Source organism: Lytechinus variegatus, chromosome 7 (assembly GCF_018143015.1).
Source record: "Lytechinus variegatus isolate NC3 chromosome 7, Lvar_3.0, whole genome shotgun sequence".
Taxonomy (NCBI): domain Eukaryota; kingdom Metazoa; phylum Echinodermata; class Echinoidea; order Temnopleuroida; family Toxopneustidae; genus Lytechinus; species Lytechinus variegatus.
The window spans coordinates 36,745,932-36,818,020 of NC_054746.1; the positions used below are offsets into that span (position 1 = coordinate 36,745,932).

General features: G+C 34.2%; 2 protein-coding genes across 2 annotated transcripts in view; both read left to right on the plus strand.

The window, feature by feature from the left end:
- The first annotated feature begins 26,721 nt into the window (after positions 1–26,721).
- LOC121419171 lies at positions 26,722–47,909 on the plus strand. The gene is made up of 18 exons (XM_041613509.1): positions 26,722–26,778; positions 28,924–28,957; positions 29,435–29,580; positions 30,015–30,129; positions 30,666–30,767; positions 33,362–33,456; positions 34,287–34,352; positions 35,402–35,480; positions 36,515–36,729; positions 37,251–37,307; positions 38,666–38,747; positions 39,206–39,479; positions 40,167–40,378; positions 41,357–41,541; positions 42,276–42,380; positions 42,734–42,948; positions 43,673–43,810; positions 44,325–47,909. The coding sequence occupies exons 3-18, from the start codon at positions 29,467–29,469 to the stop codon at positions 45,280–45,282; spliced, it is 3,012 nt and encodes a 1,003-aa protein (XP_041469443.1). The 5' UTR covers positions 26,722–26,778; positions 28,924–28,957; positions 29,435–29,466; the 3' UTR covers positions 45,283–47,909.
- Positions 47,910–65,758: 17,849 nt separating this feature from the next.
- The window catches only part of LOC121419172 (univin), a 9,100-nt gene continuing 2,769 nt past the window's right edge, over positions 65,759–72,089 (plus strand). The window contains exon 1 of the mRNA XM_041613511.1: positions 65,759–66,610. Within this exon, the coding sequence (XP_041469445.1) occupies positions 66,295–66,610 (316 nt within the window). The 5' untranslated portion in view covers positions 65,759–66,294. The remainder of the gene's footprint in view (positions 66,611–72,089) is intronic.

The following is a 72,089-nucleotide window of genomic DNA, read 5'->3' on the forward strand; positions in this document are numbered from 1 at the left end:
CACTCCTCAGAGCGTGAAGGGTTTTTATATAAACACTGAGGAATGGGTGCTCTGATTTTAAGAATTAATAGCATACAAATTAAATTCTGTTACCAGTGCAGAAAGACAGATTAGGTATGTGCATGCTACTTGTCGTATACTAGTGTTTGCTTCAGTTTAAACATAATTTTCAATATTTGTATGGTGTATACAGCCAACATTTCAGTATACAAATGCCCTTCTAGCATATTCGGGATGTGTCGAAGTGTACAAATGAAAATGCAGATATTGCTGAAATTGTAGACCAAAGGTAAAATTTAAAAACTAAATCACATTGAATATTTTAGGTCATATGATTTTATTTTGCTGAAAATATTTGGTATTGAAGAAATAAGCAGAAATTTTTTTTTTAAATGAAAAATGATTTTTATGCCTTAACTAGAAAATCAAGGATTTTAACCAATGTTTTAATTACAGAAGGTATTTAATTGAAAAGCTTTATGATAGTTGTCACAGAAAAAGATGTCATTATATAACATGGGTGCGTTTATGATTTTTTATGCCTTAACTAGAAAATCAAGGATTTTAACCAATGTTTTAATTACAGAAGGTATTTAATTGAAAAGCTTTATGATAGTTGTCACAGAAAACGATGTCATTATATAACATGGGTGCGTTTATTCGACCCTAGAATCATGATTAGAATCATGATTCAAATCACGATTCTGCAGAATCACAATTGGGTTTAGTCGAAAGTGGAAATAAACGTCTTTCAAATCACAAACATGAAACATGGAAAAAGGGGCGTTTTGAAAGACGTTTCTGTAGAATCACGAACGAAAAAGGTCGTATGAACGATATCGTGATTTGAATCATGATTCTATGACGTCATTGTGTCGTGCTTCTTCCGGGTTCGACTCAAAGGCACGCGCTGTGTTTCGTGCAGGTAAATTTTCGTGTAGTAGTATTGCCAGTGTACTAGTACCGGTATATGCCAATTGTCACATGCTTTTAGGAATTATCATTCTGTGTATTGTACCCCCGGGGTTGTACTGTAGCGTCATTTGTATATTTCATTGTTTTCATCAATCATGTCTTCAAGTTCCAAAGGCACAAATTGGACTGACGATGAACTCAGGGCTCTGCTTGTGCTTTGGGCTCAGCCTGAAGCACAAGCATCCCTTACTGGGATTCAGAGAAATAAGACGATCTACGAGTCCCTTTCAGCGGTGCTTGCGAGGGAGGAATTTTAACGGAGATGTGGCACCGCCTGTCAAGACAAAACTAACAGAATTCGTGCCCAGTACAGGACCATCATAGACTTGTATTAAATTGGACCAAGGCCTACTACGGCTACCGAACACCATTTTCGATGAACCGACAAGTTGAATACAAGTTAACAAAAACAATACGAGGTACAATACACAGAATTCTGGAAGTAAAAGATTTATTTTTCGAAAGCCGAGTAAACGTTGCACTTGTACAAACGATAACGCGTTAGCTCCGGCGGCAGCAAAAATCTAGCAGCCGACGTGAATTTAGAAACACGCGCGAAAATGTTGACCTATACTTCCTGGGTCAAACTGCGCTCTGCATCGGCCCGAATTCAGGGAGAAACAGCGTTAGAAAGATGGTGGTATAAACACTGATTCTGTCAGATCGTGATTCATGTTGCTGTTTTGAATCATGATTCAAATCATGATTCTGGGTTGAGGTCGCATAAAAGCAGCCCAAGTGACTCTGGCTTTGTCCAGCTATTCTCTGTAGATATCACATGATTGTGCTCCAGTCACCAACACTAAACATTTGGTAATTAATTGAGGGAGACTGGTTTCTTTTAGAGCGTGCAATTCTTTCCAAACCCTCTATTTGACCCAGATAACATATCATCCCTCATCAGACTGCAATCAATGTGACAGTATATACTACAAGGCCATAGGGGTCTCCTAATTATTTTGTGAAGGTGAGGCTGGGGGGTGTAGATGGGTTTAGTCATCATCAACAGGAATAGTAATTCAGTCTTCAATTTTACAGAGTCATGTTGTACTGACATGTTGGGTGTTGTGACAGAGGACTTGAATGTGCGATTGGAAAATATAATGGGTTTGAAGTATACTTACTTGGCTCTTGTACCCAAGGGATGGAACATTGGCTAGGAATTGATAATTATGACTTCTTTTGCTTACGGCCAGTTCTTGCTTCATCTAAAAGCGAACATTCTACAAGTCATTCATCTTGATTTCATTCAGCTTAAATCACGTCCAACACTGCTGAGTTTCTTTGAAAGAATAAATGCTGAATGACATCCTTTTATGATTTGCACCACCCATATTCACTAGATGTGCTTTGTGTGATTAGTAGGCGTGGGATTTTTAAATCATTTGACCTAAAAAACAGTATTGTTCAATCATTTTTATGCAATTTCAATGGCCTCACATGTTATGTAATCAGATTGGCCAGATTACATAATCCATTGTCATAAACTGTGACAAACAGCTCATAAAGATACTGATAATAAAGATAAGAAATGGAAATTTCCATAGAACTAATAAAAAATGACCTCATGAGCGATTTTATAGTATTCCACTCAAAATTTGATAATGAATGATAAACAATATTGATGTTTTATTTACCAAGGGTAGCAACTTCAGTTTGGTATACAAAATATTACAATCTAAGACTTTGCCGTTAATTGAAGTACTCTTTCTTTTTCCGCTTCCTTTTTTTTCTAAAGTTGATGCCAGATTGTAAATTACTTTTTGAACAAACTATTAAAAATTAAGGTAACATTTTTTGAACTGCTGCAAGGTCAAGCCATGCCATGTACAATAATCATGAAATGTATTTCATAAGTGCACAAAGAAAATGTTAGATTTTGATTTTTATCTGTTGCATTTATAGAAGAGGGATATCAATCGAATAAATGTGAAGAAAAAAATTCCTTGAACAAAATCTGACAAGCAAAAAAGTTTCATCACTCCATGAACAGTCAGAACCCTCCCCACCCCCGTTTTTACACCCTTTGTCTGTAAAATGCATTCTCTGTCAGAACTGATGGGTAACATAGAAAGAATATGCAGGTCAAATCTTTGTTAGCCAGCCAAGTTGGCAAGGACTTTGTCAATGCAAAAGAGAACTGACTGAAAGTTCAGAGAGTTTCAAAGAACCTGGAGGGTTCATTCTCAACTTGACTTTTCCTTGGGTGATGAACAAGTATTCTTGCAAGGACCAATTAATTAGTATCAACAACAGCGAGTACAGGCAAGATCAGGAAACTCCTTGACATTCAACCCTAGGAACTCTTCTTGTGAGTCTTGATAATTCTTGTTACATTATAATCAATGACGTCAAGAGAAAGCTTTCCTGGAGCTAACACCCCCCATCCGGTCTGGCCCGGTGCTCCTTGAATAGGTGTCATTTACAGTTCCTTATTGTCCTGAAGGAGGGCATGGGTAGTCCCTCTAGGATTACATTGAGATTTTAAGAGTGATTAATTAGGTATACTTATCTCCCTTCTACACCGAGGTTAGGAGGAAAGGGTAGCCTACAAATCTGATCAGTCTATTCTTTGAATGAGGGAATTTTCACTACATTTGTCTTTTAATATTATTGTTTTTGTATATTTCTTTCCATCCTTTGTGTTGTTATTGATTTTTATTCTTACGCCGTATATCTTGTCTTGAAGATATCAGGGAAGTCATTTGGAATGTCATGCCTGATAACTGCCCTGCCATAGACCTGTAGATAACTCTTCCATGGTCATCAAGTCATCATGACATCATCAAAGTGTCTTGTTATGAACAAAAATGTTGTAATCATAAACCCATATTTTATTGTTCGAAATGGACATGATATGAAATACCCTGAAAATAATTGATCGTGGGCCCGGCAGCCGCTGTGCAGCTCTAGATCCACAAGGCTCTATCCCTTCTATTGTTGAAGGCCAAACAGGGTAGCAGCAACTCTCATTTTTCTTTTGGTCTGATGCGGCTAGGGTTTGAACTCTTGACTTCCCGGTTGTGAGATAGATGCTCTACCAACTGAGCCAACACACCAGTATAATGGTTCTTCATGTTTTTTTCTTTTAAATCTTTTCTTTCATGTCGTTTGTTCTTCTTTTGTAATTGTTTATCTTAAGTAGATATGAAATTATCAGTGTAATTAATTTGCTAGTTTAGTTTTCATATTACTTGTTGAATTTTACTGCTTTTAAACAGCAAACATATTCGTGAGAATAAAAAATGGTGATTAATAGAGCTGTTATTAAATAAATCACAAAATAAAGGAATTAAAATTCATTTGTAGATTTCTGATAAGGTTTGTGATATTGTGGATTTTTTAGTGAATTTCCTATTTACAATATATGGTTTTTGGAGAAAATGGACATCAGTCCTAATGAATCAAAATTATGTGAAGTGGCAACAAATTTAAGCATAAAGGTCAGAGTGCATTAAGAGTGAAACAAAATTCTAGGAAATCCCCAAGATGGAGATGATTTTGGTGCATTTTTTTGTGTGAGTCCAATGGAAATGCTCTTGAGCTTTCCACTAATTGTTTCCTCATACAAGATAATCTAATCCAAGTTTTACATTCTACAATGGTACAGGAAAGTACAATGCCTTCTGCATTCTGTGTCAACTCACCTGATTTCTTGGAACACTTTTCTTCTTAGTGATCATGGAACAGCATATGCTTGTACTCCTCTCAGGTGTCCAATGTTGAGAATTGTATCATTGATTACTGGTAAAGCACTCACTAAAAGCTCAATAAATTTCAGGTGGCATAAGATCAATATGTGAGAATGTGATTGGTTTCAAATTGGATTGAACATTGCTTTAGACTTTCAGGCTGAAATACCCCCAGGAATCTGACATATTACAAGTTGTTTTGAAGAAAAAAAGAAAAATATTTCATTAATTCATGTCAAGGAGGAAGGGGTTGGAAAATTAATGCAATCATTGTTCTACTATTAATTGATGACAGTGAATGAATTATATCAGAGAGAATATAAAAATATTAGCATTTCTTTAGACCATTTTTCTTTACAAAACAGTCATCTAGTGTAAAGGGTAACCTTATCTTTTTTTTCTTTGATTAGACCTATGTTCATTGAATCATATGATTGCCAAATCGTCTCTTCTTGTTTGTTTTTATCAAGCCATCTAGTCACAGTAAGATGAAATCCTCTAGCCAGTGTTTACTTTTGTATGGCTGTAATTACCTCTACACACCGCAGATCCTTGACTAGATATATCATATGCAGTAAATGCTGTCCCAAGTAATTAAATGTGCATGGTCAGTTTCCCATATGATCCAAGCAGATATAGGATTATGTTTCTATAGGAGTTGAATGCCCGCATGAGGTATTTTCTTCTTTTCATCTATCAACCAAATTTTGAAGTAACTCATCCCAGCTAGGGCAATAAAAGTAAAGGCTTTGCTAATCCAGGCTGTTTTTGTATGAATCCTAATCATATCATCATGGTTTAAATGGTTCCGTGAATTTGTTTCATGTGGTTCTTTCCCCTTCAAAGAATTGTATATTTAAAAAAAAAATTATTACAAGGAAACCCTATTTGTGCTATGAAAGAAGATTGCCTTGAGTCAGGGAAATAGGGGAATTAAGAAAATGGGTTAGTGTATTCTGATTCCCAAGACGTATCTAAGAGGATTTTGACTTGTATATGCAGATCTGTGCAAACACACCATGTAATTTGGGGTTAGCATTGACGTAATGCTGTGTGCCAAGCTTCAAACCAGGACATAAAAGTCAGAAGGTCATAAGTTTGATGAAAACTAGTCATTACCAGTTTCAGGTGTTACACCAATATAGGGAAGAGAGGTTGACCGAAATATTTGATTTCTTGTTAAGGTGCAATTGACTAAATTTGCAAATTATCAGAGGTAAAATTGAAGTTTCTTGAGATATCATGTGATATTATCTAAGAGAAAAAGTTTACACATTCATGATGAAGGCCAGAGTAAGTTTAGCAGTCAGAATTAGTCCACACTTATGAGGAATACCAGGTTTCATCTACATTGTAAATTCATGATAAAGATAATTTAAAGAACACCTCAGTTCATCAATTAAGTTCATCCCCATATTATTATTATTTTATTTATACTTCACTGCTAAATCATTTCGTGATCTTATTTCATTGCAGGAGAATTTCTTATTTTTTGTTAATTTTTATAAAATATACAGTTAGGACATGGTTTTGTTATGTGATAAAAGCAGGTGAAATTATTACAAATTAACATGATAATGAAATGGAAAGCATTATTGTGAAATTGAAAGTACAATATTAAAATAGAAACTATGATGACTCGAGTAGACTGTTGGAAAATTATGCCTCAATGGAACATGACTTGGTGACAAAAGAATTTAGGAATGTAAGTATGAGGGGAGAACCTGAATATATTCTCACCGCAACCTCAAGGTTTTAACTTTTAAGTGTTGAGCTCCAAATCAGTTGGGGTATATGGTAATAATGATGATGTGGTGAAGCTTAGAGAAAAGATTTCAGGAACATTCATTCCTGGAGGAATTAATGTCTTCTGTCATTTCATGGACTTCATTGATAGAACCTCATTTTAATTGACTGCATTGTTTTTTTAACAAATAACAATATCCACACAATATTTATTCTTTTGCCTATAATCCATATTCATGCAAACAATTCAGAATTCTTATTTGAGGGGTATTACTGTATGTATCCATGTACCTACTTTGTGTTTAAATTTTGTATTATCCATTTAGATATTTCTTGATTGGACAAGGTGATAGAAGACTTAAGGACTTATGTTCTTTACTGTATGAACAATAACCCCAACTACCTATGTTTGTGAGCACTGATGCCATGTTTAACTAAATCATAACCATGCAAATGTATTGTGTGTTTTCCATTCTTACATGATCTCAAATTTTCTATACAGTCTCACTTAAAAATTAAAAACTTGAGTAACAAAAATAATAGTGATACTGCTGCTAACGGCGATGGTAATGTTGGTATTTAGTTCATGAAAGAAGTATCTGAGATTTGTGTTAATTTTTATCTGGTTTTGTAAAAATATTCCAATGTCCTTGTTAGAAGTTAGAAAATTATGCCAGCTCGAGGCTGGAACTTCAATGTGAATCTCAAACATAAACAAGTGTTTGCATAATGGATTCTTAAGAAGCTATTGTTTTAGGATTTGTCTTGGATTGGCATTCAATTTTAAATGCCCGCAGACAATCCCTATTACATCCTGTAACTGAATGCCACAAGAATACTAATTATTTGGTTTTAATCACAAAAGGCTTTTAGCAATGTTGGTTCCTTTTCGTCATTCTGTGTCACACAGTCAAATCCAAGCTTCAGACATGCCGTCTTTTATATGTTTATTATGGAACAAAGAATACTCGTGTCAAAGTATAATCACACATTTTGCTTTATTTAGCCTTAATATTTCTACATAAAAGAACACATTTATTAGTTTTATTTCGAAGGAAAAGTTCAGAATCGATAAAGAAAAATAAAGAAATATTTTTATGAATAAATCTTACAATATTCAAACATGCAATTCAATAACTAATTTATTTAATGTCGTAGTCCATAGAAGCATTAGATCTCACAAAGTGTTTTATGAATCTGGATCAAAGCACCCTCTCAAGTATAATTTCAGCAATCTTGCTGGTCTCAAATTTTCCAATTGAATCCAGTGACCATAGAATAGATTTCTTAGATACAAAAAAAAGTCAGGATGGAATACAAAGGCAAGAAGGAAAGGACGATGGCAGTTGGATCAGTCTCTTGAGAACAATCGGTTAAAATGGAGAATGAGGGGGGGACCTGGCTGAGAAGTGTCAAGTTCTGTAAGGTAAACTAGCTCTTAGGGTTGAGTGAATACTGTCATTCCATATCACCTGAGGGAGTCTGATATAGCAACCCTGGTCCTGTATACTCACCAAACATTCTTTGACAACCAGGGTATTTTATAAGTACAAGCACAAAAGGTAAGTGTGCCTTGTGACATTTCATTTCAAACCACTTAATCAACAAGGAATAGTAAGAAATTGATCAAAATGCAGAACATTAAACAAAATTGCATCTAGGTTAACCTGTTGAAGCCAAGTAAAATAAATTATTTGAATAAATTCAATCATCTCTAACATACGATTTGATGACTAGATTGGCATGTGTGTTATTTATGACAAAGCAGATATTGCCTGATTCCACTCTAGTTATAATCAGGAATCGTGATAACTTTAAATCAATTTTAAATTGATAAATGCAATATATAGTTTTACAAAGTAATTGCTGAAGGTTGAAATCTCAAAATAAGAGTTAATGTATTTTCTTTAGTACTCTCTTGTTTGAAATGCAATATATCCCATGTTTTATCCCTATCTGTTGTTTCCTTCTCTCTCTCTCCCTCTCTCTGTCTCTCTCCATCTATTTCAGCGCATTTGAATATTTTCAACAGACAAATGGCGCTATACAAATGTTGTTCATTGTCATCATCATATCCATGTCTCCACCTCTTTCTCAATTTCTCTTTATTCATTTTCTTTCTTTCTTTTTTCTCTGTCTACCTCTTTTTCTTTCTCAATTCACTCAGTGTTAAATAAGTTTATGGTTGTGGTTTACCAATACGGAGGTATTGATATCACAACTACTGGCCATGTTTAACCACTTCCAAGGCACTGGTTTGTTTAGTGCTACAGCAGACATCCATATTATGCAATTTATATTTGATTTTCAGGATATTTCCACACCAAAAATGAGATAAATTGAAGGACATAAGAACATGTTAAGAAAATTGTTAAAGCAAAATGATGAAATTAGAGGCATGTGATTTGTTATAGGCAAGACGTTTTATTGTGCAAAAGTGATAGGTTGTAATAGTGTATTAACTGTTTTGTTTTACACTACAATTTAATTTATCAAAATTAGAACTTTATAATATATAAGGTTAAATCTTTTTATTTGGTAAAATTCTTTAATTTGATAAGAAACTACTTATTCTTTACATCACTCACAATGAAAATTATTGAGGTCTTAAGTGATATGGGAAAAAAATGCAGGATGCATCATCATATTTCATGAATTCTAGCCATTTTTTTTGTTATAATTCTCAAATTCTTTGATGATGATAAGGGACTGAAATGATCAAATTATAGCAATACACATTAAATCAAACAACCATGGAAATAGTTGTCCTTTCTTGTATGACTTTCACCAACAAATGTTCAAATCACATCAGTAGAGGAGAAAGTAGATAAATTTAGTTTCAAATCATTGTCGGATTTAAAAAAAAATCCAAAATCATTCAGAGATGAGTGCATTAAGCATCAAATGCCTGCAAAAATGATTTTGTGGAATTTAAAGAGACTTATTCATTCTTTTCAAAGTAAGAATATTAATAATAATAATGATACATAGAATTAGTATAGTGCAGTTTCCATCTTAATTAGATGCTCGAGGCGCTTAAGAGAAGTACATTGTAAGTTATATTTATACAAGGATATAAGAATAGCCTTCAAAACATAGGTGGTTGCCTGTCAAAATGAATTAAAGTAAAGTAGTCTTTTAAGGACCCTTTTTTGTCTTTCAGGAGACAATAAATAAGTGATATCTAAAGATAATATTTTGTTTGTATTATGTTTTGATGAAATTACTGTTTCTTGACAACAATTGTTATTGAAACAAAGTGCTGTTGGGGAACTTTGAATAACCTCGAGATAAATAGGGGAATCATTGTCAGTAGAGTATTTATTTTTTGTTATATGGAAGTATGTTCTAATGCATTCATGTTGATACATTCAAAACATTTAATCAGCAAGTGAAGAGATAAGAATCATATAGAAATCATTATCGGTCATTTCTATTATTTTTGTCTGTATACATTTTGCAATCAAACGAGGCATGCAGCATCCTTCATTTTGTGCATTCAGTAGCTGTAGAGGTCTCCTATAGGGAAGGCAATTAGGTTTGTTCTGTTTCACCTCAACACCAAATTGAAAGGTTGGAGACTTGAATAGGACCTAATAATCAACCTCCTGTTAATCAAAGTCTGTTTGTGTCTGTGGTATAGAGAAAAAAAAGAGAGGTATAGCAAAATATTTCATTGCAGGGATATTGTATTATATTGTATTGTATTGTATTTATTGTATTGTATTGTATTGTATTGTATTTTATTGTATTGTATTGGCTCCTTGAATTCATATCTCGTGATGAGTTTATAAGTTGTGAATAATGTACATAATGTTATAGAAACCGAATCCACTTAAAGCTCATAGCTGACTATGAGCTTTGTATCCCTGACGAAGATGTGAGGTTTGCGTCAAAAATTTTGACTTGGAAATAAACTTTGTTGGAACTACAATGCATTGCTTCTGTTTCTTTTATCTCATCTGTGTCCAACATGTGGAATGCAATATATATATATATATATATATATATATATATTACATTATTGGACAATCAAGATATTATCAATTTGATGCATAAAAATATCTCCGAACAGGCCATATCAACTACTAATCCTTTAATCTCATTCTTTTACCACCACAGGGGAAATGATAGAAATTCAAAGAAATATCACCAGGGATGTGCAATGCATTAATGCATGGGCATAGGTATATCTGTTTTGACACTTTTTATATTCTTTCGTCAATTCTGCTGAAGAAAAAAAGATTTCACAGAAAAATATCATTTTTTGTAAGAGAGAGAAAAGAAATTCCCCAAATAATAAAACATAAATCAAAACAAGAAATGAGACATAGCTCACAAAAGGAGTTTCTTTGTCTTTCAAAATAAAATCAGACATTTCTTGGGATATTCCTTACATTTATTTGTGTGTTCAGGAAATTAATTTCATCTGTGGTATTTAATTGAGAACTTTATGAATTATTTGGATATAAGGCAATGTATAGGATTATGACTTTGTCTATGCTGATATTCACGCCATTTAGTTATGTTTTAACAAAAAGGTAGTACAACAAGAGGGTCAACAATCAAGTCTATGACAAGTAAACTAACAAGAAGTAAGGTAGATTTCTGCATATTTTTTTAATAGATTGAAGATGAAAATATTTAAGGCTAATTGATGGCCTCACCTAAATCCACCCCTGATTCTTTCCTTGCAGTGGTCTCTAGATAATTTACTCTTTTTGTCACTTCTGTTCAATACTTATGCCATTTCAATACTAGCAAAGTCAAATTAAATACTTGGTATTTAGATGACCTATACTAGTCTAAATATGCTACTAGAAATAGGTTAATTTTCTGAGGCCTGTCAGAAACTAATGGAGCTGTGTTTTAGAGATGGTTCAGTCAATAATTAGCTTATCTGATGAACTCATTTCGTCCATTTTGTATTGAAGGCATAATGAAACTCTCACAAAGAATATCACCCCTATACTAACAATGCAACTTGTCATGTCAATCAGTTCTGTGTCATTTTTTTTTTCAAGCAAGTATACTTTATTGGGTAATGCCAGGGTATAATTTTGATTTACGTTGCCATGAAAGCAAGATGAACAATAAAAAATATTTGTGTGAACATTCCATGATATTTTCAGATATTGAAATGCATTATGGATTTGTAATCTACTGGGAGACATTCAAATGAGAATCCATTACAATTATTTTAAATCAATTATAATGATTTGAGGAAGAGTTGGCCCTAGAATATTCAGAAATGTAATTCAAGGTTATTCTGCTGATTGCCTCTTGGTGTTTGAGGGTCTTTTGAAGTGGAGTTGGAAATGATGTGCTTGAAGCCATTGAGCGATGGAATGGGGATGATTGACTGATTAACATTGAATAATGTCTTGTCAAATAATGCATGTCTTGTGCATTACGTGGATAGGATGCCAAGTATGAATGAAATGATTATCACAGTTTATTCAGGGAAATTGCTTAGTTGAAACATAATTGTTTATTCATATTGGAAACATGACATTTATCTTCTCTGACAACATTTTAAGCATTTCATTTGATACTATCAGTGATGGATGGAGATTAATAAAAAATGTATTTAGAAATTCAGGAATAGCCAATTGTCATGGAAAAACAGTGACAAATTGAGGTTATGTGATTATCATTGAACATTTCTACAGGTACTTATCCAAAAAGAATGGGCACAGTAGATTTCTCTTAACATATTTTGGTTTCTGCAACCAAACTTATGCCAAACCACAAGATGTTTGCCTTTTTGTTCTAAATGTTTCATAAATGGGCGCCAAGTTGTTTATATTATTGAAGATCATTAGTTTTTCAGATCCACCTATAAGGAGATGACTATAGACTGATCACATGCATCCCTTGAATAGGAAGTTAAATGTAGTCACTTGTAAAGGAAAGACACTATCACATCTTCATTTAAAAACCCATTCATAAGTTCATAACAGTACTCTAGTGGTTTAGGTTGATACTAATACCAGATAATAACAGTTTCGAATACATTTCTCAGAAATGTCTGTTTGTTTACAATCACTGATGACTTTCAGTCAGTACAAATGGTATATTGATTAGGCCAGATTGTCCAATAGAATTTGTTCATGCTGGGCCTACTTACCCGTGCAAAGTATATCATCAGGGTTGAATGGTAGCTCATATTTCATAGAATTGATTTTCATTCCGGAGCAATAAATTTCATTTTGCAGATTGTAAATGTTCCCATACAGCATAATGACTAGTATCGCTAAGCGACAGACATGGTCATCTTGCTTTTGGGATTCTCCGGGCGAGATGACGTCAGAAATATCTTACTGTACTCATTTACTCTGTTTCCTGGAAGGTTAGAAAGATCAGTAAATTAGCTATTTGGGCGAGTTTCCCTCAAGCTTTTTTTTCTCCTAATCTCTCTCCCATTTCTCTTGCTTTCCCTCTCTCTATCCATTCCTCACTCTCTCTTTCTCTCTCCTTCCTTTCCCCTTCCCTTTACCTCTTCTCTCACTCTCTCTCTCTCTTACTCTATCTCAATTCTTCATTCATTTTTTCATTCTGTTGCCTTTCATTTTTATAATTTTACACTAATTTGTTTCCATCTGTCTGTCTTCCTCTCTCTTTATTCACTTCTCTGAAATTTTAGAATTTTTTTCACAATGCATCGTCCTAAAGAGGCTGTAATTTGGACATCAAACTGCAATGTTTGATACAATTGTTTTTTTTTTGGGGGGGGTTGCAGTGGAATTGAGCCTTGTTTTTATCATGACGTCAGATTATGCTGTGAAATCCGAAGAGACTCATTTATCATCATTGTGTTTAATTACTCCCTCCACAGTTTCAAACAAGAACCACTTAATCTCCTTTGAGATGCATAGATTTACACTGAATTCTAACCATGTGGTCAGGCTAATTTCTTCTGTTTTTTAGCCAGTGTATCTTACTCATATTTTGAGGTACTAATTATCATTTTATCATGTCCATAATTTTGGGCTTTGTATTGTCAACATAGAGGATGGATGTGGTTGACTGTGTAAATGATTGTGTGGTGAATATTGATAGGTTATATATCATTTCAATTGGGTCTACATGTATAAATATATATTGATTTTACAGTATGTGGTGTGGGTGCGGTCAGAAAGGAAAATCCATATATAGTGAAATACTTTATTACCAGCAATAAAATGGTTCACTTGTATTTGTACAAAAACAAAATAGAACAATTTTATAAGGGCCAAGTTATATACTGTGTTATGAGTTCATTGTATACTTGTTTCAAATATAAGGCCACAGGTTGAAAAAATTCCCTTTTTTCTAGTGACATCAACTGTGCGATTCCTTGTTAACTTTATAAAACATGTTCAGTATCCTTGTTAGTCCAGTGAAGAATGAAAACCTTTCAAAAGCATGACTGATTAGAAGGGACAATGTGTTTATATGAGACTGTTGAGAGTTTCAAGATTGTAAATGGCCACTCCTTTCTCTTGATTATATTCTTGTTTGATCCTGATGGGAAGACTATGGGCACAAGAGTAATTTATCTCCAGACTACTGCGATGAACTAAGGATCATGGGATTTCCGCATGGTGTTGCTGGTTACAATGTTTATGATCTGGTTTAGAGTTTGACCTTAGATCTTTTTTCATATCAGGTATCCAATTCCCATTAGCGTATAGGTTATTCCTGATTCAAGATGATGACCAATAGGGATTAGAAATATAGAACACTATCTGAAATCTGAATAAAATGTACAACACTGCACATGCAGTCAAAACGGTATTGATTTATGTATATTATGTATCTATTATGATATAGTTCATGTGGTCATATGAACGCATATAATATAATAACAAAAAGAGCCCAGGCTGAACATGATATCTGTAGGGGTAAGCAACTCCTTCCTGACTTTAAGGTGTGCAGGAAATTTATTTCTTCTCTGGCTCTTTCTCTTCCCTTTTTTCTTCATTTTTGTTGTTTTTTATTTAATCCCACTTTTCATTTTGCTTCATGCCCTCTCTCCATTCTCTGTTAGATTACAGACAATGGCCTGTATTCTGAGGTTTGAATTAAACCCTGGCGTAAATTTGTGGTCTTACTATGGAGGGCCAGTTGGGGCACAAATCCCTAACAGTACATATTCAATTTAATAAATCATATGACACCCAAATTATTCATAATTACTGGAAATAATAATAACTGAATTATTTTTCTTTATGAAAGCAAAAGAAAATAAAATAGTTAACGTAAGAAATATACAATATAAACCGAATTTTTGAATTTTTAGCTCCCTATGATTTTAGAACAAAGTTAAACCGTTGTATAAGTTGAACCTGACATCAGACTATTGGCCAAGGACTGATGACATGCAGAAAGATAATTGCCATCTCGTAAACAATGGAATCTTTTTCTTTCTTGCTAAAGAAAGCTGTGCCTCTGGGTAAAAGGTGTCTTTTTTCTTCTTCTTACCCTTGTAATTCAGGTATACTTTTCTCCCGCCAGCATCGTCTAATAATTACGTAAATCAGAACATATAGATGACAGTCTCAAATTGTATCTTTTTTTTTCTTCTTTTGATGTAATGGGTGCTGATATTTACTTCTACTGATTACATGTTATTAGTGCTCTCTTCAAAGATTGGAAGAATCGGGTATAATTCTTTCCTTGAAAAATCTATAAACTGAAATTGCTCCACCATCTCTATCTCTCTCTGTCATTCTCTTTCTCCTTGTTTATGTTCTGTCCCTATATTTTACATTTTCTTTACTTTTCCATTTTTCTTTTAATGTTTGTTTCATTTTCTCTACCTTTCTATGCCTGTACTTTGTAAATTTGAATTGAAATATCTCTATGAATATAGAATTAGACATGATTGAAAACAGTATTGAAATCTTTCTACACTTCATAATCTTTAAAACAACAGAAGTTAAGGCTAAATTGATAGTGGTGACTGATGATAAAAACAATGCTCATTGTAAAATCAAAGGCATCCATTATTTCACAATCTTGTATACTGAGGGGTTTTTTATGTATAAAATATTTATTAAAAAAAAAGAAAATTCCCCCGGCCAGTGGGTAATAATCCCCATGTCATACAATAATACAGAGAATTTTACCATGTAAATGAAATTTGAACAATAATGTAAAATCACTTTGGCAAGTTGAATGTGAAAGTTTCTCCTCACTTATTTTAGATAGTAAGAAAGTAAAACATTTTTTTAATTTCATTTTGTTCATTTAATTGTAACCTTTTGTCAAAAAGATTTATTTGATATTAATTGCAGATTTAGCTGATTGGTCTTGATTACACATTGACAGAAATTTAGATTCAGACTTCATAAAAGAAAATTGTGCCAGTCTTAACTTCTTTGATTCATCAATTATTTTGTTTTGTGTTTTTAAAAAGGAAAACTGAGGAGGAAAGTTAAATATGAAGTTTTTGAGTGACAAAAGATATAACATGTTTTGCGTATTTGATACCTGAACAGCCACTAGGGTTTAAGGTGTATCATTATCACATGAGTGCTTTCTAGAAAGTGTGAGAGGTTCCCAAAGGGTTTTCTTGTAATACTGTCTGACTAGCAGGCTGCCAAGGGCTTTCTAGAGTGCCAGGGTGTAATCTTCTTGAGTCAAATTCCTCTTTTGGTATTCTGGAGTCCTACTACTGGACCGTATCATCCCCTTGCTATCTTGCTCATGTGAAATCGAGAGTGATCATTTAACAGTTATCTCCGCTAGCTGTTTGATGATAGGCCATGATGTAGGATTGTTGAATACATGTGAATAAATTATGTATGGGCACATACTCTGGGGTTTTTGTAGACAATGCCAAAAGACATATCGACTGTACTTTGTCATGCATTATATATGATGCACAGGTGGGTTTGGGTACATGATATAGCATGTTGGTGATAAATGTTGATTGTCCAATCTGATCAAGTATGTTAATGTTGCCAGATCTCTTTTTAGATTACAGAGCATCATAAAATTTATTTTCACATTTATATGTAATGGTGATTACTGGAGACGAAGAGAATGGCAGGGAATGTGATGTGATACCCCGATCAAAAGAGTGCCGAACCGATGTTACCGTCATCTAGCCATCGCACTAAACCACATATTAGGAACACTGACAACAGGCAAACATTGCTGCGTGACCAAACCAGCGCAGAATCCCATAAATACTCCCAGCCGGCCTTGTTTGAGGTTCGTCTGTGCCCCAAGCATACTTGATTCTGTAAGCACATAATGATTGTGTCATTGTCATCTTGGAAGGTGCCTGTGGTATACCCTTGATTCAAGAGAGCACTGGTCATGCACGCTCTTCAACAATCAAAGACTCGGGGCAAGTGCCTGTTTAGACGTGTCTCCATCTTCCTCCGAGCCCCTTTTCTTAGTATTCTTCATTTTGATCTGACCTCAAAAAGTGAAGTTTGCAGACAGCGTGAGGGAGAGATAGAAGGTGATGGGATAGGAGTAGAAAGAGAAATAGATACAGAGATTTTGTTAAAGTGGAATTTTAAAGAAAAAAAAAGAGAAGTTTAGATAGAAGACAGTGAAGAAGTGGCTGAAGTGAAAGCAGATAGGATAAGAAGAGGTACTAGGAGTAGGTTAATTGTAAAAAGGGATTTTTTTTAGTTCACGCTCTTCTTATTTTTTTGTTATCATTGATTTTGTTGTGATAAACATCTCTTTTTTTCCTCCTCCTCCTTCTTGCCTATTTAAAGGACAAGTCCACCGCAACAAAAACTTGATTTGAATAAAAAGAGAAAAATTCAACAAGCATAACACTGAAAATTTCATCAAAATCAACAAAAACTTGATTTGAATAAAAAGAGAAAAATTCAACAAGCATAACACTGAAAATTTCATCAAAATCGGATGTAAAATAAGAAAGTTATGACATTTCAAAGTTTTGCTTCATTTCACAAAAACAGTTATATGAACAAGCCAGCTAGATCCAAATGAGAGAGTCAATGATGTCATTCACTCACTATTTCTTTTGTTTTTTATTGTTTGAAATATGAAATATTTTGATTTTCTCGTCATTGTCATGTGAAATGAAGTTTCATTCCTCCCTGAACACGTTTAATTCCATTATTTTAACATTTTGTGCTTCAGGCAAGGAGGTCCTAATCTTCAAAGTCGTAAAAATTGAAATATTGTATAATTCAAACAATAAAAAACAAAAGAAATAGTGAGTGAGTGACATCATCAACTCTCTCATTTGGATGTAACTGGCTCATTCATATATCTATTTTGTTGAAAATAAGCGAAACTTTGAAATGTCATAACTTTCTTATTTTACATCCGATTTTGATGAAATCTTCAGCATTGTGCTTGTCTGATTTTTCTCTATTGATTCAAATCAACATTTCTCTGAGGTGGACTTGACCTTTAATATCATGATTCAACACCCCCTTTTTAAGATATTAGACAATTGAGAGATGTAAAATGAGAGCAGATTAGGGGCAGTCAACTGTAACTTTTACAAGTTGATTTTTTTTTATAGTTCATTCATTCTGCTACTCTTGATTTGCCATATTTTCTTTTTCTCCATCACTCTTGCTTTGAAAATATCATGATTTAACGAACTCTATCCTCTTCTCACTCTTGAACACACACATCCTCTCTCTCTTTCTCTCTCTCTCTTTCTCTCTATCTCTTTCTCTCTTCTTTGTTTCTCCCCTATACCTTTCTCTCATTTACACACACCAACAAGCAAACTTTCTTTCATTCCCCCCCCCTCTCCTGCTTACTTGCCATAACCACAAGCACTAATTGCATGCTTTTTTCTAATTCCTTTGGGCATGAGGATGTCGTGGATTAAATTTCTCAATATTACAACACAAACATCTTTTTTTTTCTCAATACTTAGTGCAATGTTCTGCTTTCTCACATTTCTTTCAAATCAAAACACCCATTTGAGATAATCTGTGTGATACTTATACATTTTCAATTATTTTAACAACCAGAAATTTTTTCAATAAGATTGACCTCTTTCTCCTACTTTATGGATATCTACATTTCAGTTTTCCTCCAGTCCCTGTATATTTCTCTTTCACCATGGACACCATTTTTCTGACCATATCTTGGTATCAATCATCAGGGCCAGGAGCATAATTGTCTATTCTATCCCTCCTCTACAACCAAACTCCCTCATCATATGATACTGTTTGTCAAGTATATGATTTCAAAGATTTACGCTTAATACTAGTTCTTCTTGAGATGCATGCATCGAAGAACCTTCGTGCTCTCAAACTTCTCTGAGTTTCCACCTGCTAACCTACATAGGAGCTTGGTTCTTCTTAAGAGATCCATTCTGCCATGCAGCACCTAAAAAGTAATCAAGAAAATTCAAGTGCAGATACAATGATCTTTCTTGTTAAAGTAGTTTGTTCAGAACATGTCTCAATGTGATGTCGATCATCATCATCATAAAAATGAAAATAGTAGGCAAATAATCGTTGTTGATGAAGGAGAAACAGAAATGATCACTTCATGGGAAAGCTGGATGTAGATTTCTTTCTGAAGCAAAGCTGAATAAAGATAGTGTGTACATCCACTTTGCCAAGGCTTATTGCTTATCTTTAGTAGATATGGAAACATTAGAAAAATACTCAAAGGTGTAATAAAAAATTATTCATGCCATGTTTTAGATCCTTTTTAATTTTTTGTCTCCAATAACAAAATATTGAATATTGATGAGATTAGTAGTATTTGTTTCATGTGCATGCTCTAAGATACAGTATGTTAGCATATGATATTAAAACATTGGTAAGAAGTCGTCACCATACATTTCAAAAGATAGCAAGGAAGCAATTAAAAATGGTACAGGTGGAAATAGGGAGAAGTTAAGCAAAATATGTATTCTTTATCAGCTGTATCCACTTTACTAGCTAATGACATCTTTGTAGATTAAATTTTATGTCATATCCAAGAGTGGGGATATAAGCTCTATATACAACAGCTACTTTGCCAAGTTTATTGCAATTGTAGGAACATTGCAATCCCTCCATATCGCTATATACAATGGTATCATGTATTTCATGATGTTATGGATTCTCCCATCCTCGTCTGGTGATTTCTACCCCCTATGGTATCATTTTTCACAGGCTCTATACCTCTCCTCACTGCTTTCTGAATACAGAGAATGTAATTGTATCCCAAGTGTTTAGCACTTACTCAATAAACAGGCTTACTGCCTTATGAACTGATCACTTCTCGCAAAAAAAAGCAAGCCAAATGGGGAATGTAAAAGCGAGAGTATAATCATGTCTGTGGTTGACGTTATTCTTTGTTAATAACCTTCTTTTTTTTAAATCTTATTAATCCAGTGAATCTTTTCATGAAAAATTAGGAAAACATTTTAACTTGCATTTCATAACAATAAGAATGAATAAGAAAAATATCTTAGGAACGCTGTACCTCTTCTCTAGAATATTATGGAGAAACAGATCATGCATTTTGTTATGTTGCATGTAGATGTAATCAATTTTTCCATTTAAGTTGTAGAAGAAACCAACAAGCTCCGTGTTCTGAAAATTTACCACCCATGACCGCAATTTGGAAGTTTATGATATTGCATGTCAGTGAAAACTTGAAAACTCACATCTTTACAAAAAGTTTCTCCATTCCACAGTTACTGTCCCAAAGACATTTTCTTGCTAGAATGGTTACCCATTATAAACTGCAAATATTGATTTTATCAATGGCAATTTAATCCTTCCCCTTGGATATTACATCATTTATCCTCATGCCTAGAAGGTCTGAAGTCAGAAGAGGGTTATCAGTACAGTAGAAAAGTATGAAATCGTCCTTGAGTTAACTATTGACTGAAGATAAGTTTTCCCTTCTTTACAAACCAAGATCTTTGTACAGTCTAAGAGGGGCAATGTCGGTGTGATGCTGTCAAAGTAGACTCCTGAGGGGCATTTCTATAAACATCCAGCCAGTGATTTTCACTCATAACTGTGCTCTCAGCCAATCACAGGCAAGGATTTTCATAGATTATGGTATTTGCCAGGGAAAGTCATAGACAAATTGCTTGTTAAAATGTTCTCCTGTTTGAGGATATGGTGGAGATGTACATCCTGGAATCCATCCAAGAGTATCAAGTGTGGCATATACTGTTCTTTCCTGTTTGCATTGATTGGTGTACCTGGAGGCATTTTTCCCTCTCTTTTTACATGTCCCATGGAGACCATTTTACACTAGTCATTTTCAGTATTCCTAATCATGTTTTTTTTATATGTTTGATAGTGCACGGTTGCCCTAATTGTGCTTGATTTGTACACTAAGATGGACCTTCGGGCCATTTTCATTGTACCCATGTATCAGAGTATTTATCATCTCTTGATACTGGGGGGGGGGGGGGGGGTGTTTCATAAAGCTGTTCGTAAGTTAAGAGCGACTTTTAGAATGACTGGTGATCCTTTCTTGTGGTAAATGGTATATTCATAGGCGATGGTTTAACGGGTAAGAAAGGATCACCAGTCGTTCTTAAAGTCGCTTTTAACTTACGAACAGCTTTATGAAACGGCTCCCAGGTTTCCTAACAGATATACATTATACAGGTTTCATGATGGCTACACTAAATGTATAGTGGAATTTTGGGAAAATCTAGAGCAAGCATGACATGATGACATTGTAAAATGGTACTTTCTTGCTGAGGTAAAACATGTTTTGGGTGAGAAATACATATCTCTATTAATGGTAATAGTGATTAAAATGGAAAAGATATTGGGTTACATTGATTGGTATGAAAAGAAGATCAAGTGATATGCTGTGGTGATCAATAGCTCATCTCAGTTCCATTTATCTGTCATATGACATGGAATTCCTTCAAGTGCTATTTGTAATGGTATCAAGTTATACAAGAATATGTGTTTTAAATCCTTCTACAATACAGTATACTGAGCACATACAATACAGTATGTGAGCAAAACGGCTTGTTTTGAAGGGTTTCTTTCAAAGCACATGAAGCCTTAGGCCTATACAGCGCGTATCAAAAAAAGTTTACAACACTTAGAAAAAATCCTGTAAAATCATATATTTGTAATATCGTGAAGATTTTTCCACATTTTAGCATTGGTACCGATCCATTTAAGCAAATGATGATATAACTGTCGCAAAATATTTCCGCTTGAGTGAGCACCACTTACTTTTAAAAAGTTAGTGAAAAATGATATGCGCAGAACTTTGAAATAGTTATGTGATTGAAAGACCTTAATCGCGAAAAACACATGGAATTTAGCTAGTAAATTGATTTCAAGATATCTTCTACCTTTTTTAACCCGTTTCCTTGCCCAAAACACTTCGAAGAGTGCATTGCGCCCCACCTCACTCCCCGACACGCTGAGGCCATCATGACGATATTTGCTTTACACTGAGCTGTGAATTACATGAAATGGTTTAGGCTTGACTTTTATTTTGTTAGTCATTGTCAAGCTTGGGAAAAGTGTGGAGAAACAAGTACTAAATGAAAAATGAAATATAAACCCACTTTAAATGATAAAAACTTAGTGAAAAAATGCTGGAGATGTCTGATATAAATATTTGTTCAGATTCAATTACGTCCTCAGATCCAGCTGGCACAAAAGGGTAAAGGTTGTGCTTACTAAGTGTTGAAATTTCAATTTGGGTGGCAAAATTGTTACAAAATGCTTGAATGTATCCGTTTTATTTTAATTGACTTGAAGTGCAGGGAAATGTATGAGAAATGTTTCCCAGGGTAAGTTTGTTTTCGCCCTTTCACCTTGACACAGCGTGAAAATTAGCATTTCTGCGCAAGCAGATTTCTGCGAGCTTTACAAAAATGGACAGTGCTCACTCAAGTGTGACACTCTGTCAAAACTTTTACCTTCACTGGATAGATGAGACCCAAACCCAAGATTATATGTGAAAAAATTACCCACATAATGTATATTTTTTAATTCCCAGGGCTTTTTCAAAGTGTAAACTTTTTTTTGATACGCACTGTAGTCTATCATGCCTGTGGATATATGTTAAATAGAACATTATGGGATATAATGTGTCTTTATGGATAGCATAATGTGGTTATAATACATGATGTATTACTGTACCATTTAACAGGTTTGCTCATGATATCCAGTAATTCAGCCTGAAGATCCAATTAACTATTCTCTAACATACAGTACCATTTCTAAAAGTAATAGGAAAAAACACTGATGGAAATTCTTTACAAGCTTTAAGTCAATACCAACAATACTAGATTACATTATTCTTTTTTAAAGGTCAAGTCCACCTCAAAAAAATGTTGATTTGAATCAATAGAGAAAAATCAGACAAGCACAATGCTGCAAACTTCATCAAAATCGGATGTAAAATAAGAAAGTTATGACATTTCAAAGTTTCTCTGATTTTTAACAAAATAGTTATATGAACGAGCCAGTTACATCCAAATGACAGAGTCGATGATGTCACTCACTCACTATTTCTTTATTTATTTTTATTGTTTGAATTATACAATATTCTAATTTTTACGAATTTGACGATTAAGACCTCCTTGCCTGAAGCACAAAATGTTAAAATAATGGAATTCCACGTGTTCAGGGAGGAATGACACTTCATTTCACATGACAATGACGAGAAAATAAAAATATTTCATATAACAAAATAAAAAAGAAATAGTGAGTGACTGATGATATCAGTTCCTCATTTGCATGCCAACAGAGATGTGTATATAACTGTTTTGTGAAATGAAGGGAAACTTTAAAATGTCATAACTTTCTTTTTACATCCGATTTTGATGAAATTTTCAGTGTTATGCTTGTTGAATTTTGCTCTTTTTATTTAAATCAAGTTTTTGTTGGGGTGGACTTGTCCTTTAATCAAATGAAATGTCTGATATGGGAGATAATATTACTGTGTAAGAGACATGAACACTCTATTCATTCACTTGAAATACAAAGAGTTTAGCTGATCGTCTCTCTCTGCTTTCAGATGGGTCTGGTAGCTCTTTGACTGTATGACATATAGATTAAAGATATTTGTCTGGTCTTTCTCTTAGGACCTATTTCAAAATAATAGTAATTTTGATAATAATAGTGGCTACTTATATAGTGCAAGGGTTCACCTTTCTGTGCTCATGGTGCTGCACAAAAACACATATACACATGAGCAATAATTGAAATGAAATTTTAAAAAAAATGAAATTTGAATTCCCTGAACACAATGGGGTGTTAATAGGAGAGGAACAGATAACTTTTCAGTTGGGACTTGAATGATGGTCTAGCCATCATTACAAATAACCTTGTTTTCAAAACATCATAGGAAAAACATTCTGAAATGAAAAAAGGGTGTCGTACATTCATGTGTTGTATGCTAAAAACATTTCAAGGCTCTGAAAGTGGAATTAGTAAGATGCCAGACAGAGACAGATAGAGTGAAACAAAATATCCCATCATAACTGTTCGCTTTGACACGAATCATGATTAGCAAGTTAAGCAGCATAGGATTCAAACCATCATATGAAAACAAAAAATGATGACATTCTCCTCTTTCAGCTAGCAGGCATCATGTCTTGCTATCTGTAGACCATGCATCTTACAAGAGAAGCAAACGATATTTTATACCTATGGTTATTGTATTATTCATTTTCTCACCTTCCTAGAGATCATTTGTGTGATGAAATAAAATGCTTGTTTGTGTGTTTTATTGCAATTATTTTTTTTAAACTGATAATAACCAATCCCTGAAATTTTCAACACAGAAGAAATAAGTATTAATAAAAATTCTGAATGAATCTTAGATGATCTATTACTGAATCGCTCAAAACAAAATATTCATTGAAATATGAATGAATGCAGTATTCACAACTTATGGGAAATAGAGTGAAGGATGTAAAATTTGATTTGATCCCTGACTCATGGCATAGGTACATCAAAATATTCATTGGAATTTTAATGAATACAGTACACAAGAGTTAAACTGGAATTAATTGGTGGAAATGTTTTAGGGAGTGTTGTGATGGCAAATAATCTGAATTAAGTGCATTGAACTGATAAAGTGGACAAGATTAAAAATTTGATCTCATAATGAAATGAATTCAATCCGAAATCATTCATTGTTGAAACTTGGGCTATAATTTTTTGAACATTTACTCAACCAATTATACAAATTTTATTATGGTAAATTGAAATTAATATGTACACATCTAAGGCTTAAAAAGTTTTCCTCATCTGTGACATCTGGTTAGTGTTTTATAAAACTTTTCATTATTTTAAAATGACTTTAAGCAAGACTGGATTTTTTGGGGGGTGGGGGCTGAATCACATTCTAAGTCATTTTTATTCACCTGCTAATCCCATCTTCATTTATTAAAATTCTTGTTTTTTAAACAGCATAAGTTATTTGTCCGACTTTGATGAGGGTGGTATAAATTGAATCCTATTATGTTAAAAGAGGAAAGATTTGGGTGATATTATTTGACAAAAGAACAGGTCCCCGGTTGTGATTTATAAGCTTTGAGTTACTTACATGCATGCAGCTTTACAAAACATCTACCTGCCATAATCAGGTCTTTTCAAACAGGAAACAAAAAAAATGTTGATCACTCTACAATTATCATGTTAAGTGATCCCGGTTACAAAACAACTTAAGGTAGGTTAGGAAAAGAAAATCTAATCAAGATATCAAATTTGAAATTCGATTATGTTCCTTCAAGAAAAGAGAGAAGTTTCACTTGAAAATTGATGGCCTAAACACTTGAAGGTATTATTTCCAGTCAGTTGACATTTTTTGCTTTTTTTATGTCATGTTCTTTATGTATTCTTTCTTAAGTGTCCATCAGCGATTATCACTTTGTTATTCTGATACATGTTATAGTGACGCCTACTAGCACAGTGGCAGGGAATTGGAGTTTCAGGTTAGCATATTAGAATCTACAGAAAACACACCTTTTTAAAACCTGGAGTGGTAAAAACATATCAGTTATTCATGTAGTTTGAAAAAAAGAAGAAGAATTTTTTTCTATTTTATGTGGGAAGTATTGTCAATATGAAAATTCAGTATTTTCAAACAATATTCATCCAATGATTAGTCTTTGTTAAACTTGTTTATATCTCATTGTTTGTTCTACTTTTGTTATTTCAAAATGATATGACCCATCATTATGGGTTGAAATTTTCAAAGACCAATGACATCATGTCTTTAAATCTTTTTCATATCAACCTTGCATGGAAAAAAAAATCTGAGCCAATTTTTAAGAAATGTATGAACGATTGGTTCTTGTATAGCAACTATAAGTTTTCTGTGATAAAGTAAATCATTAGGCATATGATGCAAAAATTTATCAAGCCACCCTTGTTTTATATTTTCAGATTTGAATAGACAGCATTTTTGTTCAAATCTCATATTTACTGTCATTAACATGTTGCAATCATCCATGGACTGATTAAGGAAAGCATAATTAAATTGAAGTTTTTGAACCAAAAAAAAATCCTTGATCAAACAACTGGTTATCAAATTGGCACCTTTGGTCCAATTGATGCTTTCCATTGATGAATGTTAACTGCTCACTAAGAGTTGTCTGTCTCTCTTCGCAACCGATAAAGATGCTTTTACTCTCCACCCCACATGTTTAATAAACTAGAACTGATTGCCATGGTAACTCACGTCCCACGAGGTTTGATTAGATGCAAGAGTCGACATTGAATAGTATTAATAATTAACCTTTGGGGTTCCCTCTCTTCACCAAGCTGTCCTTTGAAGTGAGCAAGCTTTGGGAAAGAAGAAGAAAATCTAAATTTAGATGAGGCATCATGTAAAATATGCAATGGGAGCAGGAAGTAATTCAATAGGAAAACTGAGTAAACAGCTAAATTAGAAAATGACTTTATCAGAGATTGTTAGATAAACATCATCTTAATGTGTAGACTTCTGGTCCCCTACCCCGCCCCCTCCTTTACAGTAATCTTTCTTGCATTAAATGGCTTGATAGCGAGAAACAGTGTTTGTCATGAATTGCAGTGCTTGTTAATGACTTCCTTAACCATAGGTGTGAAAGTTTGAATGAATCATTCTTTTACCATTTGTTTAAAGAAATAATGAAGGATGTTTTCTCTGTAAATGTGATTACTTATCATAGTCACTTTTTGTGAAACCTACAAAAGATTTCATTTCTCTTTGATATGATATTGATTAGGAATTGTTAAAAATATTGAGTATATTTGAATTTTGATATGAATATTGTTAAAATCATTTTCTATCTTATTTAATGAGAGATTTCATATTCATTGACAGATTTTATTCTATTCTTGTTTTCCACATCCTCTTCCTTTCTTTATATTTTTTACAGGGATCATGGGATGATTGTCAATTGGAATGCAGCAATTTCTCTGGTTGTGTAAGTTGGCTCTTTTATTCAATTACATTTATCATGCAATTATTTGCTCCATTTGCCAAAATCTTTAACCATCAGGTTGAACCAATTCTGTGTTTGTAAATTAAATCGACCAAGGTTTTTCTGCTATTTGTTATACGTACCCACAATGTAAATGTTATTGAAGGAATTTCTGAGGTTCTTTTTGTGGGAACTTGGCGCGAGATTAAGTGAATAGGGTAATCATTGCAAGCGGATGATTGTTTTCCTCAGGACATCATGTCATCCAGATCGTCAAACAAATTACAGTTGATCTTTTATTCATGCAGTCATAGGTGGATGTATTCGATTGAAATAACAGACGTCAAGCATGGCTGGAGATTGTGTTTTAGATTAGCCTTTAATGGTAATCGCAGTCAAACGCTTCTAAACTGTGACGATCACTCAACCCTGACAAGGTAGAAGTGATTCGTCATCTCATTCATCCCTTTCCACCTGTGGAGGAGAGAAGCAAAAAATAAATGTTCCACAGAGGATTGCATTTTCCGTGGATGGTGGTATTTCTATGATTCTTGGTTTGCTGTATAGGGTAATATTTGTGTAGGTGTATATGACCGGGGGCGTTTGACGATAGGGGTTCTTGTTTTGTATGCCACTTGACCCATCTGTCCCAAGTAAGTCAGCATACACATTCTAGCATGGATACCATAATCATTCATTGTCATGTCCTATTCATTTTCCTTACCATTATCTTTATTTTTTTTTTTTTATCTAGGGTTAACTTTAGGTGCTATATAAAAAATATTATTCATGGCATTTTTTATTGAATATAAAAGTCACATGGTACCTTTGAAATTGAAGACAGTTCTTTATCAGGGATCATATGACACATCGTATTTTAAGGGCAATTTATTCATACGTAATCACAATTCATTATGTGGCTTAGAATGGAAGGCTGTATTATTGCTCCTTTCATGGTCATTCTCCAAAACTAACAAATAAGCCCTGGGTTTTCAAAAGAACCCTTAGTTGACACTGGTTGCAATATGAATACTAATTGGAGTAAGGAGAAGTAGCATAGAAATACATTTTTTTCTTATTCGAATAAGAGTGCCGTAAAACCAGATAACATCAACATTATTCCCCTGATAAAGAATTACAGGTTACATGAATTTGAAAACTTTGTTCAGACTGTCAAAGATATATTGGAAGAAAGACATTGGAGAATAGTATGTTTTAATTACCTATCTACTAGATGTTAGAAAAGAATCATTTGTGATGGAATTGAAGGCTAGCACCCTGAAATTAATTTCTTTACTGTAGAATATTGATTGAGTTTGTTTTTATGAAGAGTTTTCTTGGAAAAACAAATCATAGTACTTTTGCTGTACAAATATATTTTGAATTCATAAAAAATTGATAGAATCTCATGAAAGGTACACAAATTTTCCTTTTCACCCTTCCCCTTCTCTCTCTCTCTCTCCCTGTCTTTCCCTCTGACTTCACTCCATATCCTACTCTGTCTCTTTATCTTTACTTCAAAATAATTCTTTCATTTTCTTTTCCATCGCTGTTAATCACCATTAATATTTCCAAGTGAATACATTGTCATATTCTTTCAAAGAGAAAAAAAATGGTATAAACTAGATTAATTATGGATGTTTTGACTGATATTGATAGCAGTACCTAAGGGGACTAGAGGATACCAAACACTGATATTGAATACAGATAGAAATGTCTTCAATATTGAAAATATTGTAATTTGTCCTGAAGTAGGATATATTGACAGTTTTCTCATTGATTTCCAATATATTCATATCTCATAAAGATAGCGAGAATCATATTGAGAATCTCTTTCATGAAGATGTTAGAGTCACAAATACTACAACTTGATTACAAATTTGCTGAAGTGCAGTCAAATAGTACTATAACTATGGAAGCTTACATACATTAGTTAATACATTGTCATTCATGGAATGTTTATGAATGGGGTCCAGGGTTGTCAGAAATATTGTAACATAATCTGAAATATACTGTTCATGTTTTTTTTTCATTCTCCTCTTTTTTTCTCTCTCTCTCTCCTCCATCTCTCCCTCTTTCTTTCAATGTACCCTGCTTTTTTTAATAAACCTATCCTCTGATTTTATTATTTTACTTTCTGTTTTTCAGTTAGATTGTGGGACACCGTGTGCCAACTTCATCGGTAAGTTACTTCATCACAGTAAAATAAATAAAATTTTTGGGGAGGTAGATGCCATGTGTATTTAAATCTTATCAAACAAGACCCTTTGTACTTATGAATAGAATAAATCTAAGTTTTAAAAAAATATATACCGGTACTTTCATATTTAAGTTCTTTGTTGATAAAAATGTTTAATATAATTTGTAATTTCCATTTTCATCAGCCTCATCATGTAAATAAATTCTAATTTGTAAATAATCACTAAAATTATAACTTACAATAACTTATTAGATATTAACATCCTATATTATTTCATCTTATTTGTGTAAAAGAATGGAAGATATCATGTGTCGAAGAAGAGGGACAATAATAACAACATTCTCAAATTTTAAAGGCAGAATGAAACACCTTGGTTGACAACAGTAATGTTGATGTAACATCTAACACAAATTTTTATGTTTTGATGTTTTGGTTGTTTTTTGTTCTAAATACATCCAGATCACAAACCAGAGCTTTGTGCGTATGCACCTATGCCAGGTCAGATAAACCTACAATGGACAACAGATTCTGAAAACAACAGTTCTGTATACATTCTTGAAAAGAGCCCATTTGATGACTCCACAGTATGGCATCTCGTACTAATGGTATTACCACTTTTATCAATTTTATGATGTTTATATTTATTCTTTGCAAAGAAGTTATCAGACATAGAGTATCTGTCAGTTTGTCTGTTGTTGTTATTTGTTTATTTTCATTTATAGCATGTAAAGAAACACGTTTATTCAAGAGGAATAATGAATAATTTTCTGTCAGAAGAAGATTGAAATGAAAAATCATCGCAACTTTATTTAGGAAGAGACTTAATTATTTCATGTAGTTCAAACAGAGAAATGTGATGAAGAGAGAGGAGGTAATCACTATTCCTTATTATGTAGGCTTTTTAGTTTTTTTTTTTTTGGGGGGGGAGGGGTTCGATATTCTTTTATTCTTTGATTAGTGTCCGCCATCTGTATAAACAAATTTTTGTATGGAGTTGATATTTCATTAATGTTCCTCTCTCCTCTTTCTTTTATTATAGACCAAGGAGATATCGTACACCCTAACACAGGATTATATATGTGGGGATACATATAGTGTGGTGGAAGTCAGTCTGCATGGAGTAAGCAGATATAGTAATAGTTTTACTCCTTCAAGTAAGTAATAGAAATGTCCCTTAGTTTTAGAATATCAAATAATGAAGTCCATTATATTTTGTTCACTCTACTGTGTATATATTTTATTCAATTTAAAAAGGACCATATTTCTGTCTCATTTGTCATAGTGTAGATATGATTAAAGTGATACACAAAAAGCTTCTTCAGATTGATTAAAGTCCAGATGTATGAAAGAGTGATAATGTTAATTTTCTTTAATACTTGTAATCACATGGAGAAATGCACCTCAAGGGCAATTCGCCTTAAAACATGTGAAATAAAGATATCCCCTACGAGTGATAAAAACCCCTTGTACTATTAAAACTGGTGGAAAGTGTAAGTAGGAATGAAGAAAAGCAGAAGCAAATATCCCCACGTGGAAAAACCCCAGTTATTTCTCTGCTTGCCCATCATCATCATTACTCTAAATCAACCAAGTTTCATGACAAAATATCATACTGAGAAAGAAATAGGCTAATTTTATAACATGACTAGCTTGTATGATTAAACTTTTGATGCTTGTTTTGTACACTCAGGGACTCAGATACTACCATCTGTCGAAAGGTCTACATTGGTACACAATGTTGATCATAATGATGATAATGCAACCATCACTTTTTCATGGCAAGATCCACCAGGTAAACTTCTATTTCCTTTCTTGCAATATTTTATCATTGACGTTATTAAAATCCCTTTCTTTAATATTTCTCTGATATTTTTTCATGTTCTGATTCATTTATTGGTTATTAGTGCTGTTTATCACCCATCCTGATGTTTATCTTACAATATTAGAGAAATGTGATAGTAATGATATTCTCATTTCATGTGTAATGTAGGTTAAATACAAAGGTACCCTTCTCTAATGTGTAGATTTTATTTTCATTAATATAGGATTAATCAAAGTTTTGTGAAATAGCGATCAAACACTTGGTATTAATGATGTAAGTTACATAGAAGGTTAGGACTTGTAAATGTAATTTTGTTTGAAAACATACACTGGAAGTGATTATTAGGTGATCTGTCAAATTTGACAGATCACCTCTTATGTTTCTACGAATTTTCTTTTTTATTTATTTCTTTATTCTTTTTATTTCTTTTTCTTTTTCCACCCTTTTCTTGTTCCACCAAAATCATCAAAACTATTCAATCAATTTTCATCAAAATATTATCAAATGAGGACAGTTATCATGCGATGTGTACGAAACAAGTTTACCGTCAAACGGTCATCGTGACGTCATCTACGCGCCATTTTGTAAAATCACATTATCAACAATATCTCAATTATCAATCATCAAAAATTAACAATATTAACATCAAATTAACTTCAGATCAAGAGTCATCTGTCCGTGTCATCAAAGGTCATTTTACAGGTCACGACGCGCATGTACGCGCGCGTCAAAATTTTAAAATGCTCAAAATCACTTTTTGATCAAAGTAGAGTACGAATCAGGTCATTCTAAGCATTTCAGGAATTTGCGCGCTCACAGGTTTTCGCGCGCGTTTACGCGCGTAACGTCCTAACGCAACGTACAACTGCACTTAATTTTACATCAATGCATTCTTTATGAAATTTCCAATAATTTGATACCTTAACCGACCTTCTACGACCAGTAATAAAGGAATGCGCATCCGTCAAAGTTTGAATTACGCGCGCAAGCGCGCGTTCACAATAGGCCAAAAATGTGCAAAAACATGCTTTTACAAAATTCTATATAACTCTTCAGATAGTCCGTTGACCCCCAAATTTTCTTTTATATTTGGATAGAGTAGGACTAGTAGATGTAATTTCATGTCACATCTGACAATAAATTTTATCATAACGTCATCAAATTGGCGTAAAAACTAAAATTTTCAATTTTTGTTTTATGACGTTTCAATAATTTTGCAAATATGACTATAACTCCGTAATCATTGGTCGTTTTTCGCCCGGTTTTCGACATATTGTAGTTGGTTATGTATTCTTCCATATTATGTACATTTTTTATCAATTTGAGCAGGAGATCATCATGAATATTAGCAATGTATAGAAGTATATTATTATGATAAAACTTTCACTTGAAAAATTCAATTTGAGGTTATATTTTATCGTTGCCTTGCAAGTGTATGGAAGTTACTATGGTCTGATGGTAAGTGCTCTGCCTTCTAATGCAAGGGACCCTGGTTCGAAACCCATCAGGATCTATTTTTTTTATTTATGAATTTTTTCTCATAATGCGTGTAACCCTTACAAGCCAGTTCAGATTTCCATTCTGTGCATGATAAGAAGAAGTTCATTCGTACTAAAATGACATGATTGTTTTATATTTAATGAGACATTAGTAACAACCCTGATGTCTTGATTATTCTTTTGAATTGTGTGTTTCATTACATACATGCAAACAACAATGCGTGCACTAGCAACTGGCATGTCACAGTTGGCCAAGTATTGTTAAAAGAACATGCTAACGCATTCCAAGAAGAAATGCAACTAATACCTCCTTCAGTGTTCATTGCTTTGCGATTCTATTCACCTGGTCTATGCAATTTCTCAATCCTACTATGTAAGGTATTCTGGCATATCTTGCAATGAAATCTACCTATCATTATATAAGAAATGAAAAGTCCTTTGACAAAAATTGGAAACTGGTCCATGGATCTTGATTTAAATTTTTCAAAACTGGATTCAACATTTATTTCTAGCGTTTCGTCAACACTGCTCTCACTAATTCGTGTCGTCACTTGCAAAATTGGAATTTACATTTCTTAGAATAAGAAGATCTGTTTATACAACCTTCTTTTTCAGTGTCGTTCAACAGTATTCAACATGTCTTTTCATGAATAAAACTACCCTATCATCATTATGGTCATATTGATCTGCATTGACATATCATGATAACAAAATTAGATCGTGATCATGATCATAAGATTCACAGACAGATCACCTAATTCGTCCGTAAGACGAATTAAAATTCTAGTTTAAAATCAAATTCTTATTTGCCTCTCAGTGACACCATTATAATGAATTCAGATAGGAATGCTGTTTCAGTGGCAAAGTGAAATTTAACAAAAATGGGCATATTGACAAAGTCTCTTCAAACTCAAGAAACCCTTGTTTACCACGGGTAATTCTGTTTATAAGATATGAAATTATTTTTCTTTGAAGGCAGAATGGTTTATTTACTTTAATGAAGTATTTTAACACTTGTGAGCCCTCTTATATCCATGTATTTCTGAACTCTTCCCTTTGTTATAGGTTGGGATGATGCTATTACGTCGTATACTGCATTATTTAGTTTCAACAAAGGGTTATCAGGCTCTTCACACCATCACCATGATTATGAGATTAAGGTAATATTCAATGTTCCTTTATTAATAGCCAAATAAAGTTTATTGCAAATTAATGTGTTTTGATGGATAATTTCAGATATTAAAATCATGATATACTGTGTACTTAATGTATTAATGATAGCATTGATCGGGTGGGGGTTGCCGTCAGAAATAAGTTTTCAATCTATTGCAATCAATTGCACATTTGCAAATAATTGATCAGTTTGAACTTAACCAAATAAATATAGGCTATATGTTACAAGACAATACCTTCACTGGTAGATTTTTTTTATTTATTTTTACTCTTTAATTAAATCACAGGAGTTTCTTGTGAAATCCACTTTTTAAAGACTTAATGACTAATGACAAGGGTTACTTGCATTACATGTTGAATTTTACATTCATGTCATGTTTGTTGTATTGATATTTTGGGAGCATGGAGGTGTTTTTTATGTATTTCTTACGTAACTGATAAAATAGCTTGAATTCTAATGAGGACGCAGCCAAGAATCTAGCTGCTGTGTTTCTAATAAAAGGAATGGGAAATTGAGATTATTTTCATAAAAAATAAAAGTACTGTTTTTCATGCGAATTATGATATCACTACTCTAACAATGTCTACTCCTGTCTGTGTATTTTTCTGCTACCCAAATTTATTTGTCTAAGATATGAACTTTATGTGATTTCTTGTACTGAAAAACTTACATGTATTCTGCCTTTCAACTATATCAAACTTTTCATTTATAGACTTGCCTTTATATTTTTTTTCCTTTGTATTCATCCATGAAATTTTTTTTTTACATAACAAGTAATAAAAATTGTTACCATATTTTTGGTTTTATTTTGTGAAGGTAAATGTAACCAGTGTATCTCTCACTGTTCCCATCAACAGTACGGAGGATAATCTAACATTTCAGGTATTTATAAGAAAGTAAAAATCATTCTCATTTCAAATTTCAATGTTCATTTTTCACATCTAATGTTTATCAAATGTTTATTCCCAAAAAAATCTGTGATATTCTCTAAGATATTGTATGGTTCCATATCATAATTGATTGTTTCATCTCTTAGTTACATGTGTTACCATTCTGATCATTTGATCCAATTAAAATATGCTTATATGCAAGGATACTTATATTACAATATATTTTCTGAAGAGCAATTTTAATATTTCTACTTTGAATATAGGTGGTTTCAAGTACTTTAATCACCATTAAGGGTAAAAAGAAAAGATTCTTTTTGCTTGGCATACTCAACAAAATGGATATACATATAATTAGAAAGATAAAGCATCCTTTTTCTACAAACTCTCAAGTCCTTTATCTCGTTAACTTTTCTACAAATGTTTTTCACTTTAAAGAATCACTACTTGACCACATTTGTTCTGTTTTTCCTGAATCCAAGTAATAAATTGTAGTTTTATGACACTTGGAGAGGCATTAACAGCCCCTGGCGTTTAGGCCAAAGAGTCAAAAGCCCATCTTGGTGTGTCCACAGTGTTATTAATGTCTGTACTAAGTAAGTGGTAATGCCATTAGATAGAGAGCAATTGAATTATTGAAGAAACAAAGCATACACCATTTCTCATCTTAAGCACCTCAGAGAAGAATTTGGCTCTATCCAAATGAAGGCTAGTTTTCTTTCAATTTAAATTAATACTTGTGTTGTTCTCTGAGTATTTTATTCTTCGATACTATATGTGACTTTTTGGCACAGCCAGGTTAAATTGTTGAGTATAATTTTTCTTTAAAGCATTAATTCCCCAATTTGTTCCATTTTTCCTTCTGTCTCTTTTACTCTCTCTCAATGTTTTTATTAAAGATTGATATCATTTTATGTCATATTGCTATTTACTATCGAGCAATAAGAAATTGTAAGAAACTGCAATTCTTTTTTATTTGCATATTTGATATCATTTGTAAGTTATTAGCTTTACTATGATAAACTCATTTTCTTTTTTCTCTAGCTCTATGGAACTCATGGCTGTCTAGAAACAATAAAGACCACCCATTTTTTTAAGAATGTCCTCAAAAGAAAAGAGCTCCGTAAGTAAACAAAAGCATATTAATGATGTGTTTGTTCAAACAAATAGAGAATGTATATATGCAGCTTGCAACCCCACATCCATCAATAAGTAGCCTCAAGTGAATTTTGATATTTGTATTGAGCTTAAAAAGCAATAACTTAAACTTGATCAACAATGTCACATTCAAGTACTTGATTAAATATAGAAAAAATGAGAGAGCAGCATCAAAGAATGAGGTTTGAAATTCAGGGTTCACTTGCATAACATGCAATCTTGGTGAAATATCCAAGCACTCTGGAAAAAATGGTGTCAAAGAAACTTACTTAATTTGACAACTTCAAGTTTTACAGTGTGAAGAAGAAGAATTACTGTTTCAACTAAGCTAGTTATCTGATTTTTACTTTTTGAAGACCAAATCACTATTTTGGCTCTTTACAGAAAAACTTCATCAGCAACTTACTGTGGGTTTTAGGTTAACGGGTCACCCCTTAAAATATGTGTATATTATATACATTCCTATCAATTCTGTGTATAGGTATAAGTAGATTGAAGAATGTTAACAGTTATTATATCAAAAATATCTTCATTAGTTTAATTGCCTTGTTAATGTATAAGTTTCATTTGCACAGTCCAACCCCAATTATCCCACCGCTGCCACAAAAAGTTACCAGTCCAAGTAGACTTGGACTGGAAGTATAACTCTCATCACAACCAAGACTTCTTTATAGAGTGAAGTGCAAGAAACAATTCAAACTCTACCCTTTAGACAAGGTCCCATGTCTGATATGACGTGTTTGTCTTAAACAGAGCGACTATTATTAAAAAAAACTAATCACTCAAACCTGGGTGAATGCACCATCTACAGAGCATTTAGGAAACTGGCATGCATTTCTTTTGTTGACCATTGATCCTGGCTTGAATCTGCTAACTGAGAGGTAGAAGCCAAACAGCGATCACATCATTAAACTGCATTAATGAACCCTGCATCACAGAATCAAACATACACCAGTTACGTGACATCATCAGTATCTGTTTTTTGTTTTTTAACAACAGGTGTAGTTAAGAAGCGACTGTCAGCCATCAATGTTACAGAAGTAGCCAGCTTGTCTTCTGATGGGTTCTTCTATGCTGATATCAAATGGTCATCCCTTCCAGACTTTCATCATGGTCTGCAATACTACTATCTTTACTATGGAGAAATGGAAAAGTTGGGGTCTTTCTTATACTTCTACCTTCAAAACACCAAGAAAACAGTGAAAATACTAGCCGTAGGTTCAAGATTTTTCACTTTCATTTCCTATTTTCATTGTTTCATTTTATTTAAATTGGGTAAATTGAGTAGCCGATATCCAGTTTGCCAAAGACTATTGAATGATATTCTCATTCATTACTAGTATATATTGGTTTCTTTGAGTTCATATTTCTCACGGTATGTTTTGGAGAATATGTCAACTGCTATTATGAAAATAATATCAATACGCAGCTCTAGACCTCATTTATGTACATATTTGTTAATAAATCTTTCAACATCTGTGTAGCTCCTTATATCTTGTACATTGTGATGTGTGATTACTTGAATTCTCATTCTATTTTTGTGTCCTTTACCCTTCAATATCAAATGATTTCTTTCTAATGTTAACTGAAAAGGATAATAGCATATATTTTTTTTCTAAATTTTTGCTTTGAATTGGATAACAGTAGTAGTATGTCGAATGAGTTACCGTACAATGAATATTATCAAATTCAGAAATCAATAGGGTTTTTTTTTCTTCATATTTATCACATGCAGAATGCAACAGAGTTCAGAATGACAGACCTCAAACCAGAAACAGAGTATGGCCTTGAGGTAAGGACCCATTGATGTGAGATTTGAATTGATTTGATCATCATTGTATGAATGTTGCATTATTAACTATTCGCTTATTCTTTGGGACAGTGTAAGCTCATTTCGATCTGCTTTATTATTCTTATGAGTATCGTTTGTATTGTCCATTAATAACTTCAGCCATTATATTTTGCTAATTCACTTGAAATACAATGTTTTTGCCATTTGTGTTTTGTCATTTTAAGGGTTTTATTAATTTGTTATCCTTTCAGCACATATTAGCATTGAGAAAAAAATATCCATGCAATTTTGAAATGGCAAAGATTGCTTATGTTTTTTTTCTAATGATTGTTATTGAACATTTTTTTTAGATCTTTTGTTGAATTTTATGAAAACTCTTTCAACCCATCAAATAAGAATGAAAATGATAATATGTTTTATATACAATTTCTAGCTTTCAAGCAGTAAATTGGAATGAATATTTGATCTGAAAATTTTGATAAAGCTCCTTTGATATAACTTAAGGATGTTCCACAGGTAAAATGATATCCATTTCAATTTCACCAGACTATGTACAGAGTTCCTTTGGTACCTTAATGAGCCAAACATGCAAAAGAGTATATATTTATGTTCTTATTTTTTTATCTATGGACTCTTGAGAGCCTGGCAAAATCAAGAGATTGGGTCCCATTAAACCTCAAAGGATCACAACATTGAGTTTAAAATCCCTATTTCACCGTAAAAACCCACACAGATTTCTTCGGATTTTCTACCTTATTTTAGAAATGTAATGTATACCCAAGACGAGAAAAGCATTTTCGCTGGTGCCCATTTATTCTTTGTAAATTAGCAGAGCTCTCTTTTCTAAAAAGTAATGCTAACAATTCATAAACATATACCCCTTGATTTTGAAATCTCATTCAAAACTTTGAAAAATACCAAAAAAATACATGTCCTTTTTATCAGATTATGCTCTGTTGTAGAGGAATGTATTAAGAGCTTAAAGGTAAATGCTAGTTTTGGTAACGATATCAAAATGAGTTTGTACAGAATCCAATGAAATGACCACCAAAGAGTCTGTTTGTATAAATAAAACGCATGTGCCACAGGATTCGGGTAGAGCGTCGGGCCCGACGCTCTAAGCAATGATTATACATTGTCCCATGTGCGCTTATCTGTGTTGGGGATCTTCAGTGTGAACATTTTTCAGTATAGATTTCAAGATTCACAAATTTCCGGATCTAGATCCTCGATGATATACCGACAATTAAGCCTTGTTTTACAGACTTTCTCATGAAATCAGTGTTAACTGCAACTACTGGAATTTCTCTTTAAATATTGATAAAATGGAGGTTCATTTACTCATTTTTGTCTTTCAGATAATTGGTTATTATTATACCTACGAGGATGAACACGATGCTCGATCTATCGGTCGTCATCCTAACATTCGATTCACTACAGGTATGGATCCAATTAATCACACAATTTCCCTAAATGTGTTTATTGAAATTGGGATATTATATTTTCTCTTTTGCTCAAAGTGGGAAATTATTAATTTAAGAAAAATAATTTGTCTGTTTGGTTTATTATTGAAGTAAACAAATTTTCTCTCCGTTTTATAATAACTGCAATGAGGAAGAAGGAAAACAGTCATAATAAGATATGCACATGTATGTATGATGATAAGCTTTTTTGTTAACTCCATCTATCTAGATATAATCTATTGTAAGGCACTTTTTTGTTATTCCAGATTTAACTGTTGCATTCAGTTCTCTGTGCAGTTGAGGAATTAATCTTATTATACATCTGTAAACAAAAATAATTGTTCCGAGAATTTTATTATCGACAAGTAGAATTTTTTTTCAATTTGATGAGGATTAAAGTCATTATTGTACTGCAAACTTAATGTATTTATCCAGGTGTTTTGCCGACAATGTCTTCTACAAGAATGCATAACACAGAGGGGTCTTACGTTGTGACCATCCCATATCCCCCAACAAGACTTCCCTTTCATAAACTAAGCCTGTACATTGTTGGACCGCTAGCCCTGGTCCTCATCATGGTTTTCCTGATCTGCTGTGGAACCTGTGCATACCGGAGACAGAGGAGTATATCCAAGGCTAATCTATCACGAGATGAAGAGAGTATACCTAATATATACTCATCACCTTCATACCCGGCTTTACTTAGCACGTAAGTTAATCATTTTTTTAATCTGCAAGAACAGGATCAATTTTGACTCAATTCACTCTTTCAACATACAATTAATCATATGCATATGAGAGCAGAGCTTTAAATATCCAAACTCTTCAAGGATACATAAACTAAGTTTTTGTGACTCCATAAGATGTAATTGAAGAGGTCTGAAGTAGTTTTATTCACGTGATAAAAATTGTTGTATCAAGAATGACGACGGTTTTTAACAAAAATCTTTCGACCTCCTGAATGGAGTAGTGTTATAATTTAATGCTCAAAGCAAACACAAATAATGCATATGAACTTTAAACCGTCTCATTTTGATGGAAGACATTTTTTTTCAATTGAAAATAAAATTGTATGTATATGCAATTTTATTTACCAATGTTAGCAATGGTAGTTATAAGGTTCATGCTTTTAATGGTATATATTGTTCTTACAGTTATCAAAATGAATATAAAAAAAACATGTTTACAGCAGCCAACTACTTTGAAGTTTAAGAAGTAATTTGACTGCTTTCATTTTTATTTAGTGTACTGATGATATAAAATTCCTCCAATTCTAAGTATCTTAAAAGTAACCACCTTTCCAACTCTCAGCAGATGATACAGGAGATGATAGAGTATTCTTGAAATCCCACTTTGACATTAGATAACAAATCTTCCTTTGTTTGCCATCCTCCAGGTCTCAAGTCAAACCTGATGTGATGGACCGGTGGGAGATCAGCCCTGCACGTATCAAAGTAGGAGATGTTCTGGGTGAGGGTGCCTTTGGTCAGGTGTTGAAGGGCCTGGTGGTCGGGCGTATCTGGAGTCACCAATCATCCCTATCTGCTATCGTACCAAGGGAAGCAACCCACGGTGAACATACTGTGGTTGCTGTCAAGATGTTACATAGTGAGTAGAATGCCTCCATAGGGGAGTATATACAGTGTGTTTTGCCTTCGACGGACCATAACTCTGTATCTCGTGGCAATTGTGACACAGGAAAGGTGCCAAATCAAAGTTGAAGAGTTACTCAATTATGCAGAATAGAAATCACAAGAATTTATTATGTATTCTTGATATAGCTGACCTTTGAACTTCGGTTACCTTTTTTTAGAAACACCCTGTCCCCCTGTATATATATACACTTAGATATAATTGGTGGCAAGTTCACATCTAGACTGTACATACAGTGGTGCTCAAAAGTTAGTGAACCCCACCAGAAAATGAACAAGTATAAAATGTTCAAGTTCTGCCATGTTATAGATATTCAATTGCGAAGTCAGGCGATAAAAATATTACTCTCAATGTTTGGTTTTCTGGGCTCGCCAAACAATTGTTGTCTACATTCAACACTTGCCATGAAGGAGTGCATTCTGTGATGGGGTTCACTAACTTTTGAGCACAACTGCAAACTTTTTAAAACCTTATCTACCAATATTACAATATATGGAGTGTCTTCAAAAGTCATGTGAAATGTATGAAACATGCAATTACACCTGAATTCTTTTTAAAAATACCAGTAAGCTTTATTGATTGCGAAAATCGAGTTGAAAATGAACAAACAGGTGTAAAAAAGTATAACTAATATGGAGACAAGTATACTGAAATTCCTTCATTCCTTTATTTCTGAAGTCCAAACCAAAGCATTTAATAATTTCATGTACAGATATGTCTACATGTATCTAATATGGATGATGAATCTGGTTTGAAGTTTGAATAATAACAATGATCAACTTTGACATGTTGCCTAGTAACATAAAGACCCTCTAGTCCTCTTTCGATTGAATAAAAGATTTGTTGTGTGGTTCACATTGTTCAACAAAGGTAGTTTTGTGTCGATGCTTCTTGGAGAGTTCCATAAGACTCTAAAAATCTTGTATCTTACAGAGTTTGCAGAAGACACCCAAAAGCAGGAGTTCTTACGCGAGATAGAGCTAATGAAGGAGCTAGGCTACCATCCTAATGTAGTGAGTCTCCTGGGATGTTGTACTATCCAGGATCCTATATGTCTCCTGGTGGAGCACTGCTATTATGGAGACCTATTACATTTCCTCAGGATTAGACGTCCACAGGTGAGATGAAGTGTTCTTCATCCTCATTCTCTGACCATGTAAACCATTGAATGTGATTCTGTGAAATTGCTATTAACCCATTTCATTCTGGAACTTTGTAGTTCCTCTCCAAGAAATAAGAGAATTACAAAGGTCAGTAGGCAATGGGTTAAAAGTGTTACTCCTCACTTCCATTCCATGTTCATCTCATTAGTTGAGATCTTCAGACATGCAAAGCTGGCAGCATTGACAGTTGAGATTTCAGTATAGACACAGTTTTGCTGCTTGAAGCATTCAAATCAAACTCAATTTAAAAGTAATTATGGCAAAAAGGGAAACCCATGATTGTTTTTTATATATATATATACATTTCACAAGTGAACTTATCCACAATATGGGTAAAAACACCATTCTTAATCAATAACCCGAGATAGGAAATTTTGTGAAAATTTCTGAAGGTATTAAGGAAGTTTGATAAATGAGTCTTGGAGATTATTACAAGTTTTTTTCCCCCAAAATATCTTTTCAGAATTTATACTAATAAAGAATAATTGAGAAAAAAGGTAATAAAAAAACTTTAATGATGTGTTGTATTTCATGAATCTACTTTTTAAGGAAATGATTGTCTTCAATAATCTAAGAAATATATGAATATTCCATGGAAGATGAATTATATTTCCCATCCTAATCATTGTTAATTGAATTACTTCAGTGTAAAAAGTTGTTCATTTTGTACCCTTCATTTTCATTTCCAGATGTTTGACCAATTTAAGACGGGTAGAGCTCCTCGTACTCCTTGTAAAGATACACTCAGGCCTCTAGATTTGCTTTCATTTGCCAGACAGATTGCTATGGGAATGGTAAGATTGAATTCAAATTTCAGTAGATTCAGCAATTCAAGAACATCTTAAAACCTGTTATTTCTATCCATTTTACATATCTATATACATGATCACAGCATACTTACAGAAAGTTATCAAAATTCAATCTCCATACACGTAAGAAAGAAGCGTAGATGATCTGTTTTCTAAATAGCATGCTTTTGTGAGTGAATAGATTACTGAGATTATAACATTTGATAAATGTCCTTGATTCCGAAGTCTGAAGATCATTTGGAAGTATAGGTTTTATTTTGAAAGTATCATTTCATGTCTTTCTCTTTAAACTATTTTTGTGCAAATCAATTTCTGATTTTGAATTTGTTTTCATCTAGGAATATATATCTCAGAAAGGTTTCGTTCATCGTGATCTGGCTGCTAGGAATGTGATGGTAGCAGATGATAAAAACGTCAAGATTGGTGATTTTGGTCTAACACGGTATGTTTACGATGACAAGGTTTACGTCAATCGTCGAGGAGGGAAGCTTCCTGTAAAGTGGATGTCACTGGAAGCTATCTATGATCAGATCTTTACTACAAAGGGAGATGTGTAAGTTATTTTTAAGGCACTTGAAGCTATCTATGATCAGATCTTTACTACAAAGGGAGATGTGTAAGTTATTTTTAAGGCACTTGAAGCTATCTATGATCAGATCTTTACTACAAAGGGAGATGTGTAAGTTATTTTTAAGGCACTTGAAGCCATCTATGATCAGATCTTAGCTACAAAGAAAGATGTGTGAGTTTGAAGTATTACAGAAGTGATGTGATGAATTAGATAGAGAAAATAAAAAGCAAGTTTTCATTGTATGTAGTATGATCGCATATATATCCAGTTCTCCAATTACACGAACAGTTTGTGCTTAATGAAAACTGTTTGTACTGTAAGTTCATCCAAAATTATTCCATCACAATCCAACCCTTAATTTAAATATTAGCATATCAAAACATCCGTAAAGTAATTTGTTTTCATGTCATGGTTCATAACGTGTTTGCCTCAAAATTGTAGCCACTTTTGATTTAGTCTTTCACCAGGAATACTGTTAAGCATATATGCCCTTCTCACTCACACATCTTCTCTGCTGAAATGGGAGGAGTAGAAGGGAAACAAAACTGAGTGGGTTCGTCATTAAGACATGGCCAAAAGTGGCTCAAGACATTTATTATGGTTCCTAATAGAGCAAATGGCCTTAACTTCTATAGATATTTGTTTGATGATAAAGAAGCAATATTCATAATAAGATTTATATAAATCCTTTTTTCCCCCAATCCAGATGGTCCTATGGAGTTGTGTTGTTTGAGATTGTGACACTTGGTGCTGCGCCATATCCAGGCATCTCAAATAAAGACATGCCAAAACTTCTGAAAGGAGGCTACCGCATGGAGAAACCTGAAAACTGCTCTCCACAAATGTAAGCCATTCTATTTCAGTCTTGGTATTACGAGAGGTTGCAGAAAATTGATAATTTTTATCTTAAAATAACTGAATCTTTTATAGTCTAGCCTAATTTACTCAAATGCTCTCATTATTTTTATGATGTCACCACATATTTCTTAAAAAGGTGATGTGAAATCTCATGGAAGTATTTTCCTCGCAGAATCGTGCCATTTTGAATGTAATGTGTAGATAAATATTCTTAAACAGGCAGAATTTTGAATGGCAGGGCCCTGTAACACAGAAACAATATAATTGATCATGTGAGTAATGTGTACTAGTAAATGCATAATTTGAACAATCCAATCTGTAAACAATTAATTGTACAATCATTTGCAAAGATTTTTGTTGCTGCCCAGATCTCGCCTTGCTTGTTTTATAGATGCATGTAAAGGGCTAAGATTGATATTTTAGAAAATTGTGTTCAGAAAGTTTTGCTTTAATTAATAATCTCTTGTTCTGTTCGATCTATATACTTCATACCACACTAGATTCAGTCTAATGGAGGCAACTTGGTGCGATGACCCTGAACTCAGGCCAGGTTTCACAGAGCTTCGCAATAAACTTGAAGAAATGATGGAAGAAAATGTCTGTTATATGGAGTTTGATGCTGAGAAACAGCAATGCTACTGCTATGAAGATTCAAGCTCCGATGATGATAGCGAGGATTTAAACGTAGAAGAGAGCCCGATGTTGGAAGCAGCCAATGAGGATACGGTACAAGATAGCCTCTTAGCCACGCCCATGCTGAAGATCCCAACAGGAGTGGCACTACAGAGCCGAAGCACCCAGAATCTTAGCTTGGTTAGTCCATGCAAACGTATGATGCCTGTGAGTTTGAGTCTGACCAGTTTGAATCACCAGAAACAAATTCCACCATCCTGGATCCCACAGGACTTGTTTCCATTCGGACGCAGTGTGGACAATAGAGCGTATTATGCAGGACACCCCAAGACTGATGATCACATTACCCATAGTGCCATTCAAATACAGGAAACACAACATGATACGAATCCCTACTCAGGAATCACTGGATCATTAGAAAACATGCACAGTAATAAAGAGAATCCAATTTTGGCAGAGCTGAATTTAGAATGCCCTCATCCTGTTGGCTTTCGACTATTCAACAATGAATCAAACAAAGACAAGAGCAGTGAAAGTGTGGAAAGTAGCAATGACTCCTGCCTGTGCGATGATATATCTGATGAAGAGCGCCATCACATGATTAAAGATTTCAACCGCAGCGACACCTTTGATACATCAGACCTTTCCCCTGATACTGACAAGTATCCATCTCTGATAGCTCTCAAACGATTCGCCGAGGGCAAGGTACTTATTAGCCCAACTAGTTTGGATTCTGGGGTATCATGTGACATGACAACGGGGAGATTACTTCTTGAAGGTTGTAGAGAGACAGTTTTGTGCTCAGATGAAGATTTATCAGAATAATTTGAAACAAACAATTCTCTTGCATTCAATTTTCATCATATCTCTCAGTGTAGTCATACATAATTAGTTCACGGTGTAAGAGCACTTCTTGAGTATTAATATATGTGCTAAATCTAACACTGTTACATGTCTTGACTCATTTAGTACATATCAAAATATCATGTACATGAATGTGTTTATTGATAAATGAAATTATATATTTGAATAATCTGATGTAGAAAACAAACACAATATTCATAGGCAGCTGATAGTTGGAGTGAAAAGTATAGGATATATATTTTTTTCACTTGAAAGTGCAATATTAACTTGTATTCCATGATAAGTGGTGTTGTAATGATTTCAATCATTACGTTAGCAAACAACTCAAAGATTATCTAAACATAAGGAAAGTTGGAGTTACTGTAGCATATCTAGGACACAAAGGGGTATGGTCCTCAGCCACCACTCCTGGAGGAAGTGATTAAAAGCAACATTACCAAAAAGATAAGAATCTTCAAATCTTAAAGACAACAAAAGCAATTCATCGGTACCAAGTATTAGTTGGAAGGGGCATAATTCATTGCTATCCTTTTCATGCTAGATATTGGAAATAGCGTGGTTAGAACACTTGCCTCATGTATCCCCCCCCCCTCCTAGATATGCCACTGTGCAGCTAGAAAACAAGCATCTGCAAGTACTGCCTCATCAGTATTCATAAAGAAAAGTATTTTGGAAATGTATAAAGATATATGGTAAATTCATTCTGAAAATAATCAGTGAAAAGAATTCACGGAGCATTTACAATTGCCATTCTCAATCAGAAGATGATATATAAAGGGCATCAATTTGGTCTTATTGAATTGGCCTATTTGTTTATCTTATCTTTTTATGAAAAATTGATACTGAACTTAGAATCAGTTGACATAAGAATTTTGCACTTCTGAAAATAATATTTAAAAAATAGACAATTGGAATGTTTTGGGTGTTTTTTAGAAAATGAAGAAGTTGAAATTATTTCAATGACATTGCATAGGTAGTATTTTGTAATCCAATTTAAAATGACTTAAGTAACATATTATATGTAAATATTCGCATGATAGATTATCTTAGAAATTAGAAAATACATGAATATAAACTGCAGTCAGTGCATTGAATGCAATTGTTGTGACTAATCAAATGGATGTTCATGACTTATTTAAATGGTTTTTTTTTCCAAAGCATTCATATTTAAACAGTACTACATGCGGGACTACATGTTCGAATCAATTTCCAAAGGTTTATTTCAACCTCCCTTTGACATTCCTTGTTTGACCACAGATGATAAAATCCAACTCTTTGTGCAATTTTAATTAAGGCAATGCAATCATAATTTGATGTTCACACTGTGCAATTTGTCTCCATTTGCTGACCAACGTCATTTGTAAGATGCTGTTTTGTTCCATATTGATTCTTGCCATTTTCAATTTCAATTTGTTTACTTTTTCATGTTGTACATTACATTACCATCCAGAAGAAGACTTGGATGTTAGTATTTATGTTTGTTTTATATACTTATGGAGACGTATGATTGTTAATGCATTTTGAATATTAAAGATAGAATTATGAATAGATTTTAGAGGCGACGATGAAACCAACAGACAAATATATTAAAGAAAAAATTATATGATATTTCTTTGTTTGCAACTGTTATATACGACGGTCTACATGATAAGGAAATGATTTACATCAAGATACAATTAGAGCAATTAGCATCAAAGAGGACAGTGGAAGTTTTTTTTTATACAAGGTATACAATATCTGAAGAGTTTGTATGTATATATCCAGATTGATTTGTAATGAAACTATGGTTTATTTTTGCAGTATTTATACCAAGTTTTGATAGTTATTGATGTATGTAGTTTCCTTGTTGATTTCTTCCAATTTCAGTATAGTGTTTGTCTGAATGGTTCACCCTCGTTTAAGTTGATTCATATATAATTAAAATCATGATTTTGTGATCGTTCTTTCTGTGTTCTAATACAAGTTTATGTACTTCCAGGTAAATTTAGTATTCTAGATATCTGTTCACTGTTTTGAGACATTTGTCAATATTGTTTCCCATGCATTAATTATTTTTTTTTTTTTTTGCATGAAGAGAAATTGGTACCTGTGGTTGTCATTTAAACTTACATTTGTATGATTTTTTATATTGTCAGTTTTCACAAAATAATATGGGTAATGTTTTCCTGAAGATGGTATATCCATAATAATAATAATCATTATACTTTCTTATATATTGCTTAGCACTAACTTTATCAGAAGTCTCTAAACGCTCTACAGTTAATGGAGCACAATTACAATTGCTTTAGCAGAGCAGCAGTTACACATGCTGAATTTCAAGGAATAAATTCCTACCCAGTACCCATTCACTTCACCTGGGTTGAGTGCGGCACAATGTGGGTAAATTTCTTGCTGAAAGAAAACATGCCATGGCTTTGAATCGAACCCACGGCCCTCAGATTGAAAGATAAGAGGCATAAAGACTAGACCACGACACCACCCTTCTTTTGTATGAGAGCATGTCCTGATTGTACAACTTTCCTGTGAAACCTGTAACATTGATTTTACACAAGATATGTCACCACAATGCATGCATTCATTAATGAGATTTATTTTTAATACCACCCTTCTTTTGTATGAGAGCATGTCCTGATTGTACAACTTTCCTGTGAAACCTGTAACATTGATTTTACACAAGATATGTCACCACAATGCATGCATTCATTAATGAGATTTATTTTTTAATACCACCCTTCTTTTGTATGAGAGCATGTCCTGATTGTACAACTTTCCTGTGAAACCTGTAACATTGATTTTACACAAGATATGTCACCACAATGCATGCATTCATTAATGAGATTTATTTTTTAATACCACCCTTCTTTTGTATGAGAGCATGTCCTGATTGTACAACTTTCCTGTGAAACCTGTAACATTGATTTTACACAAGATATGTCACCACAATGCATGCATTCATTAATGAGATTTATTTTTTAATACCACCCTTCTTTTGTATGAGAGCATGTCCTGATTGTACAACTTTCCTGTGAAACCTGTAACATTGATTTTACACAAGATATGTCACCACAATGCATGCATTCATTAATGAGATTTATTTTTTAATACCACCCTTCTTTTGTATGAGAGCATGTCCTGATTGTACAACTTTCCTGTGAAACCTGTAACATTGATTTTACACAAGATATGTCACCACAATGCATGCATTCATTAATGAGATTTATTTTTTAATACCACCCTTCTTTTGTATGAGAGCATGTCCTGATTGTACAACTTTCCTGTGAAACCTGTAACATTGATTTTACACAAGATATGTCACCACAATGCATGCATTCATTAATGAGATTTATTTTTTAATACCACCCTTCTTTTGTATGAGAGCATGTCCTGATTGTACAACTTTCCTGTGAAACCTGTAACATTGATTTTACACAAGATATGTCACCACAATGCATGCATTCATTAATGAGATTTATTTTTTAATATCACCCTTCTTTTGTATGAGAGCATGTCCTGATTGTACAACTTTCCTATGAAACCTGTAACATTGATTTTACACAAGATATGTCACCACAATGCATGCATTCATTAATGAGATTTATATTTTAATACTATACAATTGAAATGAAGTTAAAGGGCATAGGTTTATCTTTCTTTTATACCTTTTTCTTTTACAAATTCAAGAAAATAAACCTCTATGTATGTGTCAAGTCTATAAAACTAATCGCTGTTAAATATATACATGTTTGTAGCTGTTAAAAAGACATTCCTATTTTACAATTATGTTTATTTGTTTGTCGAGTGTCATTGATAATAAAAGCCAGCAATTAAGTATTCACATAGTATTTTCATCTGTCTTATTTTAGTAATAAAGACAGAATATATTGACCAGATTGAATGTGTGATAAATGTGTAAATATTCAAATGAATGATTGAGGTTTCAAACCATGAATTGTAAAGAAATTAAACATGTTTTATATTGGGTAAACAATATCTGTAATTGTATAGGATTGGTGTAAAGAAATGCACTGAGATGTTAAAACTTTTTAGGGATTGCATAGTTTGGGAGGGTTTATGTATACAGTATATATTCAAGTAACTACAAGTTACAGGAATATTGTTTACCTAAATTGAAGGTTTAGTAGTATCTGCTGAAATGAAAATAACTACATTACACGTATACTGATGTTAAATTATATATTTAAAAAATGAAATCAAATGATATATCACAGATATTGATACTTGGTCTCATGCACACGTATTATTGAAGAAGCCATTCACATGTAGAACCAATTATAATTTTGTTTATATGTTGTATACAAAGCTACTGCTGGAGTTGTTGATCAACTAGGCATTAAATAAGACTTGTCAATATCACTTATGGTCAAAGCAGTATAAGACTAGCATCATTCACTACATTCATCTTGTACTCATGTATAAGAATGATTGATTTCCAGAATGTACTTTTCTTCACAGATCAAGATGTTTTGCATGCATGCAATGGTATTTTCATGTTCATGTTAGCATGCACCTAAATTTTTATTTTTTATTTTTTCTTTGTTCATGGTCTCAAGAATACACAATAAAAGTTGTCAGTCTACAAACTTAACATTTGGCTTTTACTAGTGCTTTATTTAATCCATCACCCCATGGCCAATCCATGCCTCCCCCTATCTCCCCCCCCCCCTCTCTTTCTCTCTCATTTCATTCTCTCTGTCTCTCTCTTCACCTTCTATTTTGTAATAGATTTTATAGGTCACGTGGTACTCTTTTTTTCATGCAAAAAAATACATGTAGGCCTATATGTTCATAATGCACCCTTATTTCTCCACCTCCCCCCCTCAAAAAAAAACCCTATGCCAATGTTAACTCGTCACATTTTTCTTTCTTTTAATTTTCCTTTTTCTCTAACGTCTTCTCTTGGAAATACCCGCCCCGCCCCCTTAATACCTATTTTAACCAATGTATGAATACACATTGTTCTGTTTATCGTCCCATTGTGCGTTCACATTCAGTATTCTCGTCACTGTAGGGGAAGGCGGGGTAAGTTGTGACACTTTTTGCATTTTGCATGTTAGAATTGATATGACTAGTAATATTGTAAAAATAAGTACCTTGCCTTTAAATTTGATTCTTGGGAAATCTTTTTCACCTATATATAACTTTCTACCCCCACACTGAAAGTCATCGTGACCTTTGAAAAAAAACAATGACAAATGGCTCAACTTGCCCCATATGTGGGGTAAGTTGTGCCACAAAAACTATCTACAAAATGTATGCAGGAAGAACCAGGATGTCAATTTTTCATTTAAAGTATTTTCACTTGCTAATTCTCTATAAATACTAACATCTTCTAAAAGTAAAAGAACTGTCATGTGAACTAGCTTCTTTCTGCCTGCATATCAATGGCTTTTTACATTTTTTAATTTTTTATAAAAATTACCATGGCTCAACTTGCCCCATGTTGATTTGGCTTAAATTACCCCAGTCCAAACTTATTGCGATATTTTCACATCCACACATTTCTTATGCATTCATCATGTAAAAGACTATGACAAGAATGAGAATCCATACCTGGACTAACAATATTGTTCTTATTTCTATAATATATTTAAAGACGTGTGGGGGTAAAAAGCACTTATCTATTTTACACCCTTTTTTACTTTTTTTGCTGAAATTTGTATTTTTCCCTCTAAAAAATTACTTTTGTTTCAAAATTGAAAACAAAGTGGTGGGGTTAAAGGTTATTTAATGGTTCATCAATATATAACACCACCACGATGTCTGATTCATTCATTATTAGCCTGGGGTGGTGGCTCAACTTGCCCCTATGCTCAACTTACCCCGCCTTCCCCTACTCATTTCTCAACCATCTGTGAATAACTATTGAAGCCGATCACTCCATTACTCCTTGTGTTCGATTTAAAAAGCGCCATCATTAGTTCTGTTTCAGACACGTGTTTTCAAACTTACACTATTTTAGAGAAATATTTCTTAACTTTTAATTTGTTAAGGTGATTAAGAAAATCATTTGATACTGGGAACAATCGGAATTTAAACACCATTAATGAAGCATGGAGGTAGGCATAACCATGCGAAGTTTTACGCAAAGCAATTGGTCACTTGTTCAAAATATAGCGCTGGAGTTTCGATGAATATCTTGTTAGAATCAGCTTGATCAAAATAGATAATTACGGTCATTCGACCCTTCAGATTGGCTATCTTCAATGGCAGTGCCTCAATGTTTATAGCGTACTTAAGAAAGGGCAACACTGATAATGATCTATGTGCTATTGGTGGATGTAGTTTTTTTTTTTTTTTTTTTGGGGGGGTTCAGGTTATAAAAAAAGAAAACAGACATCCGTCTACAAAATAAAAATGTTCCGTTTGACCATAATCATGTGAAAGTTCGTTATTGGTGGAACCATTGTTGAACACACACTGTCACTTTAATTTTTTACAAATTCTTTTCCAAAACGTATTGATATTCACAATTATTTTTATTTACAATCTCAACAAAGCTTACTCGTACTCGCAAAGAGAGCGAGCGAAGTGATGACAGAAAAACTGAAAAATCGATCGAAGACCTGTGGCCAGTCTACCCCCCCCCCCCCCCTCTCACCATCGCATCCTCTTATGACAAATCGGTGAAAGGGATACATAAAACCTATTTTTAACGTGACAATGTACTCCTTGGCCTTCCCGTGTTAATCGCTTTGGAGATTTATTTTCGAAACTATACACTTCGATCATGTATCATAGTCGAGGTGAAGTCCCAATGGGTTTTAAAATCCAGTTTTGTTACTATTATCATGTACTTAAGACAGGTAGGTAGACATCTCATCTTGTCAGTGTGTCGTGTTTTATGAGTGATCAAGCGATGAAAAAGGTTGAAAGAATTCTTCTCGCATCTTAAATCAACCTGTGCACAGTAGCAAACCTGATAATAGTATCTATAAATATCAATTTGCTTTATATCAAAACATCAGTTCAGCCTTTCATTCTTGCCAATACAGCATCCACAGTTCCATTTACTCCGGCATTTACTCTGAAATGATATGAACATATATTTTATCAGAGTGTATTTCAAATACATAATTACTGACTGAAAATATAAATCGATTCTTGAAAAAAGTAAAATGACATCTGCTTCAAATATATTTATGCTGACAGGAATTTAGCCCTTGTTTATATAAAAATTCAAGTAAGTGCCCCCTCTGATAAGGTTCACATATGAGCATTTTAAGTGATATTTTAAAATACGAAATAGTGTGATGTTATTTTTCTATTGATAATACTTTTGGTCTAAAAAGTGCTAACTAAGATTTGTTATAAGGCTTTTGTTCCTTTTTGAGTATCAGAATATCCAATTAATTTCTTCGAATTACTGTACTGGCCGATTCGATTATTCAAGCATGCCGATTTTGTAACAAGTAATTATATATCTAAAAAAATTATATTTCCTTCTCATTCGCAAATTTCCAAATATAATTGCAAAATATTTTAGAGCTCAGAATCCAATATCACATCGTTATAAAAGAACTATATATACTACCTCCAAGAGAATAAGTTTAATTTGTAATATGCAACTGACAACGTACAGAGTTGGTTTACTGACTTGAATCGTGTGTTTTTTATCACCATTGGTGCATTTAAGACTAGGCAAAAAAACGGGGGATATGAGGATGGGGTTATACACAAGATATGATATCGCTGAATAATTATCGAGAAATATTTTAATGAACAAAAGTTAAATTAGGTATATTTCTATGATTATTACGTGACACCATATGCATGCTTCATGAACCTAAGAAATTACCAATATAGATCATTGTCTGTGGCGTAATGAACTAAAAAAATAGAGGGGGAGACAACATGGCGCATTAGCCCCCCCCCCCCACCTTGAAGGTTGCACGACATTTGCACGTGCGACAATTGCTCCACGTTAAATTTCGTCTAAGATGTTGGGTTTGGGTTTCAGTATAGTTTTATATTAGGTTTAGAGTAGGGTATAGTGTTAAACCCAGGGTTGAAGTTCGTCATTCAATTAGTGAGTGGAGTTTAGAGTAGAGCAATTGTGGCTGGTGCAAATGTCATGGAACAATTTCAAAGTCGCGAGCACGCGATTTTTTTTAAAATGAGTTTGTGATAGACTTTGACGTGATATCAAAAATAATATCAGATTGCATTCCTTTTCATTCCACCCTTAGCCGTGGAATTGTAGGGGTCCAGTGCATTGGCAGCGGAAGCCAGAAAATTTAGGGGGTGTCCACCTGAAATTTTGGGATGGACACAGGTAAAAAATTAGACAAGCGCCCCCCAAAAAGGTTTTGAACCTAAATTTTATGAATTGCTAACCAAAAATTTTTTGACAAGCAAAAAAAAAGTCATCATCATAAATTTTATGAGTTGCTAACCAAAATTTTTGGACAAGCAAAAAAAGGTCATCGTCCTAAATTTTAGGGGGAACAACACATGTTTCAGGGGGTCCACGTGAATTTAGGGGGGACGCAGGAAAAAAGTTGACAAGCAAAAAAAATAAAATAAAAAAATACAAACAATAAAAAAAAGGTTATCAAAACAAAATTTAGGGGGGAAGGTCCCCCCCAACGAAAATTTAGGGGGGGACACGTCCCCCCGCTTCCGCCGCCTATGGTCCAGTGCCCCCTGCCCCTCCTATACGCAAGTGATCACTGACCAGAAACTTTTCAGAATTACGTTCTTTCATCCTTGTAATCCATGCCAAAAATTATGTTACGGTGGATCTGATCTGATATACACGTCACATTCTAAATACATGTACATATAAAGTCTGATGGCGCTTTTTTTTCAAAAATAAGTGAAATATGAGGGGAAATAGATTAAAACCGTCTGGATATGATTGGCATGTTCGGTATGGTCTCGGTCTGATCGTATAGTTCGACCCGTATCGCTCTCGTCAATCATTCTATCCTGATGTCATACAGGTGTATATCTTTTCACCCCCATCATCTCGGGAATCTAGGTTTATGAGTAAAGGTAAGATCTTAGCAGGAAATCCCGTCTGGGTTTCCTACAAATTGGAACCATTTTTTTTTCATCCAGGAAATTACAGAGAATGGGCATATCAGAATCAATGTTTCCCAATATCGATATGTTCCTCACAGTATTAATGGACTAGATATCACATAAACACACAAAAATTGAATTTACATCCTCTCATCCAATACGTTTTTTTAAACCAAACTGGTCTTCTTAATTTGAATAAAAGACTTAAAGGTCTATAAAATTGACGTTTTATAAATTCTTCAGAATTTCATTCAGTTTTGTAAGATTAACATTTATATTTTATTTTCATTTACATCTCTCAACGTCGTATCTATTTTTTAGAACATAACTTTTAAGTCACTACTAAACATACAAAAGATCAACTTATAATAGGCCCTAAATGTTATAAAGACTTTGCAGTGTTTTTTTTAATGCTTTGACTGTTTTTGTTATTGTGGATTATGATAGCTGGATGATCGTTATTTTGCAGTACCCCTTTAAACATCTCGTCACAATTTAGGGTATTCTTCTTAAAGGCTATCTTTCCAACCCCGTACCTTCAGTTTATGTTTATTATTATTATGGCGGCAATTCAAAGAACACACCTGCATACCGAAATTGATCAACACGCGATATATGACCCTCACCAAATTTCACACATGAGCATGCGATGATAGCTCGAATAATCATAACAACCATTTGAAACACATTTAATGTTGTATCATTTCTTTGCGGGCTGGTTTATTGAAGTGATTATTCGCTTGCCCTCTCAATCTTCGCTCTAGTTGACTGACGAGAAGTGTGAAGAAAATAAATGACATTTGTCATTGAAATAATGCTTAAATCGGGTTGGATGCAAATCAATAGTTAACCAGATATTTTTGTTCGTATATGACAGGATATTATTGCTTGGTATAACGCGACATTATTTCCTAAACTCTTTCACCGCGTAAACTTATCTGGCACACCGTGTTTGAACCATTATTTCCATATTAAATTTCTGAAATTCTGCTTCTTCTAACCGAAACAAGATAATACCCCTTTTCTACCTGTATGGGATGCATGGTTCGAAAGGAATAATGTTGCCATAATCTGTTTGTTTATGTACAATGCAATGCAATCAAAAGACTAAAAGGCGATCTGATCAAAACTTGTGATTGGGGATCGGGCAACCAGGTTCTATCCATTTGGTCGACATAAGAGGGCCTATAATTGATGGAAAACTCAAAGCCTTACTTGGTCTAATACTCATTTGGTCTAAATGTCATTTAGTCAAATATCCGGATGGTATCATTTCCGCTTCGTCTACGTATTCAAAATGGACCATAGAAAGTTTATCTGATCATATAGAGTGTAAAAGGAAAATAAAGTTCAATAGAACTTTAGTTTTAAGCGAACACATTACAAAGGTGTTTCTAGGATTCAAGCCTTACATTAATTGGCTAAAATTTCGTGAAATTATTGCCCCTATTTCATTTGCACGGCTATATGTCCTGACTATACCTGGACAAAGAGAAGTGAATGTAGATATATAAACGCCTTGCCAAAATGAGGTGCAGCGAAGGGAAATGAACCACTGACCATGTGGTTCAAAGTCTGATGACTTATCCACTGATTCACCGCTTAACATTGTACACCAAAATACTTCATGATTATTTTCAACCAACATCATTATTTTGTGGCACTATACAGTGCGTATCAAAAAAAAGTTTACACTTATAAAAAATCTTGTAAAATCATTGTCATATCCTGAAGATTTTTTCAATATTTTAAAATTGGTACAGATCCATTTAAGCAAATGTCGATGTAACTGTTGAAAAATATTTCCGCTTGAGTGAGCAACACTTACTTTTGAAAAGTTAGTGAAAAATGATTTTTGAAATTTGTAATAGTCCTGCGAATAAAAGTAGACCTTAATATTGAAGAACACATGGAATTTAGCTAGTAAAATTGATTTGAAGATATCTTTTACCTTTTTTAAGTTGTTTCCTTGCCCAAAACACTTCGAAGAGTGCATTGCGCCACACCCACTCCTCCACACACTGAGGCCATCATGACGATATTTGCTTTTACACTGAGCTGTGATTTACATGAAATGGCTTAGGCTTGATTTTCATTTTGTTAATCATTGTCAAGCTTGGAAAACGTGTGGAGAAACAAATATCAAATGAAAAATGACATGCAAACCCCCTTTGAATGAAAAAAAAACATAGTGAACGAATGCTGGAGATGTCTGATATAAACTTTTGTTCAGATTCAGTTATGTCCTCAGATCCAGCTGGCACAAAAAGGGTGAAGTCTGTGCTTACTAAGTGTTGAAATTCCAATTTGGGTGGCAAAAGTGTAACAAAATGCTTGAATGTATCCGTTTTATTTCAATTGACTATTGAGTGCAAGGGAATGTATGAGAAATGTGCAGGGTAAGTTTGATTTCGCTCTTTCCCCTTGACACAGCATGAAAACGAGCATTTCTGCGCAGATTTCTGCGAGCTTTACAAAAACGGACAGTGCTCGCTCAAGAGTAACATTCTGTCAAAACTTTTACTTTCATTGGATAGATAAGACCCAAACCCATGATTATATGTGAAAAAATGACACATATGTTGTATATTTTTTAATTCCCAGGTCTTTATCAAAGTGTTAACTTTTTTTTGATATGCACTGTATAGGCCTCTGGGTACAGCCCCGCTTATACAAGGGCCAATTAGCGAGTTTTCGCTCAGTGACATACGGCGGTAAATTGCCCATTCGTCTACTGCCAACTCGTCCACTCACCACACTGTCTACCTTCATTTAGTCTAATGCCATTCCGTCCATCAACATCTTGTCCAACAACCATTTGGTCCAATCGTCACTTCGTCTAATCTCCATTTCGTCTATGACCATTTCGTTTCATAACCCGTTTTATTTTCATTCATTTTCCCTAATTATCACCAAGTCTAACTAGACCAAATGCTATATGTACTAAATGGCTATTGGATCAACCGGTTATTAGATGTAATAGTGAGTGGACGAAATGGCAATTAGACCATTTGGATATTGAACGAACTGATGGAAGACCTAATGATAGTAGACGAGTTGGCAATTGGACGAATTGACATTAGACAAAATGGAAATAAATCCTCTCAACGACAAGGGCGTATGGCAAGCCTTTTCCACACATTATTCCTATTTCCTGACATCGAGAAATACATTTTATATCAAGAATCCAACAATAATGTTGTCTCGCCTGCATAGCAAAGTGAGACTATGGGTGTTCTTCCGACGGCGGCGGTGGCGTCGTCAACATTGAAATCTTAACTAAGGTTAAGTTTTTGAAATGTCATAACTTAAAAATTTTCTAGGCCTAGTTCATGAAACTTGGACATTAAGGTAATCAAGTATTACTGGATATCATACCGAGATCTAGGTCACATGATCAAGGTCAGAGGTCATTTAGGGTCAATGAACTTAGACCATGTTGGGAGAGTTAACGTCAAAATCTTAACTAAGGCTAAGTTTTCGAAATATCATAACTTAGAAAGTACATAGACCTAGTTCGTGAAACTTAAAAATTAAGGTAATCAAGTAATACTGGTTATCCTACCCAAGTTTCAGGTTACATGATCAAGGTCATAGGTCATTTAGGGTCAATGAATAAATGCTATCAATATCATATCAATACCATGTTGGCGGGAATGAACGTCAAAAACTTAACTAAGGTTAAATTTTTGAAATGTCATAACTTTAAAGGTTTATGGATCTACTTCATGAAACTTGGATATGTAAGAATAATGGTGTATCCTGCCAGAGTTTCAGGTAACATGACCAAGGTAAAGGGTCATTTAGGGTCAACAAACTCTGGCCATGTTGGGGCATTTGTTTGTTGAATTGCCATCATAACTTTGAAAGGTTATGGATCTAGTTCAAAAAATTTTGGTATAAGAGCAATCATGTATCACTAAATATCCAGCACGAATTTCAGGTCACATGACTAAGGTCAAAGTTCGTATTTAGGGTCAATGAACTTGGACCATACTTTCCATCAGAAATTTAAGAGTATATGGATCTAGCTCACGAAACTTACTCATAAGACTGATCAAGCATTGTTGAACATCCTGCGTGAGTTTCAGGTTACATGACCGAGTTCAAATGTTATTTAAGGTCAATGAACTTTGACAATGTTGGATGTGTTTCTTGAAATTACCATCAAAACGTTGGAAGTTTGTGGATCTAGTTTATCGTAAAACTATAAGTGATGCTTGGACAAGCATCACTTATATCGTATTAGGTCACATGATCAAGGTCAGAGATCGCTATTAGGGTCAGTGTACATAGTATTTTCTTTGTCATATGAAAGGTGTTTTTTTTTCATTAGTTGTTTTCAAAGTAAGTTCTGCTGTTATATTGAAACGTGTAATGCTGGCGAGACTGTCGGAGCAATTCCATTTGTTGACCTGAAGAATTAAACTCTTGACAACAAGGACTATAAGTCTATCATTATTGACATCATATTTGTATTTCTTGTTATCAAGAAATTTTAATAAATGTGAAAAGGCCCCTATATACGCCCCCGTCGCTGAGAGCCCCGTACGAAAAAACTTGCAACTAAAGCACTCACGAAAAAAATGGAATAGAACTCACTCTTTTTACTCAATGATTTACATAGCACTTGAGCCTATGCCCCGATAGTTGCAAAACTGTTTAACTATGTCCCCCTCCCCCACCCCTTCCCTCCCCCCCCTCTCTCTCTCTCTCTCTCTCTCTCTCTCTCTAGTATTACAGGTACTATATTTTGTTTGGTTAAACTGCGTTTCGTTGGTTCTGATAGAATTTCATGACTTGGCTGTTCTCTCCATCATCACCACGAAATACCGGTACCCTCTCGGGAAGGCTAGCCCGGGTAAGAGAGGCAAAGTGACAATGATCGCTAAATCAAAGTAAATGCGTGCCATTTATATTGCCCCCGTAATAGCTTGAAATAAGCCAGCTCACTCTCTTCCATCGAACGTTCGTGATAACGTTCATAAATGCAGATTGGTAAATTGGCTTCCCCTGAACGCAACTTGAAGGATAACGTTAGACGAATAGAAAGAAAATAGATAAAAACATCGTGCAACGAGCATCATCAATTGAGAAAATGATCTGAGATTGAAAATAAAAATAATTTTATAATCATGGCAGGACCGCAATGTACAGGCCCTATGTTTTATACAGGTACACCTGTATAATATATGGGTCGAGAAAGCGAAGCAATCGACCAGCGAGAAGGTGTGGAAGAGGTAGCAACATCATTGGTACAATGTTCATGATGGTAGGGAGATTTGGTAATATTCGCATGATAGGACTATATTGATAGGAACCAGGATATGCATGATCTAGGACTGTCACAGCATCCCCGAAAAGCATGGGAGGAAGCGAAACAACCTATCGAGAATAAAATATTGATATTTTCACCAGTGCAACTTCGCATTTTCAACATACGACACAATGTATACACCCCAAAATTTTAAGAGGCGCTCACCTGCGATGGAGCTTAATAACCGAGAAAGACTGCGGTGAAGGGTTAGAATAAGTTTTATCGGTGAAAAACTTGGCATTTTGAACCTAGAACATGGGATAATAGGACACTGTACAAAGAGAAGAGATATTTGTATGCAAAGGAGCGTGAAATGTGTATTTCAGTATTGAAATTATTAGGCATTGCATATGAGGTTTACTTCTATTTCAGAAGGTAATGGCAAGGGCGGTGGAACCGGGGGCAGGGGGCACTTGCACGCTCTAAAATTCCCCGTAGGAAAATTGCCCTTTTTTCAAAAAGAAAATTTGTCTCTTTTTTTTAATTTGAAAATGCCCTTTTTCAAAATGAAAAACTCTCTTAGAAGTACAATATCACAATTTTTCAGACTCGCAATGATTCGCGCTCGCATCAATAATTGTTTAGTAAGGTACTCATCCCATTCATGGTTACAAAAATACTTACGATGTCCAGTTTTTGGGTTGGAATATCACAAATTTTCATCTCGCGCTTCTCCCTCGCATTATTCGATTTGTGAGATATGTGTCCTATTCATAAGTCACTAAATGCAGTCCTTAAACAGGTACCTTTGCTGGTCAGTATATTGAAGATTAATTTTAGGCTCGCTCTTCGCGCTCGCATTAATTCTTTAGTTAGATACACATCTTTTTCATGATTACAAACATTGCTCGGAATGTTTCAATTTCGTGTCTTATTACAGGAAATGTCCAAAAGTTTAAACTTGCGCTTGCAACATATCTCGCAAGAATGTCCTTTATTAGAGTAATTAGTGTCGTCATTGACCAAATCTATTTTTTAAGCTTCAGATTTGATATTTTTTTTTAAACCGTGGAAAAAATATATATCTTATCATCCAATACTATCTCGATAAAATCCTTAGATCATTATACATATTTATTTAATCATAGAATTGTGTTATCATGATTATGTATTCTGTCATTCATTTATTATTTTTCATGATAGTCATTCAATATTGATCTATCTCTTCATTGGTCATTCATGTCGTTCACTCTACAAAAAAAAAACATTGGGTAAAAGTGCTCCTTGAGGGTAATTCTGTGTCCAACCAACATTGGGTATTCTTTCGGGCAGTTTTATTTATCCAGTGTGATGAAAACTTTCCCCATTCTAAAGTAATTGCTGCTAATTTTTAACCTTACTGGGCAATATGCTTCCCGCATTAGTTAAAATACTGCCCAAATTGGTTGGACACATAATTTACCTTCGTGGTGATAAAACTTATACCCAATATTTTTTTTACAGTGCTTTGAATTTATTCATTTATTAATGAAGGTGGAGCGTTGTGGCCCAGTGGATTAGTCTCCGGACTCTGAAACAGAGGGTCGTGGGTTCGAATCCCAACCATGGCGTAATGTCCTTCAGCAAGAAATTGATCCACAATGTGCTGCACTCAACCCAGGTGAGGTAAATGGGTACCTGGCAGGAATTTATTCCTTGAAACGCAGCGCGTAATTATGCTGCATAATAATTTATAGAGCGCTTAGAGACTTCTGACAAAGTTAAGTATTAAGCGCTATATAAGCAAGTATAATTAATTATTATTATTCATTCATTGATCAAATTCATGAGTCATTAATGATCTGTCTCACTCTTAAATAAAATCAGTCAAAATGACTAGATCAGTACGGTCAGCTGGGTGCAACTGATATGTCTAGTCACATTTCTGACGTATATTCTAGTCAGAAATAACCCTGTTTGAGTAAAATACGACTAGAAAATAGTCCAATATGACTAGAATAACAGTTGCACCCAGGCCAGCTGACCAGACTAACTAGTCCTTTTGACTGATTTGTCTTGAGAGTATAGTTTACGTCATTATCCATTTATTTCATAATATATATTCGAAATGTTTGCAAGGTGCAAAACATCAAATTGAAATTACAAACAAGGGTAAAATATTGTAGCAATAAGAACTCATGAAGGCAATATAGAGTTAAAACATTGTATGGATATTAGACAGGTACTTGAAATATTGTCACACGCGGGTCACACGTTCCTGATAAGTGTTCAAATATATAAGAGCCAGTGGCACGTACACACATACAAACATAAAATAGATAAATAATAATAATTTTACTAAGTACGACAATAAAAATAACTCCAGATATCAACAATTCAACCAATATTATTCATGTTATTGCAAAATAAACAACAACAAATAATTCAAAATTACTACATTAGGTCCCGGTTCATTATCACCAACATGAATAATGTCACATTCGACTCATGATTACCTTTCTTCGTGATGTATGGTAACTTTTTGGAGGGTTAAAACCATAGTTAAATTCTGTCAAATGTCTATATAATCATATAGCGAAGAATCTGATACATTAACATTTTTGAATAAATGATACCGAATTCCTTTAAGAGAATATGGGCGGCTCCAAGAGAATGTGTGGTCGACAACTCACAATCAAACCGCCGCCAAACCGCTGTCATATACGGATGATTTCAATTTATTTTCAGATTGCATCTCATTATAAAAAAAGTCCACTTGGTTACTGCACTTGTTTTACTACTTCATCATTTACGAAAGTAATAAAAAGCCAAAATTGCTTTGATTTGATAAGCGCTTTGTGTAAATTTGCTTTCATTTAAATAAACTTGCAGATCAAAAATAAATTAGGATCATACTAGTAGTTGAACTGAATTCCAATTACTGGGAAAGTGGGGGTTTCATGCTATTTATGACAGATTTTCTTCACAATTTCATTGTATTTAATTTGTGTTACATTGTATTGTGTTCTAAATTCGCTGCGCAATGAATGGTTGTTGAAGGGAAATTAAGAACAACAAAAAATTCCGAAATCAATTTTAAGATAATTCTTTAAAAATGCTCATTTTTGTAGGTCCTCGATATTTTCTTGAATCATATATAGAGTATGTGTGAAAGAGGTAAAACTCATTTCCTATTTCTTTCTTAGTGTTGGGAGAGAAAAATATTGAGAAAAAATATAAAGATATTTGTGAAAATATATGTATATTCGGAAGAGAAAAATATATATAATGTACTGTATTTCTGTATACACATAAAAAAGCACGTTGTTTAAGCCCATCGCTCTAACAACAAGTTGTTTAAACTTGATAATTGTTTAATATTTTAAACAACTTGTTTAAAAAGTTTAAGTTTAAAGCTAGAGTGACGGGCTTAAACAACTTGCTTAAAATTCAAACAGTGTATAATACATGTGTATTCCGCCACGAGTATTTGATTCTAGGGTCTTATACGCCTTAATTTTCCTATCGTGTCGGTTTTATAAACACAACTTGGTCTTCATCTGATTTTTGTACGAATTTATCTTTACGAAAATGTAGACTTTTGTGAATTGAATTAAATGTTAAGGGGATAGAACTCTAAGGGAAAAAAATGATGTTGATTATCAATGAAGGGTATCCCATCCAAAGATCACGCCGTGACCCTGTACCATTTCCCATAGCATACCTGGTACACATTGGTTTTATTCATATGGGCCTATATTCATATCATTAAAAAAAAAACAAGTCGCCATCGCTCTCTTAAAATTATTAAAATCAATAATAATAACACCTTGCAAAAAAGTCATTGAAATTCGAACAGCTATGTTAGAGGGCAGAAATTCATGAAAATTGTGAGATAGTGTTCGCCTTAAATATAGTTGATACGGGTTAGAATTGTACATAAAAATGTCATTTCAAGGAATGTTTCATATTGAAAATACTGATAGGCATACGTGTTTTGTGCAAATTGATTTACAGACTTCAAAAAATTAGCCTTTAAATACCTTGTTATATACCTAAAATTAGGAATATTTAAATTCATTATACAATTCAAAACATTATTTATTAAATGCATTCGATAAGAAATTACTAGGGACAAAAGTGGACGAACATTTTGAAAAAAACGGCTGGTGCTTATTCTCTAATGGGTAAGTCTGAGTGAATTTCTATTGACCACAAGTTGATTTGTCTTTTTTTTCTTACATCGTTTCTTTCATTTTCCCTCAGTCCTATATTTTAACCATCTGTGTTGCCATTTTATTATGAATCATAGCGACATGTTTATATAGTCGGAAGATATGATCAAAATTTCTAAAAGGTATACAATTAAGTGATTTTTAAAGGTATCTTACTTTTTGTTTCGTTATAAGCTCTTGTTTTTATTACTAATATTGTTGATCGAGTATTGTGTCTAAAATACACTGAGCTATATTGATTTTTTTTAATGATATTATTACGTGAACTTTGAAACAGAAAAAAAATAAAATAAAAATTCTCAATTCTAGAAGTCTTGCTATAGTTACTACAAATCAACCTCCAATACAACATGGAAAATAAAATCCATAATTACAAGAACTGTGATCTTTTGTTATACACCTCCCTTTCACCCCCCCCCCCCCCTGTTCCTCTTTCTGCTCTATGATTTTGTCCTTTCTCAGTTTGCGTTTTCTTGTGGAATGAAGAAAGCTTGGAAGAAAAGGGAGGGGTGAGTAAAGGTTTGGTAAATTGAAAAAGAGCAACAGTTGTAAGCCTATTAGGTTGCAAAGCTGTATCGACTGAAAGTTCGACTCTTTTGTCAAGTGTCCTTTTGTTGGGACAAGGCAAGCATCGAACCAGGAGTGCTCAAGAGCGGCTAAATCAACAAGTATGCGTTTAGCTAATTGAGTAACTCTATTGTCGATAATGGGTCGTTAAGCGGTTTGAAAAACATGACCGTCTTATCAATTCTGATCTATTGATTATCGGAGGTGAGGTTTTCTTGAGATGTTTCGGAAAGAGAGAATCTCTTCTTTCAGTATGGCCATAATCCCTGGTTTTCTCTCTGATCACCACATAATTGCGTGCCAACATTCCTACTCTCATCCCCAAATGCACATGTGAAACGTCTTTCAACAGGTAGCTTGGTTGGCAAACAACTCTTCCTCCTTGCCCCCCCCCCCTCCTGCTCTCTCTCTCTCTCTTCTATCTTTCACATATTCTATATTTATCTTTTTTTTAATCTTTATCTTTCTATCTTGATAGATATGATGTAGCCCATCTTTTCTCCACCATCATCTTATATTTATTTCAAATGAATTATTTGAATTTCTTATGCTTTCCACTATAGGCTTCGATCTCACACTTCCCTGCCATTTTCCTTACTTTTAAACAATGTCTCTCTTCAAACAAATTTCCCCCCTTAAATTTCCACTTTGATAACAAACGCATATTATTATCTCACAAAGATACTACTTCCTGATATACCAAGGTTTAATTGAGTACTTAATTCTTAATCAGCAAAATCTATAACCGAGGTTGGGTCAAGAATTTTGTTTCGAATTTACTGGTTTGTAACGATTATCAATATTTGAAATAATTTTGAAGATATTATATTCACTTTGTTTCCTTGATTTTTCCATCCATTTCACAAAATGTATGGATTCAAAGAATACCCGCCCCCCTCAAACACTTTTCTTTCAGTTCTCTCTATTTTACTCCATCTAACTTCCATACTTCTTTCTCCCTTCCCAGAGTTTCGTCACCCACCCCCAATCTGTTTCTTTCAGAGAGAACCGTTTGTGTCACGGAAAAGCCCGTGGGCTTATCCATATTATGATCCAGAAAAGTACTTCGTAGCACACTTTCTTCTTTCGAAAGCATTTTAACATTTAGACCGAGGCACGAAATGGCGTGAGGATCTGTTGCTGCTAGCAAATTCGTCATTTTTTATTCATAATGGTCTTCATGATGACTATCCTTACCAAATGGAATACTGGAACGTTTTACGACAAAGGAACACTATCTGTTCAAGGGTATATTATTTCCGTCATAATCCATCGTTTTGTTTGGAATGTATCCCGCTCAGTGTATTGTGTTATTAAAGAAAGGCAGAATGTTTGGATAAAGCCGCTTCATTATGGTCAAGTAAATCCGGTTATCTGAATAATACGAAGCTTTGTATAATGCTAATTGTGTAATTAATGGTCACAGTGTGGTACCCCCATGCCTACGGACCTCCCGCCAATCCTTACAGGCCAATTAGGCTGGCTAGACTGCTGAGAGCGAGATCCTAACTTTCCACTATTCTTAACCAACTCTCAGAGCTCGCAAGAAGATCTAGCAGCGCCTTGGTCTACCTACCTACCCATCGCAAACTCCACCGTGGGAAACCAAGATTGAATCCAGAATAGTGTTTCGATTGGCAGTTCGGTTCAAGTACGATCATACAAACATTTCATTTCCCATCTTCGAACATGGGGATCATGAAGAGAAATTCAATCAACCAGAATTGATTTGTGCGCGCCAATTTTAAGAGCGAAGATAAGCACAGTAAACACCGGTCACCGTGTGGATGTGAATGTGTGTTCTGTTTTGGGTACCAAAATAAAGTGTGAACTAAAGTGTGAACTATAGTGTGAACTATAGGTTTGGAAAACGACAGACCCCTGCTAAAAATGGATGTCTGGAAAGTCTTGATCTTGACTTTGATATGGCTGTTGACAGCAGACTCGGCTCCGCCGGATTATGTGACGTTAACCCGTAAAATGGAGAGCAAGATTCTACGGGTTATGGGTCTAAGCGAACGACCACGACCTAAGCCCAACGCTACGGCACCTCAATACATGTGGGACCTCTACAGGCAAATGGCAGCAACAGAAGAGGCAGCTAGTCGAGGAGGAGAAACGGAAACGGGGGATGAGGAGCAAGATGGAAGGCCGTGCTCCGAAACCAAACTCAGTAGCAACATCATCAGGAGTGTTCCTAATTCAGGTGGGTCTAGTATCTTGAACTTTGCATCTTGTATTTCTTTCTATCCATATGCTAGGTTGTAGAATGATTAACGATATCACATAATGACATGTGTCACGCCAATTACTACCAGGCCAAGGTTAAGGCAGCTGACAGCTGTACCCATTACTTGATTTATTTTCAACGATAATATGCTACCCATTTTATTTATTCACTTTATACGCCCCACTTTAAATGATTTTGAATTTGAGTTTCAATCATATAATGATTCACAGACATATGTAATATTAAGTTCTCACTCCCCCCCCCTCGTCTCCTTATTGACGACCCCTCAAACATATTTTGTTTAACATTAAGTGCTTAGTATTCATTTCGTATCATAAACTTTTACACAAATCGTTTTCCTCTTATTCTACTTGCGCATATTTATTTTTATTTTATTTTTTACATTTTCCCCTTCGTGTTCCATTTTCACATTCTGTATGTTGTTTGGTAGCGTTTTGTAATGTAAATTCCCGGACATTTTTGTTCCCCAAACTAATGTTTTTGTACTCATAACAGCCTAACTTTCATTGGTTCATTGACTCTTCTTAGAAGAAATGAAAGGTCGTGTGACATCACTCTATTTTCTCTCGGTTTATTCACTGACTAGGCTTGTTAAAACACTTTGATTCAAGAACTTGACCCTTTAGTTTGTGCGTTAAAAGGACATGATTTGAAAATGGATTAGTTACTTTCAAGAATACGGATCTCTTTGCAATTAATTACTTCATCAATCACGTTCGATCGATGTGCTTATTATTCCATGTAAACTCATTTAATCCTTAAGCGGGTCAAACAAAGAGGTTTTGAAGCTGCACTCCCGAAGCCAACGCCTTCTTGAAAAGACCATTTTCTCATTTTATTCTACTGAGATGAATCTGTAACATTCTAAAGAAAATTTGTATAAGGGCATTTAATACCCTATAGAAGTTATAGTTAAAAGCATGCTTCAACAAGACCCTACGTAGAATAAAGCAGGTTAATGAACAAGGGTGTAGATCCGCCTCACTCTGGTTATTTTCTTCCTCTTTTTTTCATTTTAAGTGTCCCTTTTTCGGAAAATTGAACTTATCATCTTTCGTCCTTCAAGTTGTCAGAGCTGACAACTTACTTGATTTTGATTAGCTGAGAAGCATGGTTCTCTAATTATTAATATGGTAACTGTATGGAAAAAAAACTCTATCGGATAAAATATCTGACAAGCCCCATCATGAAACACGACTCTATGTAGGACAATAATCTGTCATGGTCATTTTTTTTACCCCGTTTATTACAATATTCCTTTTGAGCTACTCTGCGCTAATCTCGAAGTACACCCCATATTAGCACTTTTCTAAAAGACGTATTGCCATAATCTTGCTAAATTCGTAAACATTATAGTTTTGATAAACTTTTTATATCCGTAAAACTTGTAGTATGGCGTCTTCTTGTATCTTGCGGATTTGGATAAAAAAAAATATAAAAACGCTATATGTGCCACCTGCGTTCGGGATCTAAAATTAGATAGAACTGATCATTTCGTCTATATTTAAAAGCACACATGCCATTTTAAATAATAAGAAGAACTGTCACATATAATTTTGTAGTCTCCCTTATATGCTGACATTGTTTATTTTCTTTGTTGCACTGGCGTACGGATGTTGGGCTTGGGTCGCTATGTCCCCCAAAAAAGTTTAACGACGAAGAAAAAAGGATTAAAAGGGAAAAGAGTGAAATATGAAATTATTTCCGAATAATACTATGTCAAAATTTATCACAATATTAGATTTATTTTAAAGGATCTTTTTTGCTCAATCGCTTAGCTCGGTCGTATTTTTTAATTGCCCCCTCGAAATCGCTGGCCTGTTACTCCACTGATTTTGTACTAAAACAGTCATGTACTGTATCTTCTTCCGTGTTCAATGGTAACCTCCTGGCCAATTTAAATCAAAGAATAAAAGAATTCAAGAGGTTTAATGAAAATTACTTGATAAAATAGCACAGGAGACGGCATACAGAGTATCAACATTAGGGTTTGAAAAAAATAACTTCATTAATCCTCGTTGATTATATTGGTGACAGTGCGTAAATCTGAAAGAAGAAATCATTAGAAGTTGTGATTTTTTTGCGACTTTTAATGCGGTTTATCCTTATATTACTTAGTAGTGTAATTAAAAGAGAAAATGATTTCAAACACACATCCCTGATTTAAATTGGCAAATAAAAGTTTCGACGGGATGCTTACAAAATCCCCATCAGCTGTTAGAAATGATATAATTATAACAGTAACGTGGATTTTTACTTATATTATCAGCCGTTTGACCTCAGACCAAATTGAATTTACATCCATGAACCTAAACATATTAATGCCCAGACACACTATGCATGGAATCAATTGATGTAAGTTTCTTTTTCATAAACACTACATAATAAAACATATATATGCACGGTGTGTAATGGGTACATGAATAATTTCCATACGGATCGGATCTATTACTATTGTTACGTCACACAATGACTGTTTGCAAGGTTGCCGGAAATCGATCGATGTATCATCGTTCAAATATGATGTCAGCCGTAGGATAGGATGACACGGCAATCTCAAGGGGACACCTTTACTTTCGTTGAATGAACATGCGATATTCTGTATTTTCGATAAAAAAAACAGCGGTACGATTCGTCTTTATCGCGGTGAAATTTAGTAATGTCACATTTTAATGTCATAACTACCTTTCTAAATCAAAATGTGTTTTTTTTTCCTCAAAGACGTTTGCCCAACAAAATGTTACAAAGTTAAGCGACTATATAGGAAAAGGGGAATACTCCGGGGAATACTGCTATGTTTCCTACGTTGTTTTGTCCTTCTACGACACGATTTCCTTAATGTTGGATATTTTATGATTACTGAGAGAGGAGGAATGTGATATAATAAAATAATAATACAGAATTATTTAATTCGCACCCGGTTGAATGACGAAACCTGTTGATGCTCTTATAAGCTCAGACGAATATTTGAAACCACAAGGTCATAATCAATGGCACCTATGAAACTGTTATATGGGTTTTAGAATATGAATGTTTGCCCTCTTTGTTAGAAATTAGTACATGGCCATAATTGTGCTCGGGCGGGGTTGTTGCCCACCCCTACTTTTGATTTACAAAATATTCACAAAATGCACGTGAAAATGTTTCCCCAAATACTTTTTTTTTGAAATCTTGAATGCAAGGTAAAACAAAACCTCTGTAATGTGCTCGGTCGTTTCAATATCTCGCTTACACTGTCAAACATTTTACTTAATATTGTCGTCTTTAGAAGGACATTGCGCACGGACTTCTCCTTCTTCCATTTTCCTCACTTTCTCTGCCTACTTCATCTTCTCTCCGCCAGTCGAAGATTCATCACACAACCGGTGTACCTCCTAAGTGGACACAAGATGGCGTCAGTCGTTTTTACTGGATATACTACATGGATGGCACTGATCATTATTTCTTCGCGAAAGTAAACCCTTGAACACTTTAAAGTGTTTTATCAGTACTAGCTTGTTATTTCTAAAATATATACCGCTCTCCTACACCACCTCATCCAACGTCAAATATGGGATATTAAAATGGAATTTACAAAAAGGGTTGAGGGTAGATTTTGGGCTTGCACTTTGCTGTATATCTGACATTGTAATCTAAGCCGAGTTCAAGTGCAATGCCATGATATTTTTTCTACCCGTGGGTCTGAAGACTTACAGATGTTCACCAAGAACCCACCGTAATAAACACATCATCTGGCGACCATCATGTACCTGTAGAGAAGAGAAAAGAAGATGAGAGAGAGAGAGGGAGGGGGTGGGGCTGGGGAAGTTGGATGTGTTAGAGACGAGTTGATGGATTTTAAACTTGGTATTTTGTAAAGGTCCGACTTGTCATACCTGCATTCCTGAGTTTTACTCCGGGGGATGGATAATTGACCCTCGGGTGAAACGCAAGAATGAGTACAGGGCGTATCATGAATATATTGTCGAGCTCAAGACCCACGCATGGTAACTGTTAGATTTTTGTGTTGATTCTTGGTAGAACAGCTAGCTGGTGTCCCGCGAGGGGTTGGATTATCATATCTGGTATAAGCAGGAAATTTCCTGGGTAAAGGGTAAATTTTCACAACATCATGTAAAAAATGGCATTTCAAGCCCCCCTCCCTCCCCCGTTGCATGCACAACACTGCAACATACAAGAACACACCGTAATAAACACAAAATCTGTATTTGTTATGAATATTCTCATTTTTTATTATGATTAAGCCAACGATTTAATTTTTATACAACTGTTTAATTTTTGTAATGCATGATAAAAACTCCCGTATCCTTCTATTTATGCTTTTTGTTTTTTAATATTTCAATTTCTTAAGCATTGTGTCACCATACAATTGATTATCATAATATTTTTGTATTTGTTTTGCAATTCAGCCTTTGGCTGCGAATGAATTGTCAATTAACCATTGCCATTACAATTAAAACAAAGTTAAAAACGGTTTGTGTTGGCACAACAAAATGTACGACAAACAGAGCTGACTCTCTTCGGGGTTAATCCCGGGGGGTTAATATGCAATGATGATAATTGAATAAAGGTAAATTTTACAAGCTAACGGAGGAGCTTCTCTTTGAATTGCCATAATTACATCCTCACTTTTAGAGGGGCAGAAGATGGGAACATAACCCCGTTGCCAATGATCCACACACGAGCGACGAGCCTAATAAACTTAGGTGACGTTTTACATACTTGATATATAATTCTCGAGTTGATCTTGAAATTTTCCATACGTTCATACGCCAGCTCTCCTTGTCCCCTGGCTTATGTTTATGAATCCATAGTATTGAGACACCCTGTAGACCTGTCAGTCTGTGTCGGGGGTTTTGCCGCTGCATTCAGGGTGACGAGAGATGGGTATACCCACCAGGATCGGCGGCATGATACCCCTTCAAAGGGTACACCTGAGCCGGGCACGGGTGCTCCCGTAATTGCTTGATGATTCTTGACAAGGTTTACCGAACCATATTTGATTGGCAGTTAAAGTGTATCAAATGAAATCCTCATCACGTGACACCCCATCCTCTTCATAACTGTATCACAAACACCAAACCAACCGATCATATCCAGGCTTTCCTATGTTGGCATCAAAGGCTAAATTTTATCCAAGCTTTCCTGATGTCGAAACTATCTTGTACAATAAAAGAACGAATGGTTTATTCTGTTATACTACTTGAAAAAATATCTAGATAAATATTTAGTATCTTGCTTGCAAAATCGGCTTTTAACATGTAAAACCTTATGTCGTCAGGTCGACTTGCTAAGTAATTTTAGTTGACTCGACAAAACAAAATATTAATCAGACAGAATGTGACATTGTAACTTCTTATTAAAGGGGCTTTTTTATTCAAACATACTTTTTACAACAAAGAAATTTTGAACTGTACTTTTCCCGAGCTATACC

Excerpts from the sequence above, each read along its gene's own strand:
- LOC121419171 (XM_041613509.1), top strand. The coding sequence starts at position 29,467 with ATGCCAGGTCAGATAAACCTACAATGGACAACAGATTCTGAAAACAAC. Across the intron at positions 30,130-30,665 it reads TAATAGTTTTACTCCTTCAA|GGACTCAGATACTACCATCT; the intron begins GTAAGTAATAGA and ends TTGTACACTCAG. Across the intron at positions 37,308-38,665 it reads AAACAGAGTATGGCCTTGAG|ATAATTGGTTATTATTATAC; the intron begins GTAAGGACCCAT and ends TTTGTCTTTCAG.